We start from the raw sequence: 72,089 nt of genomic DNA, 5'->3' as shown, positions 1-72,089 counted from the left end.
TCTTGTACAACTCTATCAAGTCCCCTTCATCCTTCTTCGCTCCAATGAGAAAAGCACTAGCTCCCTCAATCTTTCTTCGTAAGACATGCTCTCCAGTCCAGGCAGCATCCTGGTAAATCTCTTGTGCACCCTCTCTAAAGCTTCCACATCCTTCCTATAATGAGACGACCAGAACTGAACACAATGTTCCAAGTGTGGTCGAACCAGGGCCTTATAGAGCTGCAGCATAACCTCGTGGTTCTTAAACTCAATCCCCCTGTTAATGAAAGTCAACAAACCATACGCCTTCTTAACAACCCTATCAAATTGGGTGGCAACTTTGAGCGATCTATGGACATGGATACCCCGACCCCTCTGTTCCTCCACGCTACCAAGAATCCTGTCTTTTAGCTTGTATTCTGCATTCAAATTCGACCTTCCAAAATGAATCACTACACACTTTTCCAGGTTGAACTCCATCTGCCACTTCTCAGCCCAGCTCTGCATCCTGCCAATGTCCCGTTGCAACCTACAACAGCCTTCCACACTATCCACAACTCAAGAAATCTTCGTGTCATCGGCAAATTTGCTAACCCAGCCTTCCACTTCCTCATCCAAGTCATTTATAAAGATCACAAAGGGTAGAGGTGGAAGAACAGATCCCTGCGGAACACCACTGATCACCGAGCTCCATGGTGAATACTTTCCATCGACTACCAGCCTCTGACTTCTATGGACCAGCCAATGCTGTATCCAGACAGTCAACTTTCCCTGTATCCCATGCCTCCTCACTTTCTGAATGAGTCTACCATGGAGAACCTTATCAAACGCCTTGCTAAATTCCATATACACCACATCCACTGCTCTTCCTTCATCAATGTGTTTTGTCACATCTTCAAAGAATTCAATAAGGCTTGTGAGGCGTGACCTGCCCTTCACAAAGCCATGCTGACTGTCTGTAATCAAACCATGCTTTTCCAAATAATCATAAATCCTGTCTCTCAGAATCCTCTCCATTAATTTGCCCACTACCGACATAAGACTGACTGGTCTATAATTCCCAGGGTTATCCCTATTCCCTTTCTGGAACAAGAGAACAACATTTGCCACCCTCCAATCATCTGGTACTGCTCCAGTGGACAGTGAGGTGGCAAAGCTCGTTGCCAAAGGCGCAGTAATCTCTTCCCTCGCTTCCCGTAATATCCTTGGTTATATCCCGTCTGGCCCCGGGGACTTATCTGTCCTCATATCATCCAAACTTTCCAGCACATCCTCCCTCTTAACCTCAACCTGTTCGAGCATATCAGCCTGTTTCACGCTGTCCTCACAAACGACCTGGTCCCTCTCACTGGTGAATACTGAAGCAAAGTATTCATGGAGGATCTCCCATACCTCCTCCGACTCCAGGCACAGGTTCCCTCCACTATCCCTGATCGGCCCTACCCTCACTCTGGCCATCCTCTTGTTCCTCACATAAGTGTAGAACGCCTTGGGATTTTCCTTAATCTTACCCGTCAAGACTTTTTCATGTCCCCTTCTAGCTCTCCTAGGTCCATTCTTCAGTTCCTTCCTGGCTGCCTTGTAACCCATTAGAGCCCTGTCTGATCCTTGCTTCCTCAACCTTAAGTAAGCTTCCCTCTTCCTCTTGACTAGCTGTTCCACATCTCTTGTCATCCAAGTTTCCTTCACCCTACCATCCCTTCCTTGCTTCATCGGGACAAACCTCTCCAACAGTCGCAGCAAGTGCGTCCTAAACAACCTCCACATTTCTGTCGTGCATTTCGCTGAGAACATCTGTTCCCAGTTTATGCTCCCCAGTTCCTGCATAATAGCATTATAATTCCCCCTCCCCCAATTAAATTATTTCCCATTCCGTCTGCTCCTGTCCCTCTCCATGACTATAGTAAAGGTCAGGGAGTTGTGATCACTGTCACCGAAATGCTCTCCCACCGAGATATCTGCCACCTGGTCTGGTTTGTTGCCAAGCACCAAGTCCAACATAGCCTCCCTCGAGTCGGCCGATCGCCATATTGAGTCAGGAAACCTTCTGGACACACCTGACAAAAACTGCTCCATCCAAACTATTTGCACGAAGGAGTTCCAATTAATATTAGGGAAGTTGAAGTCACCCATGACAACAACCCTGTTACTTCTGCACATTTCCATATCTTGGCATATAAAGGAAATGATTCCACCTGCCTCATTAACCAGGTAATCGACCTGTCCTGCTACCTTCAGGCATCGGTGGACATTCACCCCATGGTCCCTCCCGTCCTGTACTCTTTTCAGTATTTTCCCTTTAATCCTGTAGTCCTTTGCCTTCTTAGTACTCCCCAAATGCATCACCTCGCAATTCTCCAGGTTGAGTTCCATTTGCCAATTTTCAACTCATCTGAACTATCCATCAATATCTTCTTGCATCCTATAGCTATCCTGTTCGCTCTCTGCCTCCCGGCCAATCTTGGTGTCATCTGCGAACTTTTCATCATGCACCCTACATTTACATAGAACATGACAGCGCAGTACAGGCCCTTCGGCCCTCGATGTTGCGCCGACCTGTGAAACCATCTGACCTACACTATTCCATTTTCATCCATATGTCTATCCAATGACCACTTAAATGCCCTTAAAGTTGGCGAGTCTACTACTGTTGCTGGCAGGGCGTTCCACGCCCCTACTACTCTTTGAGTAAAGAAACTACCTCTGACATCTGTCCTATATCTATCACCCCTCAAATTAAAGCTATGTCTCCTCGTGTTTGCCATCACCATCCGAGGAAAAAGACTCTCACTATCCACCCTATCTAACCCTCTGATTTACGTCCACATCGTTAATATAAACCACAAAAAGCAAGGGACCCACTACTGAGCCCTGAGGAATGTCACATGGAACAGGCCTCCAGTCATTAAAACAACCATAAACATTACCATTTGTTTCCTGCCACTGAGCTAATTTTGTATCAACCTTGCTTCATTTCCCTGGATCCCATGGGAGTTTATTGCTTTTAACTGGTCTACCATGTGGCACCTTATGAAAAGCTTTGCTAAAAGCCATGTCGACCATTTCAACTGCATTGCCCTAATCAATCTTCCTTGCTACTTCTTCAAAAAATTCGATCGAGTTGGTCAAAAAAGATATTCCCATATCAAATCCATGCTTCCTATCCTTGTGTAACCTGTGCCTTTTCAAATGACAGTTTATCCTGTCTCTCAGAATATATTCCAATAATTTGTCCACTACTGAGCTCAGATTGACTGGCCTGTAATTATTCGGTCAATCCCTCGCTTCCTTTTTAGATAGAGGTACAACATTAGTAGTTCTCCAATCCTCTGACACCACAACCGTATCCAGAGACGACTGGAAATGATTCTCAGACCTTCCACTATTTTCTCCCTTGATTCTGTTAACAGCCTAAGGTACATTTCATCCAGCTCTGGTGATTTATCAACTTTCAAGGATGCTAAACTTACCAATACCTCCTCTCTCCCTATGTTTATCACAGTCAATACTTCATTCTCCTGCTCCTTAACTACAATATCTGCATCGTCCCCCTCTTTTGTGAAGACTGACGCAAAGTATTCAGTCCAAATCATACTAACATCTTTTGCCTCTTCTCATCGGTTACCTTTTTCGTATTGTATTGGCCCCTACTCTCTCCTTCGTTATCCTCTTACTCTTAATATATTGATAATACATCTTTGGGTTCACCTTGATTTTGCTTGCCAATATTTTTTCATGCCCTCTCTTTGCTTTCCTAATTTCCTTTTTGATTTCACCCCTCCACTTCGTATATTCCTCATGGCTTTCTGTAATATTAAGTTGTCGGTGCCAGACATAAGCTTTTCTTTTTGCCCGTATCTTCCCCAGTAAGCTCCTTGACATCTACAGGGCGCTAGATTTGGCCATCTCATCCTTTATTCTTGGTGGGAACATGATTAATCTGAACCCCTTAAATCTCCCCTTTGAATGCCTCCCACTGCTCTAACACTGAATAACCTTCAAGTACTTGTTTCCAGTCTACATTCACGAAATCAATCCTCAGTTTCGTAAAATTGACCTTGCCGCAATTGAGAAATCTAACCCCTGTTCTATATCTGTCCTTTTCGATAATTATGTTAAAACTAAGCGAATTTTGATCACTACCAACAAAATAATCCCCACTGCCACTCCTTCCACCTGTCCATCTTTATTTACTAAAACTTAGTCGACAACTGTACCCTTTCTTATTGGTCTTGTTTCATACTGGCCAGAAACGTTCTCCTGAATGCTCTGAAAGAATTCTCTTCCTTCAACCCCTTTCACACGTAAACTACCTCAGTTATTTGCGGGTAGTCAAAATCCCTTACTCTTTACTGCCCTACTGTTCTTACACTTCTCAGAGAGTTGCCTCAAAATATGCTCTTCTATCTCCCCCTGACTGTTTGGGGGTTTGTTGTACATTCCCAGCACTGTGATTGCCCCTTTTTGTTTTGTCCTTAGCTCAATCCATATGCCCTCATTTCATGAACCTTCCAACATATCATCCACCCACCCCCCCTCACAGCTGTAAGAGCTTTCTTGTCCAAAATGCCACTCCCTCTACTTTCTTATCCCCTCAGGTCCCCATCCCCCGCCAAACTGTTTTAAAGCCTTCCCAACAGCACTAGCAAAACGTGCCGCAAGGAACTCAGTCCCAGCTCTGTTCAGTTGCAACTCGTCCAGCCTTCACGGGTCCCATCTCCCGCAGAGACGGTCTCAATGTTCCAGTCACCAAGGCTGCCGAAGCGAAACAGAGCAGTGCAGACCGACCCGACCCAAGCCCGAATGCTGGACACAGACTGTAGACCCGACCCGAACCAAACCAAACCCGACACATGTAGTCGGGTTTGATCGGGTTCTCGTCGGGTAGCTAGGCTTTACTTTGAGTCATATTTGATATAGATTGTTCAGAAGTGAGTGAACGAGGTGCGGTGAGTGGAGTAGTGCATGAGGCTGGTTGTGTAGTTGCTAGGTAGTGACATATGTCGATGCATTCTGTGAGCTTGACCACTTGTGCGAGTCTTCAAACTTCTTGTTGCACTGCATCTCGATCCTCGGTGCCACACAGGTGCATCAACTTCCATGGCCCCATGCGCCTCCAGTCCACCTCCAACACCAGCAACTCCAGTGCAACATTCTAAAACCTGGGAGTATGCCGTCCTGTCCATTGCACCATGCTAGTTCTTTCCTGCAGTCTTCAAAATGTTATCCAAAATGTTCCAGCCCCTGCTGCCGCTCGAATATATATCACCTTTAAAAAGTAAAGTTTGGCTCCAAGTAGTGCAGGTTAGCTTTACATACTGCTGGTCTGGTCCGAACTTGTTGAGGTTTGCAGTCACGAAGCAGCAAGCTCAGCCCTGGCTGCACAGCTCAATCATGCAAATGATCAAGCAGCACCAATTTTGTGCACTGCTTGCAGGGACAGGCTCATCGTTTCTCATAATCTCTGTACCGTATTTCAAGGACCATCCACTCTAGCCCTCTGATATTCCTTCTGTGACTGTATTGTGAAAGCTCCTTGCCCATAAGGACTGCAGCGGTTCCAGATTAAGGACCACCATTTACTCACGGTAACGAGGGATGTGCAAAGGTTGCAGATCCTGCCAATGTCACCCATATGTCGAGAACCAATGAACAAAAAATTAAATAGGAATAAAATCAATGATTTTGTAAATTGTTAATTAAAATGTAAGGGGCATGATTAGTAAGTTTGCAGATGACACCAAAATTGGTGGTATGATGGACAGTGAATAAGGTTGTCTAAGATTACAACAGGAGAGAGATCAACTGGGAAAGTGGGCAAGGGATCGGCAAATTGAATTTAATGCAGGCAAGTGTGAAGTGATGCATTTTGGGAAGTAAACCAGGGCAGGACATCGACAGTGAATGGCAGGACCCTGGGAAGTGTTCTTGAGCAGTGAGACCTTAGGGTGCAAGTACATAGTTCCCTGAAAGTGACAACACAGGTAGACGGGGTGGTGAAGAAGGTGGATGGCATGCTTGCCTTCAACGGCCAAGGCATTGAGTACAAGAGTTGGGACGTCATGTTACAGTTGTACAACACATTGGTTAGGCCGCATTTGGAGTATTATGTGCAGTTCTAGTCGCCGCACTACAGGGAATATGTGATTAAGCTAGAGAGGATGCAGACTAGATTCACAAGGATGTTGCCTGGTTTGGAGAGCTTGAGTTAGAAAGAGAGATTGGATAGGCTGGGTCTGTTTTCCTTGAAGAGAAGGAGGCTGAGAGGGGATATGATAAAGATATATAAAATTATGAGAGGCATAGATAGGGTAGATAGCCAGAGTCTGTTTCCCGTGGTAGGGGTGACTAGAACTAGAGGGCATAGATTTAAGGAGAGAGGAAGGAGGTTTAAAGGTGATCAAAGGGGTAAATCTTACACCCAAAGTGTTGTGGGTATCTGGAATGATGTCCGTGAGGATGTGGTGGAGGCAGGAACAGTAGCGACATTTAAGAGGCATCTGGACAGGTACTTCAATGAGCAAGGCATAGAGGGATATGGAATTAATGTAGGCAGGTGGGATTAGTATAGATAGGCATTATGGTCGGCATGGAAGCGGTGTGCCGAAGGGCCTGTTTCTATGCTGCACGACTCTATGACTCTATAAATCAGTTGAGGCCTATGATCATAGCGGAGCATTACTCTCTGCTAAAGAAATTGTTAACAAAACGTTTCTCAAATACCCTTTATGTTTTATTTCCTGCTGTCGCATGTATCCGAGTAAAGATTAACATTTGGATCAAAAACGGCAGAATGTCAACTGTACACATGAAATAAGGTCTCAAGGGCTGCTGTTGCAATAAAATAATAGAATCATTCGGCCCATCGTATCTGTTCTGGTTATTTGAAAGAACGTTCCAATTAGATGTATTTGCCTGTTATTTTCCATCACCCGGTAAATCAATTTCCTCCCCCGCCCACACACACACGAACATACGCACGCACACACAAACACACACACACACACACACATACACACAATCACCACCGTCCCCACTGCTGTGTCAGCAATTATCCAGGCCGATTTTAAAAATTGTTATTGAATCTGCTTCTACCACCCTTTCAGCTGGTGGATTCCAGATCAGAACAACTCACTGAATAAAATAAAACTGCCTCATATCCTCTAAGGCTGTGTGTCAATCACCTTAATATCGTGTCCTGATACCATACTCGGACCCTCTGCACCCTCTTGACCTCTTTCCTGCAGTGTGGTTCCGGGAATTTGATGCAATAATTCAGCCAGGGCCTAACTGGTGATTTATTAACTTTTAGCATAAGTTTCTTGCTGTGGTACTCCATGAGTCTATTCACAAGGATAAAGATTGAGTGTGCCTTTGCAACTTCTCTTAACATTAAAAGATGTGCTTACATGCACACTCAAGTCTACAATTTGTTTTACTGTACCATCTTTAAAATTGTGCAGTTCACTTTATATTGACTTCCCTCATTATACCTGACAAAATGATTCATTCCAATATTTTATGTATTGCATTACATCTGCCATTTGCCAGGTCATTTCACCAGTTTGTCTATGTCCTACTAAAGGCTGATCCTACCCGAACATTGTTTCCGACATTTTCGACCTCCTGCCATTTCAACTACTGAAATTGTGCCCTGATACATAAGTCCATTTCATTAATATATGTATATCGCAGAACAGTGGTTCATTCCCTGGGAACATTACGGTATCGTCCCTTCCAGTTTTTAGAACTGTTCACCACTCCTCTTCTTTAGCTTTTTTCCTTGGCCAGTGTCATAGCCACAATCACGGTTTTCATAGAAGGTCATTGAATGGACTTTTGTCACATGACTATTGTCAGCCATATAGATAACCTAACACTCATTGCTCTTAACAGCCCTGTCGGTTACTTCATCAGATAATTCGATTACATCTGTGCTGTCTTACATGTCGTAGTGATGTTTTACCAAGCCAGAAATATTTTGTGCTGGCCTATGACCTCCAGAAATTTCCGTGCCTGCGATGTTAGGCTACCTACCTGTAATTACAGGGTTTATTCATCTCTTCTTTTATTAAACAGTGTGCACCAGTTGCAACCCTCAAGTTCTCCGGGACCATTCCCATATCCATGGAGAATTGGAGCGATTGTTTGCAGTGCTTACACTGTTTCCAACACTCCTTCCATCGGTAATTCACATATATTCCATCCAAAGTCTCTAAGTATTTTACTTTATTGTGCATAGTGCTGGATTGAAGAGGGTTAATCGATCCTGTTTGTTGTGTCTGTAATTAATGTTAATCTCCATGGGACCCAGTTGTATCACTGCAAGGTTTCCCTCTTCTATTAATAAGGGACAGCTTTCAATGTGTTCGGCAGCATCACCTCTGCTTCTTCAATGAAAGGGAGAAAATAGAATTGAGTGTGGAATATTGAAACAATTGTCTGGAATCTGAGAATAGTATTTGGTAGAATTACAACAATGGATCAGAATCTAAGAACAGTTGATTGGAACGTTGCAACAATGAGGAGGAGTTTCTCCTCTGAGTTTGTCTATCTTTCGGCATATTATGCGTGGATGAAATTAGATCATCGATTCTATTATGGCCTTCTGATTATTCAAAAGATTTATTATCCCATCCTCGCTGGTGTTGGTGTCAATGTATCTATGTCCAACTTTTAGTTCTAAAATCATGCTGAGCTGTTCTTGTTATTTTCTCTATTCTCCTTGCTGTTTGTGATGTCTCTGGTATGTCCCTTTGTTCTGCTATTCGATCTGTATATCAAGGTTCACTGTGTTACTGATCTTTCCATTTAAAACTTGGGCAGCCCAAAGCAATCACTTTGTTTATTTATTTTACTTTTATTTAGAGATACAGCACTGAAAGAGGCCCTTTGGTCCACCGTGCCTGTGCTGACCAACAAACACCCATTTATCCGAACCCTACAGTAATCCCATATTCCCAACCACCTCCGTACACTCGGGGCAATTTACAATGACCAATTTACCTATCACCTGCAAGTCTTTTGGCTGTGGGAAGAAACCGGAGCACCCAGCAAAAACCCACGTGGTCATAGGGAGAACTTTCAATCTCCAAACAGGCAGTACCAAGAAGCGAACATCTGGAGCTGTGAGGCTGCGATGCTAACCACTGCCTAACTGTACCGCCCCTAAAAGATCACCCTTTCCGTCCTAAATCATAAATTCTGTTCACTATTCATTTACTCGATTGCAGGCACTGCCCACTGCCGGAGATTCAACCAGACTGTTGTTAAGTTCAGCATTCCATTTGGCCTTAAGATGAGTTCTGAATTGGTATAGTTCCAGAACATGAATCGTGCCTACTACCCCCTCCAGAATATTGTCCTTTCCTCCCATCAGCCTGTCTGCTTCTGAAAGGCTTATCCATGCCTTTTCTACGTCCAGAATTGTCTAAGCTAATACTATCCTGCACGGCCTACATGCAGCAATCCTCATCAAAAACTCTGCATCGATATGCCACCTTAAACCACGTCCCATTCATCCCTGACCTATGTGCTCACTGAGATACACTACTCCAGATCCACCAGAGTCTTGAGTTTAAGAGTATCATATATTTATCTCATTCCCAAATGGCCGACGCCTTATCCTGAAATTGTGACTCCCTAGATCTGGACTCTCTATCCCAGGGGAAAGGTACTCTTAGCATCTACCACAACCTAACAATTGTCTTTGTTTCAATGAGAAATCCTCTCATTGTTTTAAACCATGGGGAACATAAACCTAGACCTCTCAACTTCTGCTCATAAGATAATCCCGAAATCCCAGGAATCACTCAAATGCATACATAGCATTCCTTAACTAAGGAGACCAAAACGGTACACAGTACTCCTGGACCCTGTACAACTGCAATGTGGGAAGAATGATGCTCTGATTGTGAAGCTCTCCCCCAACACTGCTTCCCGAGAGTACATCACCCTCTCCTTACTGCACCTCCGATGGTGCTGTAATCTCCCAGTTGGGCCCAGCTCCAGTTTAATATAGCGCCCCTTTTTTCTTCTTTAGCTGAGGTTCGTTGCTGCAACCAGCAGTCAGCACATTCAATCAAGCAACAGCCAACCCCGCTTTCTCTTTCTTTTTTATGGGAACAGCGGAGAGGGAGCTTTATTCTGTAACTAACCCCGTTTGTTTTTAAAGGAAGCCTTTAACCCCAGGCCCCTTTTATATATTATTTGTCGAGGGAGCCTTTATTCCCCAGGCCCCCTTACAGCGCCCCTCACAACACTGTGTTCATTCATTATTTCTCTCCGAGAGTGATGTGTTTCTAAATTCGGCCCCTGAACAGTTAACAAGGCCTGAGTTAATTGGTGACAGCAAACAAGAAGGGGTAAAAGGGCCAATTGTGTTTTGCTGATATACCTGAGGTTTTATTTACCTGGTGACTGATTGCTTCAATGAGAGGCGTTTACATGTGGTGCAAATAAACTATGGATAGTTGTTGGAAAAGTGCCAACATATTAAAGTGCAGCGCTGCCTCAGTACAGTTACACAAGAACAGACACAAACATGCATATGTACACACACACACAGACAGACACACCAACAAACATGCAGACACTATCTCGGAGGGGTGTTTGGTTGGAGGTGGTTCAGAGGTAGTGAAGGCCGAAGTCAATGAGGGATTTGAGTCTGAGGATGAGCAATCTACGCACGAGCCATCAGTGGACTGGGAGCTGCAGGGCTACCGTTTTTGTGACAATAAGAGACGGGTAGAATAAAACTCAGAAACTAAATGTTGAGACACTGGCGAAGATGCAAGGAATGCCGTCCTTCTGCATTGCAAAGCTTTCTATCTTTATATTAATGATTAACAAGGATGATAGTGGAACTGAAAGGTTGTAACTATCAGGAGAGAATATCAGCAAAAAGATTTGGATTTTATCCACTGGAACAGTGTCTTCTTTCCCTGGGATGAGGAAAGATGCAACCGTCTGGTACAGTGTTTATCAAGAACACAATAAACAGGAGGAGGCCATTCAGCCCCTCTGGACCTGGCACACCCACACATTTCTCCTATCCTCCATGCAAATGTTTCCTGCACACTCCCATAGAGTTAGGGCTGAAACGAGCTGTCCGTTTTCTAATGGCAGGGTCTAGTTTTTACATTTAGTGAGGGGGAAGGGTTGCAGGAGGTAACTGCAGGACGTCATGCCTAAGAACAGACAGTTAGAGTGGCAGTGAGATGCAGGCAGTGGAAAAAGGGGAAAAGAACGATTCATAATGATGCCACCAGAACTGAGATTGTAACTATCACGAATCAATGACAATAAGATGGGTTTTTATGCACTGACCCTGTGTTTTCCTTTTCCACAGGGACCGCTATAGGACCAGAGAATGAAGAGTGGCTTCGGGAAGGATTTAGTGTGAAACCTGAAAGAGCAGGAGATCATGCAGACCTCCAGCTTGATACACATCAACAGTACAAGGACACCCACTTCGTCAGAGAGAGAAAGAGATTGTGTGTGTGTGTGTGAGAGAGAGAGAGATCTAGAGAGGGAGAGGATAGTGAGAGGAAAAATGACAGACAGAGTTAAAGAGACTGAGACAGAGAGAGAGACAGAGATACAGGCAAAGAAAGCGAGACAGGAAGAGACACGTAATGAGAGAGAGAGAGAGAGAGAGAGAGAGAGAGAGGGACACTGAGAGAGAGAAGGAGAGAAAGAGAGACTGAGATGAAGAGCCTGAGACAGATAGGGAGACAGAGCTAGAGAGAGACAGGGACAGAGAAAGAACTGAAGAGATAGCAAGAGTAAGAGAGAGGGAGAGTCAGAGAGAAGGAGAGAGTGGGAGATATAACCCTAATTACACGAGAAAGGGAGAGTCAGAGAGAGAAAGAGAGCGAAGATAGACTGAGATAGATAGAGAGAAGAGAGAGAGTCAGAGAGAGGGGGAGAGTGGGAGACATAACCCTAGATACATGAGGAGAGCGACAGAGACAGAGAGAGAGCAAGAGAGCGGAAGGTAAACTGAGAGAGAGAGAGAGAGAGAGAGAGAGAGAGAGAGAGAGAGAGAGAGAGAGAGAGAGAGAGAGAGAGAGAGAGAGAGAGAGAGAGAGAGAGAGAGAGAGAGAGAGAGAGAGAAGGAGATTGGCAACCAATTCAATTCTGATTTGTTGACCGGAGGAATGAGCGTCTCCAATATTGTACCACTTCCTAATGCTCTTCATGTTCCTCCCAATGATTTGTAGAGAGTGAAGTTGGACCCTCACAAGACTCTAAGCTCCTGCTCTCACTCCGATGTCTATTAAGAGAACAATTTGAAGTGAACGATGTATCTGCTACTGGGTCTGATAATCCTGTTTCATTGTAAGTGAGTGTGACGTACAAAAATATTGCTAATAACTTTCCTTTCCTCTCCCAATCTTCCTTTCACTCCCACAAGTTCCCTGTCAGAAACAACGAGAAAGAAAGAGAGAAAGAGAGGCATTGACAATCTTCTGCATTCTGATTTGTTGACGTGGAAAATGAACGTCACCATCTCTGCCTCACTTCCTAATGTTCTTCCTGTTCATCCCAATTACTTGTAAGGAGTGGGTTGGTTATTGCCAACACTCATCATTCCTGCTCTCTCCCCTTTGCTGATTCAGAGGGCAACTGAAAGTAAAAGATGTATCTGTTACTGACTCTGATCACCCAGGTTCATCATAAGGGGTTTGTTTCAACAATAGCTCCACTTAATTCTTCACTTGTTCCCTCTTTCTCTCATTCTTTCTTTAACTCTCTCCACTGGACTGAATGTCCCTGTTTACCAATCTCCTCCTCTCACTGTCTCTTTCCCAGATGTGAACTCACAGACGATCCACCAGACTCCCACCGCTGTCTCCAAATTTCCTGCGGAGCAGGTGAAGCGGAAATGCACCGTGGATGGCACCAGTATCCCTCAGATGTACTGGTACAGACAATACCCGGGGATAGATAGATAGATGGATGGATGGAGAGTAGTTGCGGTGTGGTTTTATGTCACTGTGCAGTGAGACAGGGGCACTAGCAGGTTGAGATAGTGAGAGGGGGACAGTAACTTCAGTGAGACAGGGCCACCAGCAGATGGACATGGTGAGAGGGGTCAGTAACTGCAGTGAGACAGGGACACCAGAAATGGAGATGGTGAGAGGGGCCAGTAACTGCAGGGAGACAGGGACACCAGCAGATGGAGATGGTGGGAGAGGACAGTAACTGTAAAGAGATAGGGACACCAGCAGATGGAGATGGTGAGAGGGGGTCAGTAACTGCAGTGAGCCAGGGACGCCAGCAGATGGAAATGGTGGGAGAGGACAGTAAATGTAAAGAGATGGGGACACCAGCAGATGGAGATAGTGATGAGGAGACAGCAACTGCAGTGAGACCGGGACATCACATTGGGGGATGACAAAAGCACTTCTCCTCTTTGACAGATATTTTATATTTCCCTCCCACTGCCCTGTCTCAGCAGCCAGACCTGGAGCCCACACTGAGAGATGGCTCTATCGTGCCAGTCACTGCACTGTCATCGTGCAGGCAGAATTGGAGACCACACCAAAAGCTGACCATGTGGTGCCTGGCATTGCATGGTGAAGCAGCGAGTAACATGAGAAGTCTGAGAACAAGTTATTAAATGTTGGATGTATTGAAATGCTACCCATACCCTTTCCTCCCACCCCTGCACCCAGTGATCCACGAACATCATTCTTCTCTTACATTTAGCTCTGATCTCCACTGTACCTGGACAGAGAAAATCCCTGCATGAGGCATTCACATGCCCACACTGTGAAGGAACTAAAGTTATTAACAAAACAATCCGCACAAATTGACACGGATATACGTTTAACTAATATTACGTTCACAAATTGCACTCAAATTAATATTCATTCCTGTGCCACCTAATAGTGTTTTCCTGAATGCTGTGTGTTTTCTAATTCTAGAGCCGCCCCTTTGACCTCAGCGTGGTGGACGCTTACTGCAGTGGTAAAAATGGCACTGCAAATATTTACAACCAGAATTTTCGGCAGTGCGACTGAGAGTGGGACTGACTTCTGGTTGGTGCATCTCGACTAACTTGGTGGTGCCTACATGGGCATCGAACGAGGGTCTGTCAAGGGCGCAGATGCACTTCCCTCTTGAAAGAGGACACCGCCTGCAGCTCCCATAGCACGAGTCTGCTCCCATGGGGCTGTATGTTATATCTCACTGATCTGCATGAGAGAAAACTAAAGGACAGCAGGGATCCGTACAAAGCTCCTTTCCATTCGAACCACTAAATCTGTCAATGCTGCCTCTCTACTTTTCGAGGCTGGAAGGGATTGTGGAAATCAGTGCCCCAACAGCTGCAGGTTGGGCTTTAATTAAAGCTGGCCTGTGTGAGTTGGTGTATGTTTGTGTGTGTGTGTATTTGTCTTTGTCGATCTGTCTGGCTTGGTGCCTGGGTTCTGATCGGTGTGCGTGTGTGTGTTTGTGTGTGAGTCTGTCTCTTTCTGTTTGTGTCTATGTGTTTGTACATCTGTCTGATTCAGTGCCTGGGGTCGGATCGGTGTGTGTATGTGTGTGTCTTTGTATATCTGTCTGGCTCACAGCCTGGGTTCTGATTGGTGTGATTGTGTGTGTGTGCGTGTTTATTTGTATGTCTGCCTGGCTCGGTGCCTGGGTTCTGATTGGTGTGTGTGTGGCGTGTGTCTGTGTTTGCATATCTGTCTGGCTTGCTGCCTGGGTTCTGATCGGTGTGCATGTGTGTGTTTGTGTGTGAGTCTGTCTGTCTCTGTTTGTGTCTATGTGTTTGTGTATCTGTCTGATTCAGTGCCTGGAGTCTGATTGATGTGTGTGTGTGTATGTATATGTAAATGTGTGTGTGTGTGTCTTTGTCTATCTGTCTGGCTTTCAGCCTGGGTTCTGACTGGTGTGATAGTGTGTGTGTGTGTCTCTCTGTCTTTCTGTGTGTATGTGGTTGTATATCTGTCTGGTTCAGTGCCTGGGTTCTGATAAGTGTGTGTGTGCAATTGTGTATATGTGTGTATGTGTTTATGTGTATGTGTTTCCATATCTGTCTGGCTCAGTGCCTGTGGTCTAATTGGTGTGTGTATGGTGAGTATTTGTCTGTCTGTCTATGTTTGTGTGTGGGTGAATGTGTGTGTTTCTATATCGGTCTGGCTTAGTGCCAGTTGTCTGATCTGTGTGTTTGTTTGTGTGTGCCTGTGTCTGTGTGTTTGAATATCAGTCTGGCTCAGTGCCTGGGGTCTGATCGGTGTGCATTTGTGGGTGTGTGGTGTGTGTCTGTGTTTGTATGTGTTTCTATATCGGTGTGGCTCAGTGCTTGGGGTCTGATGAGTGTTTGTGTGTGTGTGTGTGTTTATGTGTGTGTGCCTGTCTGTCTCTCTTGGTGAGTGTGTGTTTGTGTATGTCTCTGTTTGTGTCGAAATGTTTGTATAACTCTCTGCCTCAGTGCCCCCGGTCTGTTTGGTGAGTGTCTGTGGGTGTGTAGTGTCTGTCTCTGTTTGTGTGCATTTATTTGTATATCGCTCCAGCCCAGTGCCTGGGGTCTGATCAGTGCTTGTGTGTTTGTGTGTTTGTTTGCATACCTGTCTGGCTCAGTGCTTGTGGTCTGATCGGTGTGTGCCTGTGCGTGTGTGTGTGTGTTAATGTATGCGTGTGTGCTGTGTGTTTGTGTCTGTCTGTCTCTTTGTGAGTGTGTGTATGTATATCGCTCTAGCTCAGTGCCTGCAGTCTGTTCAGTGCATGTGTGTGTGTGTATATCTTTCTGGCTCAGTGCGTGTGGTATGATCAGTGTATGTATGTGTGTAGGAGCAGGAGAAGGCCATTCGGCCCTTCGAGCCAGCTCCGCCACTCATTATGATCATGGCTGATCACCCAACTCAGTAACCTGTTCCCGCTTTCGCCCCATATCCTTTGATCCCCTTAAACCCAAGAGCTATATCTAATGCCTTCTTGAAAACATACAATGTTTTGGCCTCAACTGCTTTCTGTGGTAGCGAATTCCACAGGCTCACCACTCTCTGGGTGAAGAAATTTCTCCTCATCTCAGTCCTGAACGGTTAACCCCGTATCCTTAGACTATGACCCCTGGTTCTGGACTCCCCCACCATCGTCAACATCATTCCTACATCTACCCTGTCAAGCCCTGTTAGAGAATTTTATAGGTTTCTATGAGATCCCCCCTCACTCTTCTGAACTCCAGCGAATATAATCTGAACCCACTCAATATCTCCTCATACATCAGTCCCGCCATCCCAGGAATCAGTCTGGTAAACCTTCGCTGCACTCCCTCTATAGCAAGAACATCCTTCCACAGATAAGGAGACCAAAGCTGCAACCAATATTCCAGGTGGGGCCTCACCAAGGCCCTGTATAATTGCAGCAAGACATCCCTGCTCCTGTACTCAAATCCTCTCGCTATGAAGGCCAACATACCATTTGCAGTTTTTACCACCTGTTGGACCTGCATGCTTACCTTCAGCGACTGATGTATGAGAACACACAGCACTCATTTCATATTCCCCTCTTTCAGTTCGTAGCCGTTCAGATAATAATCTGTCTTCCTGCGTTTGCTGCCAAATTGGATAATCTCACATTTATCCACATTATACTGCATCCTCCATGCATTTGCCCACTCACTCAATTTGTCTAAATCACCCTGAAGCCTTTCTGCATCCTCCTCACAATTCATCCTCCCACCCAGTTTTGCGTCATCTGCAAATTTGGAGATAGTACATTTAGTTCCCTCATCCAAATCATAAATATATATTGTGAATAGCTGGGGTCCCAGCACTGATCCCTGTTGTACCCCACTAGTCACTGCCTGCCATTCGGAAAAAGACCCATTTATCCCTACTCCTTTTTTCCTGTCTGCCAACCAATTTTCTATCCATCGCAATCCCATGAATTTTAATTTTAGATGCTAATCTCTTATGTGGGACTTTTTCAAATGCCTTCTGAAAGTGCAAGTAAACCACATCCTCTGGCTCCCCCCCACCCCCCGCCCCCATCATCTCTACTAGTTGCATCCTCGAAGGATTCCAGTTGATTTGCCAAACATGATTTCCCTTTCGTAAATCCATGCTGACTCTGGCCGATTCTACCACTGTTCTCCAAGTGCTCTGCTATAAAATCTTTGATAATGGACTCTAGAAATTTCCCAACGACCGACGTCAGGCTGAATGGTCTATCATACTCTGCTTTCTATCTACCTCCCTTTTTAAATAGTGGGGCTACATTAGCTACCCTCCAATCTGTAGGAACTGTTCCAGCGCCTATCAAATCTTGGAAGATGACCACCAATGCATCCACCATTTCTAGGGCACTTCCTTAAGTACTCTGGGATTCAGACCATCAGGCCCTGGGAATTTATCAGCCTTCAATCCCACCAATTTCCCAACACCATTTCTCTACTAATACTGATTTCCTTCAGTTCCCATCTCTCACTAAGCCCTGTGTTCCCCAACATTTCTGGTATGATATTTGTGTCCTCCTTTGTGAAGACAGAACCAAAGTATACAATTAGTTGGTCAGCCATCTCTTTGTTCCCCATAATAAATTCCCTGTTTCTGACTGGAAGGGACTTACATTTGTCTTCACTACTCTTTTTATCTTCACATATCTATATAAACCTTTACAGTCAGTTTTTATGTTCCCCACAAGCTTGCTCTCATTCTCTATGTTCCCCTTCTTAATCAATCCCTTGGTTCTCCATTGCTGAATTCTAAACTGCTCCCAATCCGAAGGTTTGTTGTTTTTTTCTCTAGCGAATTTATATGCATCTTCCTTGGATCTAATGCTTTCTCTAATTTCCCTTGTAAGTCATGAATTGGCTACCTTTCCCGCTTTACTTTTGCGCCAGACAGAAATAAACAATTGTTTCAGTCCATCCATGCACACTTTGAACGTTTGCCATTGCTTTTCCACCATCGTCCCTTTAAGTAACGTTTCCCAGTCTATCATAGACAATTCGCGTCTTATACCTTCATAGTTTCCTTTACTAAGATTCAGGGCCCTCGTCTCAGAATCAACTATGTCACTCCCCATCTTGATGAAGAATTCTATCATATTATGGTCGTTCTTCCCCATGGGGTTTCGCACAACCAGAGTGTCAATTATTCCTCTGTCATTACACAATACCCAGTCTGGGATGGCCTCTTGCCTAGTTGGTTCCTCAACGTATTGGTCCAGAAAACCATCCCGTTTATACTCCAAAATTCCTCCTCTATGGTATTGTGACTAATTTGATTTGCCCACTCTATAGTTTGATTAAAGATACCCGAAAATACAAATGTTCCCGTAATACATGCGTCTCCAATTTCCTGTTTAATGCCATTCCGAACATCACTACTACAGTTTGGGGATCTATATACAACCCCCACTAACCATTTCTGCCCATTAGAGTTTCTCAGCGCTACCCATACATATTCCACATCGTCAGAGCTAATATCCTTCCTGATTATTGCATTAAAAAGCTCTTTAACCAGCAATGCAACTCCAACGCCTTTTGTTTTTTGTCTGTCCTTCCAAAATACTGAATAGCCCTGGATGTTCATTTGCCGTCCCTGGTCACCTTGAAGCCATGTCTCCATAATCCCGTCTGTATCATACTCGTTTATATCTATTTGCGCGATTAATTCATCCACTTTATTGTGAATGCTCCACGTGTTAAGGCACACAGCCTTAAGGCTTGTTTTTAAAACATTAGTTGGCCCCTTCCCACTATTTTTCACTGTGGCCATGTTTGATTCTGGCCCTTGATTTCTCTACCTTTCTCTTTTCCTATTCCTCTTACTGTCTTTTGTCCTTGCCTTTGATCGTCCCTCCTCTGACTCTTTGCAAAGGTTCCCATCCCTCTGTGTGTTTGTGTGTGTGTGTTTGTGTGTATCTCTGTTTGTGTCTGTGTGTTTGTATATCTGTCTGGCTCAGAACCTGGGGTCTAGTCGGTGAGTGTGTGTGTGTGTGATTCTCTTTGTCAGACTGTGTATGTGGTTATATATCTGTCTCGTTCAGTGCCTGGGGTCTGATCGGTGTGTGTGTGCCTGTGTGTGTGTTTTATCAACCTCTTTGCTGGTAGATTTGCTAGTGCTGTTGGGGTTGGCGGGGGAGTTGCTGTTGGGGTTAAACTAATTTGGCAGCGCAATGGTATAAGACTGGAGGTACAGTCGGGATGATGCAAAGTCAAATAAAGAAGAAAATCTAAATCAGTTTGGAAGGCAGAGCAAATACAGACCTGTTAAGGCACGAGCGAATAATGCAAGGATGGATTTCATCTATTTTTTTAATGCGAGGAGTCTTACAAGCAAGGCAAATGATTTGATGGCATTAATTATCACATGGGATTTTGATATTAATGCTATCACAGAAACATATTTATGGGAATGGCAGGACTGGCAGCTCAGTATTCAAGGGTATAGAATCTTCAGGCGAGACAGACGAGGGGGTAAAAGCGGAGGTGGCATTGCACTGTTGATCAAGGAGTCAATTACTGCAGTCAGGAAAGATGATATCTTCGATGGATCCTCAAATGAGGGCATATGGGTAGAACTTCAAAACAAAAAAGGGGCAAACACTTGGCTGGCAGTGTACTACAGGCCTCCAAACTGTCAGGGAGAGATAGAGGAGCAGATACGGATGCAAATCGGAGGCAGGTGTAACACTGATAGGGCTATAGTAGGGGAGTTCATGTTCCCCCAATATTAACTGGGATATTCCTTGTGCAAAAGGCTTAATGGGGGCGGAATTTTTAAAATGCATATAGGAGAGTTTTTGAGCCAGTATGTAGAACGTCCAACAAGACAAAGGGCAGTCCTGGACCTAATCCTGGGGAATGAAGCTGGACAAGTAATAAAAATATCAGTGGGGGGGCATTTCGGGCTTAGTAGTCATAAATCTGTAAGACTTAAGGTAGCTATGGAAAAGGACCAGGAGGGACCGGAAATAAAAGTATCGAATTGGGGGAAGGCCAATATCAATATGAAAAACAGGATCTGGCAAAAGTGGACTGGGAGCACCTACTTGAAGGAAAGTCTACATCAGGCCATTGGGAGTCATTCAAGGACGAAATAGTGAGAGTTCAGAGCCAGCATGTACCCGTAAAGATGAAGGGTAGGTCTAGCAAGCCCAGGGAACTCTGGATGTCAAAGGATCTCGAGGATTGGATCAGGAAAGAAGGGGGTTTGTGGCATATTTCGAGCGCTGAAAACAGTGGAGGCCATAGAGGAGAATAGAAACATAGAAAATAGGAGCAGGAGTAGGCTATTCTGCCCCTCAAGCCTGTAGAATGTGTAGGGAAAGGAAAGGCCCAAGGCGGTTTATAAGTATATTATGGGCGAGAGGATAACCAGGGAAAGAGTCGGGCCCATTAGGGACCAAAGTGTCAATCTGTGTGTGGAGCCAGAGGATATAGGTACGGATTTAAGTGATTAGTTTTCATCTGCTTTGACGATGGAGAAGAAGGATGTAGGCATAGATATCAGGCAGGGGGATTGTGATATACTTGTACAAATTAGCATTGAAACGGAGGAAGTATTAGCTGTTTTAGTGGGATTTAACGTGGATAAATCCCCAGGCCCAGACGAGATGCATCCCAGGCTGTTATATAAGGCAAGAGAGGAGATAGCAGGGGCCCTGACACAAATTTTAAAATCCTCTCTGGAAACAGGAGAGTTTCCAGAGGACTGGAGGCCACTGAATGTGGTACCATTATTCAAGAAGGGGAGCAGGGATCTAACAGATAATTACATCAGTGGTTTGGAAACTATTGGGAAAAACATTCTGAGGGTCAGGATTAATCTTCACTTGGAGAGGCAGTGATTAATCAGCGGTAATCGGCATTGCTTTGTCAGGGGAAGATCCTGTCTAACAAACTTGATTGCAATTTTTCGAGGAGGTGAATAGATGTGTAGATGAGGGTAAAGTGGATTCTGTAGTCTACATGAACTTCAGTAAGGCTTTTGCTAAGGCCACGCATGGGAGATTGGTTAAGAAGGTAAGAGCCCATGGGATCCAGGGTAATTTGGCAAATTGGATCCAAATTTGGCTGAGTGGCAGGAGGTAGAGGCTGATGGCTGAGGGTTGTTTTTGGGAGTGCAGACGTGTGACCAGTGTTGTACCGCAGGGATCGGTGCTGGGACCCTTGCTGTTTGTAGTGTACATTAAAGATTCAGATGTGAATATAGGAAGTATGATTAGTAAGCTTGCAAATGGCACTAGAATTGATGATATTGTAAAAAGTGAAGAAGGAAAGCCTTAGATTACGGGACGATATAGATGTGCTGGTGAGATGGGCGGAGCAGTGGCAAATGGAGTTTAATCCTGAAAAGGTGATGCATAGGAGGGCTAACAAGGCAAGTAAATATAAAATGGATGGTAGGACCCTAGGAAATAAAGGGTCAGAGGGACCTTGGTGTACTTGTCCATAGATCATTGAAGGCAGCAGCAAAGGTAGATAAGGTGGTTAGGAAGGCGCATGGGATACTTGCCTTTTTTAGCCAACACATAGAATATAAGAGCAGGGAGGTTATGACGGAGCTGTATAAAATATAAGTTAGGCCACAGTTAGGGTGCTGTGTACAGTTCTAGCCTTCACCTTATATGAAGGATGTAATAGTACTGGAGCGATTGCAGAGGGGATTCACCAGGATGTTGCCTGTGCTGGAATATTTCAGATATGAAGAGAGACTGAAAAGGCTCGGGTTGTTTTCCATAGAGCAGAGAAGGCTGAGGGGGGACGTGATTGAGGTATACAATATTCTGAGGGCATTTATAGGTTAGATAGGAAGAAACGTATTCCTTCAGCTGAGGGATCAATAACCAGGGGGCATAGATTTAAAGTAAGGGGCAGGGAGTTTAGAGGGGATTTGAGGAAAAGAATTTTAACCCAGAGGGTCGTTGGTGTCTGGAACGAACTGCCTGAAGATGTGGTAGAGGCAGGAACCCTCACGACATTTAAGAATTATGTAGATGAGCATTTGAAACGCCATAGCATACAATGGTCCGGGCCAAGTACTGGAAAGTGGGATTAGAATAGTTAGGTGCTTGATGGCCAGCACAGACACGTTGGGCCAAAGGGCTTGTTTCTGTGCTGTATTACTCTATGGCTCTCTGATTGACCACTGCACAGTCCCTCTGGAGCCAAGGTCCTGTCTTTACATTGAGGTATACTCACCATTGTAGTGTGTGGCACTGCCACCTTGCTATATGGCAGAGATTGCAAACAGATCTAGCAACTCTAAGCTGGGTATCCACGAGACGCTTTGTGCCATAGGCAACAGAAGCAACAGCAGAATTATATTCAGCCACAGTGTGTAACTTCATGGCACGGCATATCCCCCACTCTACCATGACCATCAAGTCGTGGGATCAACCCTGGTACAATAAGAATGTAGGAGGGCTTCCGAGGAGCAGCACTAAGCATACCTAAAAATGAGGTGTCAGCCTGGTGATGCTACAACACAGAACTACTTGCATGCCCAGCAGAGGAAGCAACATATGATAGACAGAGTTAAACAATTCCACAACACACAGATCAGCTCCCAACCCGATGCCTTCCCCACCCGTATTGCCAACCATCCTGACTCCCAGGCCATCTCCAAAAGGATTGAAAAATCCAGCCTGTTGAATCAGGCAAGGCGTCCAGCCACAGAACACACCAGATAAATTAACTTGTAGAGAAAACAGGTAAGTCCTTTGGTCGATGAACTCCATTTTTCCCACAGTTCATATAAAACTCCTCACCACCCGCCACCCCCCCACCCCGCCCTCCCACACGCTTTGTGGACGCTCTTCAACCTACAACCTAACAGTTAAAAAATCATTCTTGATACTGTCCCCACTCACTTGCCTGGATGAGTGCAGGTCCAATAACACTGAAACAGATCTGCAGTCCTGCCGCATCCAGTCACGAATGGTGGTGGACAGATGATCAACTAACAGGAGGAAGAGGTTCCACAAATATCCACATCCTCACTAATAGTGGAGCCCAGCACTTCAGTGCAAAAGACAAGGCTGCAATATTTACATCCATCTTCAGCCAGAAGTGCAGAGTGGATGATCCATCTCTGCCTCATGCTGAGGTCGCCAGCATCACAGATGTCATTCTTCAGCCAATCTTATTTACTCCACCTGATATCAAGAAATAGCCGAAGGCACCGGATACTGCAAATGTTCTGGGCCCTGACAATATTCTGGCAATAGTACTGATAACTTGTGTTCCAGAGCTGGCCATACGCCGAACCAGGATGTTGCATTACGGTTACAACATTGACATCTACCTGGCGATGTGGAATGTTGCCCTGGTATGTCCTGTCCACAAAAAGCAGGACAAATCCAACCTGGCCAATTGCCGCCTTATCGGTCTACTCTCGATCATCAGCAAAGAGATGGGAGGGGTGATCAATCGTGCTTTCAAGCAGCACTTGCTCAGCAATAATATGCTCACTGACGCTCAGTTTAGTTTCCGCCAGGGCCACTCAGCTCCTAATCTCATTACAGCCTTCGTCCAAACATGGGCAAAAGAGCTGAATGCTAGATGTGAGGGGAGCGTGACTGCTCTTGACATCACGGCAACATTTGACTGAGCATGGCATTAAGAAGCCAAAGCAAAACTGGAACCAAAGGACATCAGAGGGAACGCTCTCCACTGGTTAGAGTAGTATCTAGCACAAAGGAAGTTGGTTGTGGTTGTTGGACGACAATTATCTCAGCCCCAGGACATCAGTGCAGGAGTTCCTCAGGGCAGTGTGCTCGGCTCAACCATCTTCAGCTGCTTCATCAGTGACCTTCCCTCCATTATAAGGCCAGAAGTGGGGATATTTTCTGATGATTGTCCAATGTTCAACCCCATTTGTGACTCATAATATACTAAAGCAGCCTGTGTTCATATGCAGCAAGACATGGACAACTTCAAGCCTTGTGCTAATGAGTTGCAAGTGACATTCGCACCAGACAAGTGCTAGTCAGTGACCATCTCAAACAAGAGGTAATCTAACCATTTCCCCTTGATGTTCACTGGTATTAGAATTGTTGAATCCCCCACTATAAATACCCAGTGGGTAACCGTTGACCAGAAACTGAACTGGACCAGCCAGGTAAACACTGTGGCTACAGACACAAGTCAGATGTTAGGAATTCTGCCGCAAGTAACTCATGTCCTGTCTCCCCAGTGCCTGTCCACCATCTACAAGGCACATGTCAGGAGTATGATGGAATACTCTACACTTGCCTGAATGGGTGCTGTTCAAACAACACACAAGAATCTCGACACCATCCAGGAAATCAGTCCGCTTGATTGTCACCCTATTCACAACCTCCAGCATTCATTCCCTCCACCACAGACACACAGTGGAAGCAGCGTGTATCAAGAACAATGTACACTGTGGCAACACACCAAGCACCTACCAAAGCCGCTACCCATATTACCTAGAAGAACAAGGGCAGCAGATGCATATGAACACTACCACCTTAATATTCCCCTCCAAGCCATTCACCATCCTGACTAAGAACAAGACCGTCGTTCCTTCACTGTCGCTGGATTAAAGTTCTGGCACTCCCTTCCTTACAGCACTGTAGGTGTACCTACACCCCAAGGACTGCAGCAATTAAAGAAGGCAACTCACACCATCGCAAAGGCAATCAAGGATGGTCAATAAATGCTGGTCTCGCCAAGGATGCCCACTCCCCATGAATGAATAATAACAGCAAGAACAAAAAATCTCTCCTGCTCTCCGTCCGATCACACATCTTAATTTTATTTCTGCTTGCCGCCTCCTTTTCACTTTGGAAAAAAAACTATTACATGTCTAACCTTTTCCAGTTCTGATGAAAGGTCACAGACCTGAAATGCTAACTCTGTCTCCACAGATGCTGTCAGATCTGCTGAGTATTTCCATCACTTTCTAATTTAACGTCAGTGTTTATTAGGTTGCCTGAGTGTCACATTATTAACAGGGATCCCAGAAAATGACAGTGTTGGCAGAGAGATCCTCAGATCTCTACTTTCATACTGCATTCTCTTAAGTATTTGGAAAAGTCTGAGGAGATCTTGCATGTGGAACATAATTTATCCAGGTTCATTGCTGAGTATCAGTGCTTACTGCAATTTCCTTGGTTAGTGCTACCATTTCTCAGTATGTTCATGTATAAGTGCCACTGTTTTCAGGATCGATTAGCTCCTCACAGATACAAGAGATTGACCCAAATATCTTCAATCACCACCATTCTGTGCGTGTGTTTCAAGTTTCTCTGACAACCAGTTGCTGTCAACACCCTTGGCTCATGCTGAAATTGTCAGTCTGTGATATCTGCAAAACACACCTCAGGGGGACAAGTCTATCATATTGGGAAAGGACCGGACATATCCTCAGAAACCAAAGAGTGGGTGGCAGTATTGTGGGGGCTTTACCTTGTTTCAAATCATTTTTGTCTAGATTGACAATGCGGTATGTGGAATTATTTTATTAAATGTCCATTTCTGGGGAGTTTTTGTTTCATTCCATGTGAGATCCGGAGGAATTAATCATTTGAACATTTTCTACCTGTGATAACTTTACAGTGGCTGCTCAGCTGTGTTCATTTATTGATCTGTTTTAGTTCTTCAGACTCTTTTCATTACCCAGATTTACTTTCATTCCCAGAGAAATCAGGCTGACATTAAATGTTATTTATTGAGGTACAGTGGACAATTTATTGAAGCAACTGTCTACCTTCAGATCCCCTCTTTGAATTGAATCACAGCAAGTTAACTACTGACATTGACACAGTCTGCATTTCCAGTGATCGGATCGCAGCGAGTTAACACTTTACATTAACACAGGCTCAATCCTCCTGATTGTATTTGATTCTTAACAGTATTCCTGCTTCATTCACCTATGCAGGAAACAGCCTCAACATCTCATGGCATCTTCTATTTTAAATTAAAACCACAGCGAGAATTTATGCATTGGTGTATCTGACTTTGCTGATTGATTTGGACTCAGAGTGATTTATCATGGCCCGTTGATTTTGTGTGTTATACATTTGGAAATTGTACACAGATTACAGATATTCTGTGCTGTGATTCAGTTTTTGTGATAAGAGGTACGTTTATTTGCAGACACTAAGCTGTCAAATATTTCCAATGAATTAATGATATTGCCCAGAAATGCTTCCCCCGATACTTTGGCCTTCTGGATTTTAAACAACGTAATTTCAAATTCCGAGTTTTAATATGCTGCTGCAGTTTCTTGACATTGCAGAGCAGCAGGCAAGAAAAACGGAAGCAGAGAAATCACCACAACGCCAGGTGCTTCCTCTCATTTCAACAGAACAGAAAAACACGCAGTGGCTGTTCTGAGGCTCTGCAGACTGTGAGCTGCTTTTCTCATATTTCGGCAATGGAAAGCCGTTCCTGATTCCAAGTGATCACCTTCCAGAAAACAGATTCCTTTGTTTTAGAGGAAACACATCACATCCCTCCCTGTATAGTTCAACGATGGTGAACATTCACAACTTATGATGACCACTCAGTGTCTCAGTGTGTTCTGCGTCTCTCGACAGTCTCAATTAGAGATCACATTTCCTCAATTATTTGGCAGTTTTCCCAATAAAGCTGCAAAGTCCTTATATGGAGTGCAGCAGTTTTGAGAGGAATGGCTCAGATACACTCTGCTGTTCTACAGTGGGCAAATACAGCAAAACTGAACAGGAAAGCAGTGATTGCTGTATTGCTGGTAATGGTGGTCATGGCAATCGAGGTGACTACCCTGGGCAACAAGTCAACATTTGACCAAGTGTGTGCCGAAGAAGATTACTTTCCTGATCCCATCATATTCCCATGTGCCACTCTCTCCGAAGTTATTTATCTATTGTGTGTATGTATTTACATTCAATTGCAACCTCACCACATTTCTCTATGACATCAACTTCTTTAAAAAGTCAAAATATTGCAGATGCTGGAAATCTAAATCATGACCTGAAAATGTTGGAACTACTTAGTAGGCGAGGCAGCATTTTGAGAAAGCGAATTTTCTTCAGAACAGGAAAGGTTTGTGCTGCAACAGTGTTTCAGTAAGGACAGAGGCTGGGAAAATGGGAACAGAGGAAGGAGATAAAGAGAGAAACTGTGATGGGGTGGAAGGCAGTAGTGATTAAATGAAGAACAGAATCATTACCAGAACCTGCTGTCAAAAACAAATGGTGGCAGTAGTTCCCACGTGTTTTTATTTTTGAAGTTGATGCTGAGTCAGAAAAATTGAAACAATGAAGGAGGCAGAGTACAGAGAGGTCAGCTGTGAGTGGGACAGCGAATTATAATGGCAAGTGAATGGAAGCTAAGGGACATAATGGAAGAAATCAGCAAAGCAATTGCAGAAGGTATGCTTCATCTCCATGGTTTTGAGGACAATTGTTAAGAATTAATGCATTGATTAAACAAAAACAAAAATACAAACAAATCACTGTTTGTGGTCCTGACAGTTGAAGGAGAGAAGGTGAAAGGGCAGGTCATGCATCACCAACACTTGCATGGGAAGGTGACATTGGGAGAGTAGTGGGTGTTTTGAGTGAAGGAAGAGTGGGTCAAGCTGTACCTTCAGAATGCTGAAAATGGAGTAGAGGATGTCTGGTGGGAGCATTGCAGTGAAGTTGGCAGAAGTGATGGAGGATATTTCATTGAATGTAGAGTCTGGTGGAGTGAAAGTTGAGGGTAAGGGCAAATTCATTATGGTTAAGGAAGGATGGAAGGAATGATAGTGGAACTGGAATGGAGAGGTTCAAAGGCCCTTTCAGCCACGGTGGCAAAGAGCTAAATACACTTCATTCTAAAGCACACTTCTAACTGGAGAAGAGTAAAGGAGAAGGTGGAAAACAAGGTCAACAGTTTCTTATTTATGAGGTGCCCTTACATAGTTAAACTATCCAAGTCATATTATCAAACACAATTTGATAGCGAGCAGCGTTAACAGATATTATGGCAGATGACCAAATGCTTCATCAAGGTGGTAAGTTTTAAGCAGCATCTTGAAGGAGGAAAAATATGTGGAGAGGCAGAGGTTTATGGAGAGAATTCCAGAATTTCGGATCTTGGCAGATGAAAATAAGACCACCAGCGGTGGAGCGATTAAATTTGGGAATGCTCAGGTATCCGGAATTGAAGGAGGACAAATATCTTATAGGGCTGAAAGAGATTACAGAGATAGGGAGAGAAGAGCTCATGGGGAGATTATAAAATAAACGTGGGATTTTCAATATTGTTCAGGTGCATGACCAGAAGCTAATGCGATTGCAGAGGTGATGGATGAACGTGTCCTGGCGAGAGTTGTATATAGGCAGCAGAGGTTTGGATGCCCTCAGGATGACTGAGGATGCAAACAGGGAGGTTGACCAGGAATGCATTGGAGTACTCAAGTCTAGAGGTGAAGATGGGGAATTAAATGCTGCACTCTCTGGATGAAAAATGAATTGTCAGTTAAAGGAAAAGAGAAAGAAGACATTCATTACAAATTCCAAATCAAGAATATCATCTCAAACCAAATAGAAAGCAGAGTGTACAGGGAGAATTGGAAAAGAATACAAGAAGGACAAAGGGAAAGCACAGAAAAGGTTAGCAGCTAACAGTAAACGGGATCAGAAATCTTGTAAAACATATACAAGTAAAAATAAAGGAATGGTGCAGCCGATTATGGAGAAGCAAATAAATATTCCGTCGAGGCAGAGGGCGTGACTGAGGTACAGAATGAGTAATTTGCAACTGGCTTCAAAAAAGAAGAGGCTGAAATTAATGTCGCAACCGAGGAGAGGGAAGGTGAGATCCTGCATAGGATAAAATAGATGGGAACGCGTTGCTAAATAGTTTGTCACTAAATGTCGACAACATCCCTGGTCCAGATGGGAAGCATTCTGGGAGATAAAGGAAGCTGGGTTGGAGATAAGATCAGGTCTGACCACAATGTTTCAATCCTCCTTGTATATCGCACTGGGGCCAAAGGACTGGAATTTGACAAATGTTTTCAAAACGAGAGGAGAGGGTAAATCTTGTGACTGCACGCTAATCTGTCTAACCACAGTGAAGGTTGAGAGATCTACTAGAGGCCTTCATCAATGACAAAATTAATTCTTACTTGCAGAAGCATGGGGTAAGATGGGAAAACCATCTCGGATTTATGAAAGGCCAATTGCGTGTAACTTAGCTGATTGAGTTCTTCAATCAAGTAAGAGGCTATAGCAGGCTTTGTGTATGTGGGCATCCAAAAATGTCGAAGTACCTCATAACAGACTTATTCAGAAAATGGGAATGCATATTATTAAAGGGACGATGTCAGCTCTGAGTAGTCGATTGGGTAAGAGATAGGAGGTCGAGAATAGTGGTGAATGGATGTTCTTCTGACTGGCGAGAGTGGCTGTTGCCCGGGGGTTGGTCTTAAGACTATTGTTTTTACTTTCTACATGCAAGTTACATAGACTTGGGTTTAGAATGTATAATTTTTACATTTGAGGATGGTGAAAAACATGGCTCTGCATTAAATCGTGAATATTATAATAGCAGACTTCAGGGTAGACAGTCTGCTGAAATGGGCAGATTAACGGTAGATGCAATTTATTGTGGTCAAGTCAGAAGTGATGTTCATTGCGACAGCATCATGTCAATATAACATAAATAGTACCATTTGCAGGAGGTGCAAGAACAGAGGGACAGGGGAATGCATGTTCATAAATCTTTAAGGATTGCAGGGCAAGTAGAGAAGCCGATTGAGAAAGTGTACGAGATATTTGATTTGAAAATGGGGTTATTGAATTCAAACATAAAGGGCATCAAGCTGCTACTTAATAGATCAATTGTTATGACTCAGCTGTCGTCCTGTGTGCAATTCCGGGCACGAATACCTAGGAAGAATTTCAAGGCCCTGCAAAACGTACAAAGGAGGATTATCAAGAAGGCACCACGGGTGAGGGAATTCATTTACAGGGAGAGAATTCAGGAGCTTGGATTTTTCTGGCTGATCATCCAACTCAGAAACCTGTTCCCGCTTTCGCCCCATACCCTTTGAACCCTTTAGACCCAAGATCTGTATCTCACTCCTTCCTTAAAACATATAATATTTTGGCCTCAACTGCTTTCAGTGGTAGCGAATTCCACAGGCTCACCACTCTGTGGGTGAAGACATTTCTACTTAACTCTGTCCTGAAAGGTTTACCTGCATCCTTAGACTGTGACCCCTGGTTCTGGACTCCCCCAACATCGGGAACATCCTTACTGCATCTACCCTGTCAAGTCCTGTTAGAATTTTGTAGGCTTCAATGAGATTCCCCCTCACTCTTCTGAACTCCAACAAATATAATCCTAACCGACTCAATCTCTCCTCATACGTCAGTCCCGCCATCCCAGATCTAACAGAGTTCAAAATAATGAGGAGTTATGGTAGAGTAAGAATGCGGAACTTATGTCCTCTCATGAATACGTTTGTCATCAGAGATCATGGCCAGGATTTTACTGGCCCCCAGATTCGTGATTGGAAGCCAGGAGGGGTGGGGAGGGGGCACAGGGAAAAGCGGTGTGTGGCAAGGGATTTGGCAGGATGGGGATCCCAGCGCCTCCCCATCGTCCAGTGATTCTGGAGGCAGGAGAGGCCGACAACAGCCTTCTCACCCAATGGAAGACTGAGGATCTTCAGTGGCCAATTAAGGGACAATTATGGGATCATTCCACCGCCGCTGGGATCTTACCAGCAGCGATGTCCTCCACCGTATGGAGAGGCCACCTTCTAAAACGAAGCATTCTCCCTGTGGCCTTGTGGGTGCGGTGGGGCGTTGCCTCCTTCATGGCCAATTTGTGACGCACAGAGCACCCCCACCAGGAACCAGTTCATTCCCCGGGACCTCCCTCCTCCTGCAGCACAAGAAAACCGCCCAGGCCCTCTCGCCGGGGCCTTGCGTACTGGCTCTGGTGACATCGCCTCACCTACCTCTTCTCTGCGGTTCCAGAGATGGGCCTGGGTCCGAGACCTTCTGTAGAACCGGAAGAATAACTAGACAGGTAGTGAAGAGACATTTCTTCACACTAAGGCTTGTTTAGATCTGGAAAGCACGACCCGAAAGAGTGATGAAATCAGATTCCAGAGGAATTTATAAAGACAATTAAACAAGTGCTTGCAATGGAATAATTTCCAGGTTACGAGAAAAAGCTACATATGTGACAATTAATTAGACAGCTCTTTCAAAGGGACGACTCTGACTAAAGTAGCCGAATGGCCTTTCCTGTGCCTCTATGAATCTATGATCTGGACGCCAGATCAGTGATTCATTTACTTTTCACACTGTCACACGTCATTATCCTCGCAGGATAGGCTGGTAGTTGGAACCTGGGTTCATTTTATCCATTAATGGTCACATTTCGTCTCATTGGTGTATTTTACCAGCTTGTAATTCACGGTTCACACAAGTCAAAATCTATTGGTTATTTGGAAGAAAACATTGGTTTCTGCAGAAACTTCTGTCAAAGAATTAATTTCCACAACAGCCAGAGTTTCAGAAGCTGCTGTAAGGAGCTCTTAGTGTCTGAGAACTGCGTTCGGGTAATGTTCTGTTCTCATCGCTGTACCCAGCGCCAGAACCATGATGCAAACCTTCCTGACCCTGTCTCTTCTGCAGCTTTTGAACTGTAAGTTACAGATTTTTGAATGCATTATGTTATTTACTGATACACTGATTATTATTACAAGATGTATATTATTAATCTAATCATCATCTTTAATACAGAACCCATTCAGGAGATGTGGAAAGTAAATAATGCTTTATACATTTTAATTTTCTTGTGTAGAGTTTAATGAAATATTGGCACTTGTTTATTGCCTTCTACCAGCCGCTCGTACAGAGCAGACTGGCGTTGAAAATCTCATGGGTCGATTTAAGCAGGGTCTGTTAGAAAAAGAGACACTTCGCTGTTAGAATAGAATATGTCAGTGTCTGAGATCAATTTACGTAAAACGGATCTATTTTATTTTCCATTGTCATTCATTGGGATGGTATGAAATGGATACTGTGTAATATAATTTGTAGTAGTTTCATTTACTACAAATTTTGGATTGAATGTTTCAATTTTAAGTTCTTTCAACTACAAATAGGAATAAACCTCCATTTATATAAAAATGCCTTGCGCTTATATAGCGCATTTTACGACGTCAGGACGTCCCAAAGGGCTTTGCTGTCAATTCGATATTGTTTTGTAGTGTTGTCCATACTGTAATATAGGAAACGTGGCTGCTAATTTACACACAGCAAGCGCCGACAAACAGCAATGTGATAATGACCAGAATACTTTTTTTGTGTGTGTGATGTTGATTGAGGGATCAACATTCGCCAGAGCACTAGGGATAATTCCCCTGCCCTTCCTCCAAATAGTGTACCTGAAAGGGCTGACGGAGCCTCGGTTTAACTTCTCCTCCGATGGAAAGCACTTGGGCAGTGCAGCACACCCTCAGTACTGCATTGGAGTGGCAGCCCAGATTTTGTGCTCAAGTCTCTGGAATTAGACTTGAACCCACCATCTCCTTACTCAGAGGCCAGAGTGCTGGCAATTGAGCTACTGCTGACAGTAATATTGTTTTGGTTACATGAAACGAGTTTGGAATATTTTACATCGAATTAACGGGTATTTTGAATTCCCAGTTGAATTTGTATCGAACACAAAGACTGCGGGAGTTTGTTTTATATTTCCCCCTGTGTTTCTTATACTGACACAGCCAGCTGGAATTGAAATTCTAATCTGATTATTTAAAGCGCGTCTGATAGAAGTAGAGTGCCGTCTTTGTTTGAATAGAGTGTTTCGAGGTCTGTGTGTAAGTTATTTCACTGAGTGTTGAACATCAGTCAAAACTACATCAACTGCCCACATGAACTGCCACACACATTCCTGTCACAGATATTTCTCAATACAAGTGCTGTCTGCTGTCCTAGTGATACAGTTCATGAAACTAAATGTTTTAAAGTAATTTGTTCAGTGTTGAAGTGTTATATTCATTCTATAATAACCACTCAACTGGAGATGGAACCAATATTTTTCAATTCGTTTTTATTGTTAGTATAATTTTCACGAGCACTCTGCAAAAAATGATGTTACTGAAAGTTCCTAAATCGTTGGGGAATTTGCTCTGTATTATTGACCAGTTAGTGATGATCTTCAAGATCGATATCTTTTATATTAAATTAATTCTACTATTTCCTCATTTTTGTACAGTGCCTAAAGATAGTTCAATTTTCCCAATCACATATTTTTACACAGTGCCATGTAGTGTGTAATGAGTTAGCGATATTGTTCTTTATTATTGTTCCAACGGCTCGATGTTTGTTGTGTTATTCCATTGATGATTCCATTCTGTTTCTCACTATTTCCCGTGTGTGTTTGCTTCCATTTATTAATCTCTGTCTATAAAAATACTTTATTGGTTTACTGACAGGACAACGTAGTCCCAGTGTTATCAGATACTTTCTGTATTTAACGAATTATATTTCCATGAATATGCAATAATTGGAGAGTAAAATCCTGTTTTCTGGATTATTTAAAGAAAACTTTATTCAAGCCACAGAAAATATAAACAATGAAGCAGGTATGAATCCCTGTATCCTTTTCCCCAATCGTTAGTTGCTCAGAATCATTTTTAAAAGCAGGCATGCTTTATGACAAAAAACAATGTTATTCTTTGCTATCATATGAAGAGAATATTGAAATAGTTTATCACATTTGTAGAATTCACATTGAATACGGAGCTTGAGCTGATGGTTTGATTTTACATTCCGTCAGTCTTAAATAGGGAACAATTATTCATTCTTTTGCTATCAGAAAACATTGTTTTATAATAGCTTGCATCTGATTAACACGTCGTCTAAATCCCCAGGAGGGACATGTGCAAAACTTTGATTTAAATCCAAAATTGAAAACAAATACCGTGGCAATTTGTTTTATTTGGTCCTGTGATGCTCTTGTACCGACACAACTGACTGGTGTTGAAATTCTAAGCAGATGATTTAAACACAGCAATCTAGCAGTAGAACGTGATCACTGAGAGAGTAGAAGGTCTCACGGTTTGGGTTCGATGGTAATGCAGGGATTATAGAACAGCAGTCAAAGCTAAATCAACTGCCGAATGAACCCACACGGGCATTTCTGTCCCAGGTATTTCACAGTCGAAGTGTTGTCTGACCCTGTGCGACATACTGAATGGAACTGAAATAATTTAAATAGTTTGTTCCACGTTAGAGTGTTGCACATGATCTTATCATATTGCATAATATTAACTGGAGGCAGAACCAATATTGTTTCAATTAGCATTAGTTATTACTGTAATTGTGAAGTGCCTCTCCAAAAGATAATGTTACTGAACATTCCAAAATCTCCGGAGGATTTTCCATTTATTATTGTTTTCTTAATGATGACCTTGCAACTGTAGAACTTTGCATTGTAAATTCTCAACTTATTTCACATATTCATATGTAGTGTCAAGTAATAATATATGTGACAAAGTCTCCTTCCACATGCTTCTTTTATGTAAAACACCGCAAATTGTTTAATGAGATATCATGAATAGTCTCCTTCCACCTGCTCGATATTTTTGCAGAGTTTTTCAATGGATGATTCGATTCAGTTTCTCACTGTTTCCAGTGCGGGTTTGGTTACATTTGTTAATGTCTATCGACAACAAATGCTGGTTCACGACAGGGAAACGCTCCCTAAATGTTATTACATACTTCCATGATGAATTTTCTTTTGTTTTTGTAAAAGGGTTTGTATTCTAAAATCCTGAATTTGAAGGTAATTTAAGGATATTTTCTGCAAGCCACAGAACAAAGAGAAAGTATGAAATCTATCTGACTCCCTGAATCTTGTTTTTAGCAATTGGCCCCAGATCAAAATCAATTTCTAGGAAATGTGCATATTTATTTTAATTTGTCATTTATTGAGATCGTAGAAAATGAATCTTGAAACAGTTTCCTTAATTTATAAATTTGTCATTAAATACATTTGGTCCTGTTTGGTTTTAAGTTCATCAAATTCAAATAGGGAACTGTTATCCATTTTTGTCGCTGACAGCAAAAACGGATCTAATATTTGTCATCTGATTAACATTTAATTGCATTTCCAGAGGAGATTTGAGTTAAATTTAGTTTTATTACCAAAATTGAATATAAACACCGTAAGTGTTGGTTTCATGTTGTTTCCAAGACTCTCGTGCAGACGCAGCAGACTGGAGTTAAAATTCTAACCAGGCGTTTAAAAAGGAGATTCCTTGAAGTAGAAAGTGCTCAATGTTACAATCGAGTGTATGTGAGTGAGAACTGCAGAATACCGGGATCTGCATCTAGCCGACTCATCCCACATTGAGATATCTGTCCCCGGAATTTCTCAGTGAAGTGCCGTGTGACAGACAGAATTAGATTAAATAGTTTGTACAGCATTTGGAATATTCAGAAAGGGCAATAAATATTGTATAATATATTAACAGGAGGTGGGATCAATATAGCTGCATTTGTACTGATTATTAATAGAGTTATCAATTACACCCTCCAGAAATGATGCTACTGTTTTCAGGAGATTTGGCGTATGAACAATTTTATTTAGTCACCGACAATCTTCAAAACAAAGCCTTTTTACATTAAATCATGCTTTCTATTTCATACATTTATGTGCACGGTATTGTGTAATAGTTAGTGTTTCTCAGTCTCTTTCTGTATGATTCATACATTTGATGTAGTATTTAATATCCAGACGTGTTTCTGAATATCTTTCCACATGTCCCATTATTTTTTATATGGTGCGATGCAGTGTTTAATGAAGGATCTGGAGTTGTTTCCCAGTCTCTGGGGAAAGGTGGGAAAGTACATCTGGGGCAGTAGATCAGCCATTATATTATTGAACGGCGGAGTAGGCTATGTCGGCAGTATGGCCGAATCCTACTCCTATTAAATTCTTTAATGTCCTTCCACATGTCCCATACTCTGGTCACCTGTGGAAGAAATCCTGAATTCGTTTGCATATTTCAATTCAGCAGACAGTGCCCAGAACAAATTTTTTCGGTACTGTAAATGGTTGATGCGTGTTTGGCTATTTCTAACCGTGGTAACGTATCTTCAGACGCTAGCGGATGTGTTATGGATAGAGATTGTTAAAATTTACTGATAATGCTATTGACGCACAGCATCTGGATTGTTTCATATGAGTTTCTTCTGTCAGGCTTTGCTTGTGGTTGTACCCTACAAAAACTGTAATTCTATCAAATAATTTGTTTCTGAAATCTACAGGAGCTCACTTAATTGTGGACGTAGTTCAAATTGGACCTAAAATAGTTTGATATAATATAAGTATTTTGATTCTTGACCCACTTAATAATCAGCCGTGACAAGCATGTACTTATAAACTCTCTGCATTGATTGTATTTTGTAATCCCTAAACTACCGCTGTCCCTGGTTCTGTAACTCATTCAAGAGTTTAAATTCTGGGCTTTGTCTATCCCACGTTTATCCCGTTTCCGTTCACCCCCTTTGAGTTGATTGTTATTTATAATTAATATTTCCATGTTCCTGTTTGTAGTAATACGGTACAATAGCAAGTTAACATAAGTATAAAATGTTAAAATCTTTGGCCTCCTTGTCTCGAGAGACAATGGGTAAGCGCCTGGAGGTGGTCAGTGGTTTGTGGAGCAGCGCCTGGAGTGGCTATAAAGGCCAATTCTGGAGTGACAGGCTCTTCCACAGGTGTTGCAGAAAAGTTTGATTGTCGGGGCTGTTTCACAGTTGGCTCTCCCCTTGCGCTTTTGTCTTTTTTCCTGCCAACTACTAAGTCTCTTTGACCCGCCACACTTTCGCCCCGCCTTTATGACTGCCCGCCAGCTCTGGCGAACGCCAGATAACTTAACTGTTTTGCACCAAACCCATTAGTCTAAACATCAGGAAGGTCATGGTGCGACCGCCGAAATCTGAGGTGTTGGGAAGCGGGAGTTACCACTTGTCAGTGAGAGCAGGGGAAACGGGTGGGCGGGACTGTCCGAGCCAGGATAACAGCAGCAGAGTTTTAGATCAGTTGAAGTTTACCGAGGGTAGGAGGCCGACCAGAAGAGTATGAGAATAGTGGGTATATTCCCTGTATATGGAGGTGATTTGGATAACGGGATGCAAAGAAATGCATTCAAACTTTTTCAAGAAAAATAATGAGAGCAGTTAGAAATTGTGAGGAAGGATATGAGAGCAAAATGGGAGAGCTAGCGGACATGAGAAGTAGTGTAGATAAATGGAATAATAGTAATGATTGAGAAAGGGGAACGACTGAACATTTATCTGAGATGGTAAGAAATAAACTTGTCGAATAGACAAATATGGGAATTTCGGTTACAGATTGTTTAGATTCATTTTCGGGATATGAGCTTGCTGGCCAGACATAATTTACTGAACAACCCTACTGAGCCATATGGGATAGGGGGAGGTTTTCCTGAACCACTATCGTCATGTTGGCGATATTGTTCTGCACCCATGTGTTGTTTATCCCTAGTTTCCCTAAGAAGATACTTGTGCGCTTTTTTTCTTGAACCACTGGATTATCTGAAAAAAAAAGTCCAGTATGACATGGGTGGTTACAGGCTGAAATGATAATTGCATGAAGAGTAGGGGAAATGAATGAATGGATTGAAGAGGATTTCCGGACTCTGCAGAAACACTGAGATTGGAACCGTTTTTCAGTAAATACTGAAAGGTTATTCCCCCTTGTCTGGCATTGGGTCGCTGAAAAGGCAACTGATGGGAACTGACTATTATCAGGTAAATTTGGGAGGAATGCTAAGGCTCCTACTGGGAGGAAGTCACACACTATTTACATTATAGAATCAGGACGATAATGAGACCAGTGACATTATAGTTGGGAAATTGTAACGCATTCAAGATTAATCAGAAGGCACAGCTGAGAACAGGAATTGGTGTCCCGTTGGCAATAATATATCACCAGAGAATACAAAGAGGCAACAATACATGGGAGATATATTTTGACCAGGGAGTTGGGGAGCAATTCAACACACCATCTACAGTATATAACGTTGTGAATAGAAAACCATCTGGAGAGCTGTGAGACACTTTGTGATCAGGGAGATTGGGAACAGGTCAATACACTGTCTATAGTATATAATGTCGAGAATAGTAAAAACACCTGGGGATCTGTGAGACACATTGTCATCAGGGGGATTGGAAGAGTCAACCGACTGACTGCATTTTTAAAAAGCAGAAACATTTAACCAGTAAACGGGAGGACCATTGATCGAACATTATTAACGGGTAAAAGAATAGGGCACGTCGGCGAGGGCAGGTTACAAGAGAATCAGAACAGCAGCAATTCAGTAAGACACAGTCAGCATGGAGTTAGGAGACTGACAGACCGTTTATCGTGTTTTGTTTTGTTTGAGGAAGCTATATATTTTATTGAACAGCAGAAAGGCCCAGTTACAGCTTTATAGAAACTTTGAAAGTTACAGGTGGAGTAAATGTGCAGTAAATGAAAAGGCATTGAAATTCATCACAGGATCGGAAAATCTTTAATTTAATTTAAATGTTCCCATTCCTTCTCGAACTTTAGATCAGAATACTGAATTCGCTGAGAGTGCCATCACCAGTGGGTTTAAAAGCAGATCCATCACCACCCTCTGCTCAGGGCACCTACACACGTGTCATCAATGGTCAGAGCACTATCAGCACAAATTTACAGGGCGATGGGGAAAGGAAGTGGGACTAATTAGAATGCACTGTCAAAGGGACAGCATAGGCACCATGGGCCGAATGGCTTCCCTCTGTGCTGTTTCATTGTAAGATTCTAATAGGGAGAGGACCATCACCACCGCCTTCTCAGGCACCTTCACACTAGTAATACATAAGGCCCACCCACCGCCACAAGGAGAGAATGCATCCGGGTGTCAGTGTGTGTATATGTGAAAACAATTCTGGATACATTTCGGCCCATTAACAATATTGATTTGTTGCAGAAACTGTATTTTCGGTTTTAAGGAATTAAATCACATATCCCTTATAATTTCTTCGGCAAAGTGACGGGAATAATGACCCTGCAGTTAGTTGTATTTGTGTTTTTTTCTTTCTGACAGTTTCATTCATTTATTTCCCCAGTGAACTCTAATTGTTAACTTCTCATTTCAGGCAGACCTGGGAACAGTAAGGCTGACCAGTCAGGTAATCGCCCTTTATTTTCACACGATTTGCTATCTCTCTGCTCCAACACATCCCATTAAATATTAAGCTTGGCGACAATCTCAGCACCTTTTTGATCACGGATTAAGCCGTTGCCCTGTTGCTAGTCAGAAAGGGAGTGTGTCCCACATAGTGTTAGTAAAGATTTTTAATTCTAGCTGAGAGATGGCTGCTGTGTTCATTTGGAGGGACAATAACTGAGGGTCTCTGAAGAGCAGAGTGTGAAGGGTCAGCTCCACTCACACTGTTATCGAGCTGAGAGATGACTGCTGTCATCATGCAGAGGGACAACAATTGAGGGTCTCTGAAGAGCAGAGTGTGAAGGATCACCTCCACTGACACTGTTGCCGGTCCAAAGGTCCACCTCACCATCTACACTGATCCCCAGATTACATCACCATCGAGCCCTGCCTTTATTGGCTGTGTTGGGTGAGGGGGCAATTTCCTCATCTCTTTTGTGGTGCTGGGAGCTTACTGTGTTCGCCCAATGAGTACTGAGCACGTAAACATGTGATCATTACAGCCACGCCCCTCTACCCACTTCTGCAGGTTAAATCTACTCTCAGCCTGTCGCCACCCCATTCCCATTGGAGCCGTTGTGTTGGTGGGAATATCCGGCTGTCTCCTGGCTTATTGCTCGTTTGCATCGTTTATTAGTATTTCCGTTTCCTTTTTCTTTTATGTGTAATATTTACTTCGGGTTCTTTTAGGGTGCTGAGTGCAGACTGATGCTCCTATCAATTCATGCCCTGGTGAATGGGGAGGGTACGTGCGCTGGGAACCTGTGAGTTTCACACACTATAACCACTTGATGATATTTGTGATGTTTTACAGAGAAGGCGAAGCTGAGACTGGTGAATGGGGGCAGTCAGTGCGCTGGGAGAGTGGAGATTCACTACAGGGGTCAGTGGGGGACTGTGGATCATGATCTCTGGGACCTGCCGGACGCCGCTGTTGTGTGTCGCGAGCTGGGCTGCGGAACTGCGGTCTCTGCACCGGGTGAAGCTCACTTTGGGGAAGGGTCCGGACCCATTGTGACGTGGAATGTAGAGTGCAGCGGGACCGAGGCCGCTCTGCGGGACTGTAAGTCAGTTCAATGGGGTCACTATTCCTTCTCACACTCCAATGATGCCGGCGTCATCTGCTCAGGTAAAAATCTTTCTCAGTCTCTCATCTCCCGCCGAGGCTGATAGAATCTGGGAAGAAGTGGAAGCAAAACAATCCGGTATGATCCAGTCAGATCATAATAATCCCAGCAATCTCCGGTTGGAATTAATGTTAATATTCGGATCAATGTTTAAAATTATATCATTAGTACTATCTTTAATAAAGATTCTCCACCGGGAGCAGCAAATACCTGATACCCCGTACATTTACAATACAGACAGAGCAATTTCCATTGAGATTTTCCCTAAAGCCGCAGTGAATGATCTGAACCGCTGTAAATGTCTCAATCTCAATCCAACTCGCCATTCATCAACCCAGCAGTGGCCACCAGGCATGTACTGTCAGCCCGGCTGTCCGTCTGCAATGATCGCTTGGCCTCAGATCTGACGTATTACACAGATTGTGATGTTGAGACTGGGGAGCATGGAAGGGAGAGAGGCAGGTTTCTCAGCCTCGAGGAGCCGAAGTAATGGGTCCGCAGTTATTGTGGGTATCACAAGAGGAAACTGCGCTGAAGATCCCACCACTGCCTGCATATTGCCTTTTAAATTTTAGGAAATATTGAGAAAGTAAAATGCAGAGAATATTAAACAAAGGAGCTAAGATAGTTCAGGAAGTAGCTGCAACGAATAAACTCATCACCGTTGAACTATTGGAAGAAAATAGGCGAGTTTGCCTGAAAACATGGCCAGTAATGAGGATAGCAATAGACTTCAAGAGGATAAAGCGAGGCTGATGAAATGGGCGGACAGGTTGCAGATGAAATTTCATGCAGAGAAGTGTGAACTGATACATTCTGGTTGGAAAACGGAGGAGAGGCATTATCACAGAATCACTGAACTGTTACAGTTCAGAAGGGGACTATTCGGCTCATCATGACTGCATGGGCTCTCTGAAAGAGAAATTCACTCAGTTCCATTCCCCTGCCTTCCCTCCATAACTCTGCACATTCTTCCTTTTCATATAACTGTCCAGTTCCATTTTGAATGCTGCAATTGAACATGCTTGTACCACGTTCTCAGACAAACATTCCTGATCTTAAACACTCGCTGCATGAAAAACATGTTCTGAATGTCACTTTAGCTTTTTCTTCACCAAATGCATTAAATTGGTGTCCTCTCCTTCTCGAGCCTTTCTCCAGTGGAAACAATTTCTCTTTACCTACTCTGTCCAGAATCCTCATTATTTTGAATATATCTGTCTAATCACCTCTCACCCTTCTCTTCTGCAAGGAAAACAATCCAAACTTCTCAAATTTATCTTCATAACTGAAATTCCTCATCCCTGGAACCATTCTCATGAAACGTCTCTGTATTCCCTCCAATGCCCTCACATCTTTCCTCAAGTGTGGCGACCAGAACAGGATGCAATACTCCAGCTGAGGGCGAACTAGTGTCTTATACAAGTTCAACATAACTTCCTTGCACTCTATTCGCATTTTAATAAAGCCCAGGGCAGTGTATGCTTTATGTAACGCTCTCTCAACCTAGCCTGCAACCGTCAATGACTTATGCACTATTAAACCAAGGTCCCTCTGCTCCTGTAACCCCTTTAGAATTGAACCCTTCATTTTATATTTTATCTCCATGTCATTCCGACCAAAATGAATCACTTCGCATTTCTCTGCATTGAACTTCATCCACCAACTGCCTGTCAATTCCACCAACTTGTCAATGTCCTTTTGAAGTGCTGCACTATCCTCCTCACAGTTCACAATGCTTCCAGGTTTTGTATCATCTGCAAACTTTGAAGTTGTGCCCTGTGCACCAAGGTCTGTGTCACTTACATATATCGACTGGGACCTGAATATTGAAGGATACATGGCATTTAGGAAGGACAAGAAGTTTGTAATAGGTGGAGGGGTAGCTCTGTTAATTAATGATGATATCAGCACAATACGGAGGGATACCCTTAGTTCAGGAGACCAGGATGTAGAAGCAGTTCAGGTAGAGATGAAAAATCATAAAGGCGAGAAGTCAGTTGTCAGAAGGCCACCTAACATTAACCACACTGTGGGACGGTGCATAAATGAATAAATAATGGCAGATTGTCAGAAAGGTACAGTGATAATTTGGGGCAGATTTTCACCTGCAGATAGGCTGGAAAAATCAGATGGGCAGAGGTAGCCTAGATGAGGAGTGCATAGAATATTTTCTGGATAATTTTTTGGAACATTACGTTGTGAAGCCAACCAGAGAGAAGGCGATACTAGACCTGGTATTGTGCAATGAATTAGGAATAATTAATGACCTCACAGTTAAGGCGCCTCTAGGTAGCAGCGATCATGATATGATTGAATTTTACAATAAGTTGGAGGGAGAGAAGAGTGGGTCAAAGAACAATATTTTAAACTTAAATAAGGGCAATTATAGGGGCATGAACGCAGAGCTAACAAAAGTGAACTGGCAAATCAGGTTAAGGGATAGGTCAATAGAGATGCAGTGGCAGACATTTAAGGGGATATTTCAGAATACTCACATTTCAACGAGAAAGAAACATTCCAAGGATGGGACCGGCCATCCATGATTAAGTGAAACAGCCAAAGGTCGTATCAAACTTAAAGAAAAAGTCTATAATTGCGCAAAGATGGGAGGCAGGTCAAAAGATTGGACAGAATATTTTTAAAAAAGCAAGGGATGACTAGAAGACGGATCGGGAAGGTAACATTAGAGGACGAGAGAAAGCTATATAGATATATAAGGACAGATAGTAAGAGTTTATATATATATATATTTTTAGATTAGATTAGAGATACAGCACTGAAACAAGCCCTTTGGCCCACCGAGTCTGTGCCGAACATCAACCACCCATTTATACTAATCCCACACTAATCCCATATTCCTACCAAACATCCCCACCTGTCCCGATATTTCCCTCCCACCTACCTGTACTAGTGAAAAAATATAATGGCCAATTTACCTATCAACCTGCAAGTCTTTTGGCTTGTGGGAGGAAACCGGAACACCCGGAGAAAACCCACGCAGACATAAGGAGAACTTGCAAACTCCACACAGGCAGTACCCGGAATCGAACCCGGGTCCCTGGAGCTGTGAGGCTGCGGTGCTTACCACTGCGCCACTGTGCCGCCCACTATTTATACATTTTATAAAAAAGAAAAGAGGTAACAAAGTGAGCGTTGAACTTATAAAATGTGTATCTGGGGAATTAATAATGGAAAATAAGGAGATGACAGTTGAAATGAACAGATATTTGGCATCAGTCTTCACTATTGAGGATAAAAGTAACATCCCAGCTTTAGCTGTAAGTCAGGAAATGGAAGGGAGGGGGAACTCAAGAAAATTGCAAACACCAGGGAAAAGATACTGAGTAAATTGTTGGAGCTGCAGGCTGACAAGTCCCCGGGACCTGATAGACTTCATCCGAGGGTGTTAAAAGAAGTGGCAAGTGAGGTAGTTGATGCATTAATTTTAATTTTCCAACATTCCCTAGATTCGGGGAAGGTTCATTTAGATTGGAAAATAGCGAATGCAACTCCTTTAGTCAGAAAGGGAGGGAAACAGGAAGCAGGAAACTACAGGCCAATTAGTTTAACACCTGCCGTAGGGAAAATGTTACATGCTATTATTAAAGATGTTATGGCAGGGCATTTAGAAACATTCAAGGTAATCAGGCATAGTCAACATGGCTTTGTGAAAGGCAGATCATGTTTAACCAATTAACTGGAGTCCTTTGAGAGAGTTACATATGCTGTTGGTAAAGGGGAACTCGTCGATGTATTGTACTTAGATTTGCAGAAGGCATTTGATAAGGTGCCACATCAAAGGCTATTGCAGAAAATAAAAGTTCATGGTGTAGGGGGTAACGTATTAACATGGAATGGAGATTGGTTAGTTCACAGGAAACAGAGAGTACGCATAAATGGGTCATTGGTTTGGTTGACAAGACGTAACGAGTGGCGTTCTATAGGGATCTGTGCTGGGGCCTCAACGTTTCACAATTTATCGAAATGACTTAGATGCAGGGACCGACGGTATGCTTGCTAAATTTGCTAATGACACAAAGATAGGTAAGAATGCAACTTGAGAAGAGAACATAAGGAGTCTGCAAAGGGATATAGATAAGTTAAGTGAGTGGGCAAAGACCTGGCAAATGGAGTATAATGCAGGAAACTGGGGAATTGTCCACTTTGGGAGCAAGAATAGAAGGGAAGCATATTATCTAAATGGTGAGAGATTGCAGAGCTCTGAGATGCAGAAAGATATGGGTGTCCGAGTGCATGAAACGCAAAACGTTAGTATGCAGGTACAGCACGTAATTAAGAAAACTCGCAGAATGTTATCATTTATCGTGAGTGGAATTGAATACAAATATAGGGAGGTTATGCTTCAGCGACACAGGGTATTGGTGAGCCCACATCTGGAATATTGTGTACGGTACTAGTCTCCTTCTTTAAGGAATGATGTAAATGCGTTGGAGGCAGTACAGAGAAGGTTTCCGAGACTAATATCTGGAATGGGTGACCTGTTATCCGAGGAAAGATTTGACAGGCTGGGCTTGCATCCTCTGGAATTTAGAAGAGTAAGAGGCGACATAATTGAAACATATAAAATCCTGAGGGGACTTGACAGGGTTGCTTTGGAAAAGATGTTTCCCCTTGTGGGAGAATCTCGAACTAGGCGTCACTGTTAAAAAATAAGGGATCGCCCATTTCAGACAGAGAGGAGGAGAATTTCTTCCTCTCAGAGGGCCGTGAGTCTTTGGAATTCTCTTCCTCAAAAGGCAGTGGAAGCAGAGTCTTTGATTTTTTTAAAGGCAGAGGTAGGTAGATTCCTGATAACCAATTTGGGGGTTGGGTGGGTGGGGGGAAGGTTATCAGGAGCAGGTGGAAATGCGGAGTTAGCAGTTCAACCATCAGCTTATTGAATGGTGGAGCAGGCTCGAGGGGTTGAGTGGCCTACTCCTGCTCCTAATTTGTATGTTCATACGTATATTCGTATATAACAGGGTATATCTAATACATCCTCTTTATTAATTTAAACCCCTCTAGTATCTGAATTACCTCCTCTTTAACCATTGCCTGGGGTGCATCTTCTTCCTTGGTAAAGACAGACGCAAAGAATTCAGATAATACCTCAACTATGCCCGCTACCTCCATATGTAAATCCCCTTTCTGATCCCTCATCGACCCCACTCCTCCTTTTACCACACTTTTACAATTTCTCAGTCGATAGAAAATGTTGGGATTTCTTTTAATGCTAGCTGCCAGTCTGTTTTCAAGGGTACAATTATAAAGTGGCTGCAGCCAAGAGTGACCTGGGAGTATTTCTGATCAAATGGTTGAAGGTGGCAGGGCAGGCTGAGAAAGTGGTTAATAAGTCAATGGGATGTTGGCCTTTTTAAATAGAGGCATCGAGGACAAAAGTAAGGAAGTTATTATGAACTTTTATGAAACACTGGGTTCACCTCAACTGGTGTATTGTGTACAATTCTTTATATGGCACTTCAGAAGAATGTGAATGCTTTAGAATAGGTGTAGAAAGGATTTACAAGGAAGGTTCAAGGGATGAAAGACTTCAGTTATATTGATAGATTGGAGAAGCTGTGGTTGCTCTCCTGTGAACAGAGAAGGCTGCGAGGAAATTTGATAGAGGTGTTCAAAACCTTGAGGGGGCCAGACAGTGTAGATAGAGAGGAAGTCTTATTCTTGGTGGAAAGGTCAATAACCAGAGGACACTGTTATAAGGTGGATGGCAAATGAACCAACCGTGACATGAGGATGGTTAGGATCTGGAATGTTCTGCCTGCGAGTCTGATGGAGACAGATTCAATTGTAGCTTTCAATATGGAAATACTCAAGCACCTGAAGAGAAAAACTTTGCATGGCTATGGAGAAAGAGCAGAAGCATAGGACTAGCGAGGTGCTCTTTCAGATAACCAGCATGGACACAACGGGCTGAATGGCCTCCTTCTGTGTTATAAACATTCTATGATTATATGCTGACTGCTGCTGGTCACAATCTGTCTGTCCAGTTTATAAACTTGAAACTGTGAATGTGGTTTCAAGGTAATGAATTGCATACGAAGGGCTTTGAAGGGTGATCATGACAGACTGTCGAAAACTGGCCACAAAACAGACAACAAAGTGCGGGTTAAAGGTAGTTATTCAGACTGACAAAAGGTGAGAAGTATTGTGTGACAATTCATGTCAATGGATTAGCGCTGTGGAAATGCGTTCTATTGTTTAGTCCATTCCGAAGATTACAGAACACAACATTAAGAAGCGGCTGAGCACACAGCACAAAGCAAAAATTAAGGGCCCGTTAACACTCCAGTTGTCGTGCTGAAGATCAGTGCTCTGGAACTAGCGACAACTCGAGCCAAGCTGATCCAGTAAAGTTACAGCAGTTACAGCACTAGGATTCAACTGATATGGTGCAAAGTTGCTCAGTTATACAGTGCCTATTAAAGTAGGGAAACACTGACTAGTTAGCACCCAATGAACCTACTCCCAATCAACACCAAATCTTTCCTTGTGCTGGGTGTGACTCCCCTTTCAACGTATCTCTCAAAAACAAACCTCAATCTGTTTTATATTTTCTAGAGCTTTGTTAACCTGCATTGCTATTTTATTGATTTTTATGTCTGTACTCCTAAGTCCCATTTCTCCTCGATGCAATTTAGATTATCATTGTCCAAGGAATATGGGTTCTCAGTCTTCCTACCCATTAAAATTCATTTGCAATTTCGTTAACGTAAAGTATTTTTCTCACAATCTGCCTTTGTACTAACTATTGCTCCAAGTAGATGTCATTAGTGAATATTACAATTGTACGTCCCTTTTCTGACTCGAAATCTTTTATGTTAAATATGAACAACAGTACTCCTAGCACCAGTTCTTGTCACACAATACTTCTTGCCTAGTTCTAACTGCTGACACAGTGCATGTTTCTCAGTTACAGTGACGGCGACTGGGGAAGTTATAAATAAATAAAGGAACATTTTAAACATGACAGTTCTGTCACATTATAAGCAGTAGTGATGCAGGAAATCCAGCATAATCAGTTTTGAACAGAATCTGAGAACGACTGTTCACAGATGTGTGATTAATAAGATGCGTATTGAAATATAACTATTTGTATTATTGTGATTGATAATGTATTCCGCTAATTATGATATAATACGCTTATTCAGATCACAGATCTCCTAGTCTAACATCCGGAGACTCTCCATGCTCAGGCAGACTGGAGATCCAGTACGTTGAAACCTGGGGAACAGTGTGTGACCTTGACTGGGATTTGAAAGACGCCAATGTGGTCTGTAGTCAGCTTCAGTGTGGAGTCGCCGTGTCGGTGCCAAGTTCTGCTCATTTTGGAGAGGGCACTGGGCTCGTACGGACTGATGTCTTTGAATGCACTGGGAACGAGTCCAGTTTATTGGATTGCCGTCTTTTTCAAGGAACTCAGCAGGAGTGCAGCCACAGGAACGATGCCAGTGTGATCTGTTCCGGTGAGTACAGACTTACTGAAAAGCAGACAACTTCCTGCTTAATATTTGGAAAACTGAAGAAGGTGGCATTCCCATGAATCTGTCTGAAAGGTTCATATCTAAACTAGTCATTATAGTTTACTATCACTGCTATAGGTTTGGTGGAACGTGGTACAAAATATCCGCAATTAATCGTAAACAAGATGGTTCTAAATCTTAACATTTATTCTGCAAGAAGCAGAATTTTCACAAGTTTGTTTCCCACTGCACCGAATGTATATTTAGAATTGAATATTGGCTGCAACAGTTGGGAGTTGACTAAATGAATATGCACTGGCCTATTTCGATACTTTAATTTGAACACCACGAATGATCCGACATTACAATCCCTTCTGACCCTCCCTGACCACGTTATTATTCTTATCATACAGCACTGAAACAGGTCCTTCAGCCCACCGAGCCTCTGCCGACCAACAACCACCCATTTATCCTAATCCTACATTACCTACCATTCTCCAAGCACCTACCCACAGTAGGGTTAATTTACAATGGTCAACTTACTTTCGACCTGCAAGTCTTTCACTGTGGGAGGAAACCAGAGCACGTGGCAGAATCCCACGCCGTCACAGGGAGAACGTGCAAACTCCGCACAGACAGCACCCAGATCTGAACCCAGGTCACTGGAGCTGTGATGCTAACCACTGCTCCACTGTGCCCACGTTAACACCTACTGAACGGCAGGGTATAAAATAACGGCTGTACTCGAGCACTGCTCAGTGCAATCAGGCCAGAATTGAAAGATTACAAAGTTATTTTATAGAATGTGTGTATTTTACCCGCTAAATATGACAGGATCGGACACATATCCACATTATCAGTACACAGCTTTCAGTTGCACTAGCCTGTTCGATCATTCAGTTATATCATAGATGATATGTTCTTCAAGTCTCTTTACCTCGCTTTGAACCGGATTCTTTGATACACCGAGCTAACAAAAATGTATCAATATTAGTCCTGAAAATTTAGATTAAATGTAACATCCACCGCTCTTTACTTTCGGGAATGTTCCAGATTTCCACGGTTTTAATAGAAAAATGTGTTTCCTAATTGTTCTTTGAGGCCCAAGTAACTTCTGGTGCTTGGTCAGTTACCTTCCCACCATCAAAATGTCCGAAGTTGGGCTTTTAGCTGGTAATTGCATGGACTTTAGTTCCATTCACAATTCCTCGGATTAAGAAACAGTTCATGCCCACTTCCATCAAGATCAGGACATTATTTAGACTTGGGCAGATGGGCAGAAAGTAACACACTCACCACCTCCGTGTCAGTTAATGACTATTTCCAACAAGAGAGACAATAACATCTCCCCTAGCTATTATAATCAGTGAATTCATTACCACCATCAAATCCTCCTGAGTGTTGTCATTGACAAGAAACTGAACTAGACCATTTACCATAATGTAGTGGCGAGTGGAGCAGGTCAGATGATCGGCATTCTGTGGCAAGTAGCTCACCTGCAGAATTCCCAAAGACTTTTCAGCAGCTGGAAGAGATAGGCTGGGAATGTGAAAACAAAGAACAAAGAAGAAAGAAAATTACAGCACAGGAACAGGCCCTTCGGCCCTCCAAGCCTGCGCCGATCCAGATCCTCTATCTAAACATGACGCCTATTTTCTAAGGGTCTGTATCTCTTTACTTCCTGCCCATTCATGTATCTGTCCAGATACATCTTAAAAGACGCTATCGTGCCCGCGTCTACCACCTCCACTGGCAACGCATTCCAGGCACCCACCACCCTCTGTGCAAAGAACATTCCACGCATATCCCCCCTTAACTTTTCCCCTTTCACTTTGAACTCGTGACCCCTTGTAATTGAATCCCCCTCTCTGGGAAAAAGCTACTTGCTATCCAACCTGTCTATGCCTCTCATGATTTTGTACACCTCAATCATGTCCCCCCTCAACCTCCGTCTTTCTAATGAAAATAATCCTAATCTGCTCAACCTCTCTTCATAGCTAGCGCCCTCCATACCAGGCAACATCCTGGTGAATCTCCTCTGCACCTTCTCCAAAGCATCCACATCCTTTTGGTAATGTGACGACCAGAACTGCACGCAGTATTCCAAATGTTGCCGAACCAAAGTCCGATACAACGGTAACATGACCTGCTAACTCTTGTACTCAATACCCCGTCCGATGAAGGAAAGCATGCCGTATGCCTTCTTGACCATTTTATTGACCTGCGTTGCCGCCTTCAGGGAACAATGGACCTGAATACCCAAATCTCTCTGTACATCAAGACAAGTCTCTTCCAAATTTCAGGGAACCCAGCCACAGTTTGTGTAATCCTACTTCATAATGAGGTGAGGCAGTGGCGTGGTGTTAATGTAACTGGACTAGCAATCCAGAGCCCCAGGCAACCAGTGCAATTTAAAGTCAGTTAATAAATCTGGAATTGAAAATTAGTCTCAGTAATGGTGACCATGAAACCATTGTTGATTGTCATTAAAAAAAAATCTTGTTTAGTCATATCCTTAGGGGATGAAATCTGCCATTGTTACCTGGTCTGGCCTACATGTGACAAGAGACCCACAGCAATGTTGTTGACTCTTAACTGTCCTCTTACATAGCCTAACAAGTCACCCAGTTGTGAAAGGTTTCGAGGCATGATCAACGAATGCTGACCTTGCCTGCGACACCCACATCTTGTGAATGAATAAAAAACAGAAACATTTGAAGCCGATGAATCATTCTAGCATCTCTTATGCTGCACAGTCTCCCTGGTCAACATATCCTTCCCAACGCATATTGCCCATAGCTGAACATTACGCCAGATGGTGCCTGGCCTGTTTTCTTTTTTTCACTGCAGCATAATTTCTAGCCCCTTGTATTCCATTCCACTAGATAAAAAGCACAGCATTCCATTGGCTGTTTTGCTTTTCGTTCCTGTACTTGCCCATGACCCTGAAGTCTCTTTTCCCTGTGCTGCGTCCGGCGATTTAGAAAGTACTGTAATCTTTTAAAGTCCAAATTGGACACCTCACACTCACCAATATTGAAATAGTTTTACACAGTCACTGAATCTTTTTTTTTGTAAAGTTATGCTTAAAATATACATGATTACAATATGGCTGATGGTGTCTTTTAATGGCAATATTGAGTATGTCAATTATATGTGGCTTTCTATCCAGTCATCTAAACCATTAATAAATATGGTGAATAGTTGAGGTTCCTGCGGGACGGCGCCTTCACATCCTGCCAGTTAGATGATCTGTCCATTATCCCTGCTGTCTATCTCCTGCCACTAAACTAACGTCCTAAGTAGGTCAATAATTTTCCCTAAATTCTATGAGCTTCAACTTTAGCCAACAATCAGTTACGAGGGATTTTGTTGAGTGCTTTCTGGAAGTTCATCTGAGTAACATCCATTGAGGTTCCCCTGTCCTCCACTTCAGTTACCGCCACAAAATATTTGATCAGGTTCATCAAGCATGATCGACCTTTTACAAATCCACGCTGGCTCTCTCTGATTAGCTGTAACTTTTCAAGGTGATCAGACACTCCATCTTTAAATGTACACTCTATTAATTTCCTGACAACTGCTGTTATGCTAACCAGTCTATAATTCCCTCGGTTCACTCGATAACCTTCTTTAAATAGCAGTGTGACAATTGCAATTTTCTAATTACTGATCCAGCAGTTTGCTCCCTATCATTAACAAAGGGATGGAAGGTGTTGTTTACAGCGCTATCATGCAGTACTTACCAATAAACTGCTCAGTGAAGCTCAGTTTGGGTTTGTTCGGACCACTCAGCTTCAGACCTCATCACACCCTTTATACAAACATGTATGATATAGCTGTATTCCAGATGAGAGTGACTGCCCTCAATGTCAGGGCAGCATTTGGCCGACTGTGGCAACAAAGAACCTTAATAAAAGTTGTGTGCATGTAAATACTGATGCAAAGTAATTCTGCATAATTCCTGCCATTTCCTTATTTTCATTTATAATATCACAACTGTCATCGTAATGAGACCACATTGCTTTTAATGACAATATATTTCTGAAGTTATTGTAAAAGCTTTGGAGCTCTTGCGAACTGTTTTGTCATCCTTTGCTATTCATTGTATCTCTGCCATTCACGAAGATCTGTGCATTATTTTTTGCATTTTTGCATGTTTTTGGTCTCTTTTATACTTATGATGTTACCGTGTCTTGCAAGCCAGTCCATAATAGATGAGGTTGAGTTTGGAATTGGACCATTCAATGCTGTGGTCATTGAGCTGAGCTTCTTTGATGGCAGGCTTGTGCCGTTCACTGCGTCAGGGAAGCTATGGAGATCGATAAACACAAGACCTTCCCCCTAAAAGTGGCCTGTTCCTCAGTGAATATCAGGGTTTCCCTCCTCAAGAAACGCACAAGCACCTGTTGTGCAGCCAACATACCACGACCAGAACAGTAGCATGGATTGACTTGCCACAATGCTCAATAACTGACGAATCAGCAGCAAGAATAATGACATCTACTGACCTCTCATGGAATATAATTAACTGACTAATAACAGCCAGAACAGGAACATGTAATAACCTAACAGTAGTCAGATCCTGCCCACATTCCCGTTCTGCACTACACATAAACAGACAGCTTCCACCAATTACAATTATTTCTCCAGACAATGGGCAGAGGACATGGCCCAAAACGTCACGGTCTGTCAGAATTTCGAACAACTGCTTTTTCAAGAAAGCAACTGCTGTTTTCAGCGCAAAGGCACGTGATGTAAAACCGGAAAATGGTCTGACTCAAATGTTGCATATTTTAGTTTTCCATTTCCCTGTAGCACCTAGATATGCTACATTTACAACTGTGCTCTGACCCCTCACCCCGCCCCCCACCAGCCTCACCTCACCCATTTACTAGTTTAAGGTTCCTGTAACAACCCTATTCATCCTTTATTCTGGGACACTGATCCCAACCCGATTCAGGTGCTGCACATTCCAACAGAATAGTTCTTTAATATCCCAGTACAGGTGTCAGGGTCCCATGAAAGGTAAAACCTCTGTCCAACATCAGAACCTTCAACCACATGTTCATCTCCCTGATCGTTTATTTTTCTGATGCCAAAGTGCAAGCGGCTTGTATAATAATCCAGAGATTATAATCCTTGTGAACTTATTTTATATTTCAGCTCCTGGTACTCTCTGAAAAGAACCTCTTGCCTACTCTTTGCTATGTTGTTTATCCCGACATGGTCCACAACGACTGGATATTTCCCCTCCATTCTTGCAATCTGATTTGAGATAACCCTCATTTCGCACAAGTTGGGAAAATACTGTGTGGAACTCTTAATGCCCTAATTATTGAATCACTTAAAGGTATCACATTATGCTCCACTCCTCCTCCTTTTGAACAGCTTCCTATTCCAAGGTATCACGGTCAACATTCTGGCTGTCCTTCTGACCGTCTTCATCCTTATCCTCACAAATAGCCAGGACTTTGTTCCTTTTCACTTCTGTATATCCTCGTTCTCCATTACATCTGGATTTCCATTACTGTGCATTATAAGCTGCAACAACCTCATTCTGATCCTGCAGCTCTCTACAAGGTGTGACTGAAATCTGCAGCAAACTGTCAAATACTCTTCTTGTTGCCATATGTGTTGGCGTTTCTCCAATTCCCACAACAGCTCTATGATCCTGAGCCAGAGAGATTCCAGGTTGAGATATCTACTACAGACAAGTTCCCTCGCGGCAGTTCCATTATCTACAAATTCCAATATCCAGAAAAAAACCTGCACTGCCAGAACTTAGTCTGTCTTTATTTTTGAGGTAAAATTATTTTTAGATGCATTTTAGCTTTAACGCTATTTCACTGGTTAGCTAACGCCGAAACACTAAACACTCATCAATTAACTTAATACTTATTTACAACTTACCCACGCCCTCTCACACCCTGACCTGACAATTGCTTCACTGAGTGAGTTTTTCCCACTATTTGCCTGGTGTCTGTCCCTCAGCCCCTTCCAATAGGCTCTGCTGCTGCTGGCTGTGACGCTCTTTTAAACCGGTGGCTCGAGTCACTGACTCCAGTTTAACAGACACAACAGAACACCTCCATCCGAACGCTCACTCTCTACTACCGAGAAGGACGAGGACAGCAGATGCATGGGAACACCATCTGCATGTTCTCCTCCGAAGCACACACCATCCTAATTTGGAACTGTCAAATCCTGGAAGTCCCTTCCTTACAGCAATGTGAGTGCACTGAAAGCGCATGCACTGCAGTGGTGCAAGAAAGCGGCTCACCACCATCTTTGCAAGGGCAGTTCGGGATGGGTACTAAATGCTGTCCGAGCCCGAAAGTCCCACCCCCTGTGAAATAATAAAAAATACCTCCTGTTCCCACTCTGAACCGAATTCTTACTCTTAGCAAACTCTAACTTCCCACTATGTTCATAATTGTTTTCAGTTAACATTGCAATCTTTGTTTACACTCTGCCTTACTAGAAGTCTAAAAATAGAAACATAGATAATTGGAGTAGGAGTAGGCCAGACAGCCCTTTGGAGCCTGCTCCACCATTCAAAAAAAGTCATGGCCTATCATCTAATTCAGTACTCTGTTCCCGTTTTTCCCCATATCGCTTGATTCCTTTGGTATTAAGAAAGATATCTATCTCCTTCTTGAATATAGTTAGTGATCTGGCCTCCACTGCCTTCTGTGGTAGAGAATTCCGCAGGTTCACCACCTTCTGAGTGAAGACATTTCTCCTCATCTCGGTTCTAAATAGCATACTCCGTATCCAGAGACTGTGACCCGTGGTTTTGGACTCTCCAGCCATCGGGAACATCCGCCCTGTATCTAGCCTGTCTAGTACTGTTCCAGTCTTATAGGTTTCTCTGAGTACCTCTCTCATTCTTCTAAACTCTAGTGAAAAGAGTCCGAGTCAATCCGATCTCTCCTCATACGTGAATCCTGCCATCCCAGGAATTAGCATCGTAAATCTTCTTTGCACTCTCTTCATGACAAGGGCATCATTCCTCAGATAAGGAGACCAAAACTGCACACAATACTCCAGGTGAGGTCTCACCAAAGCCCTGTATAGGTGCAGTAAGACATTGCTCCTTTACTCAAAGCCTCTTGCAATGACGTCCAGTATTATATGCCTTTTGAGGCACATTCAAGATGCAACAGTTTAGACAGTTTCCAGCTGACAGTAATTACCCCAGTTCGGACAAGCACAGCTGATTGACTGCTTACTGCTAACCTGACTTGCAATGTTAACTGCTTTCAATGAACTGCCTTGCAGTTTGGTTTTTAATTACAAGCGAAACGCTAAATGTTAAGGCTAGATTTCAGTCTTAGCTACTAATTACCAAATTCCAAACTTCCCACTCTGGTTGCAACACATGCACCTAAAGGTACAGTCTATGCTTGCACACTTTGCCTTAACTCTAACTACCTTACTGAATTGCAGAAGAACATTCCCCATGCAGGCAATTGCAGTTCAAGAGGACGGTCCTGACACCGGTTTCAAGGGCAAATAAAGTTGAGCAATAACTGCCACCTCTGCCAGAGATGTCCACATCCCTCATAAAGAAAAGCAGCTCCCAAATGAACTTGTTCTGTATTTGTTCTTCAGATCTTCTATCGCTCATCTATCAAACCACTTAAACATTTTCAACACATCAACTCGATAAGCTGTAATCCTTCTAAACTAAAGCTACTACAAACAAAGTTTATGAAACTTGTCTTCATAATGTAACGCTTTAAGCATTGTTGCCATTCTCGTGACTCTGTCCTTAACCACCTCCAAAGGCAATGGTTTTATGAAGTGCAGTGCCCAAAAGTGACAACAGATACAACAGAAACATCAAATCCATCATCTTTATCTTCCAAAATCCAAGAGATAAAGACCAACAATCGATTAGCAATTGCAACAAGAGGTGTTAATTTTTGAGTGTTCAGCCAACTTCATAAAGAGGTCCTTTAGTAATTATTATGATGAAAGGACACAGACCTCAAACATAACTCTCTTGATCTCTCCACAGATGCTGCGAGCCCTGCTCAGTATTTCCAGCATTTTCTGTTATATTTCAGATTTCCAACATCCGCAGTATTTTGCTTTTGTGTTGCTGTGGTAATTCTAATTGTTTTTTGATAGATAATTTGTGTAAAGTATGGATAGATAATCGTGTACATAAGATTCAAATGTTATACCCATTTTCTATTTTGCTGTTTCTATGCAGAGGATGATTTATAAATTATTTGGATTTGTATTTGTTTCCAATACAGGGAAACATGGACCTCGATTGGTTGATGGGACGAACAGATGCTCAGGCCGGGTGGAGGTGCTACATGGAGACCAGTGGGGGACGGTGTGTGACGTTTACTTTGATTTGGAAGACGCCAACGTGGTCTGTGAGCACCTTCAGTGTGGGACAGTAACCTCAATACCGGGAGGAGCTCACTTTGGGAAGGGAGCTGGTCCAGTGTGGATGGAAAGTTACAGGTGTCGGGGGAATGAGACGCGATTGTGGGAGTGTCCTGTTTCATCCTGGGATCAGTTTAGCTGCTCACATGAAAATGACGCCAGTGTCATCTGTACGGGTGAGTCATCTCAGTCATTGAACTGAAATACACCAACTTTTCTGCTGTCAAGCATCATTGACTATTTCCACAGGTCGCTGATTCACTAGTTTTGCTGATCCCATGCTTCCTTTGACACTAAGATTCCGAGATGTGCTTGTGGGTTTAAGTGTCTAAATTAAATTACAAATGAATCAAAGAGCTTCACTCTAGTAAACATTGAATACATACAATGTCTCATGATTAGTACTAATCGCTCATATAATATCTCTTTTGTGGTAAATCTAGGGCATTATTCAAGGGGCATAGAATCAGCAATTTGCTCCCAGGACCACTGCCAAAGCATAGAAATGTTGCTCGAGCATTGAAACTGTGATCAATGTTGGCCGTTCAAATATGAATTATCATGGAAGTCTCTGCAAAGATCAGCTGTACAATAGAAAACACTGTGAACTTGTTTCCAGCTAAATAACATGAGATAAATTTTAATTTCCATTGCATCAAGGGCATTAAAATGACAGCGAGTGAAGTAACTCGTTATTTCACCAATATGCCATGTCTTTGATTATTTCACAAACTTGATGTAAATTACAATTCTTCCAGTTATCCCTCAACCCACGCCCTGTTATAACAGATTATCTGCTCTGTTATCTGATCGCTGTACGTGAGACATTGCTCAACGCAAATTGCTCCCACGTTTCACAATTTAAAATATAGGTAATAAAAACAGTAAGTGCTGAAAATACTCAGAGGTTCTGGCTGCATCTATGGTGAAAGAAACAGAATCAACCTTGCAGTTTGCAGATCTTTCATCATAACTTAGAGATTTAACAGTTTTTAAAGAAAGGGGAAAGCAAGGAAAGAGCGAAAGGAACAATCTGTGATATGGTGGAAGACAGGAGAGATTAAATGGTAAATGGGACAGTGCAAGGCAAAAATAGATAGGAATGGGCCAAGTAAAAAACACATTTCTAGAAGTGTTGCAAATTGGATGGCAAAATATCGTCCAAAAAAAGAAAAAAAGGGGAGGGAATCTGATCTGAAATTGCTGAATTCAGTGTTCATTCCATAAGCCTGTAAAGAGTCTAGTGGAAAGAGGAAGTGCTGTTTCTCAAACTTACGTTAACCTTCATTGGAACTGTGTAGGAGAAAGAGGAGAGAGAGGTCAGTGTGGGAGCGGAATAAAGAATGAAAAGGACAGGTAACTGGAAGCTAAAGGTAAAGCTTGCAGACTGAACAAAGATGTTGTGCAAAGTAAGCACTCAATTATGTTTGGTGTCCCAATGTAAAGGAGACGGTATCATGATCAGTCAATACAGTGAGTGCAGTATACTAAAGAGAAAGCAGGACAAGAAAATCGCTGTTTCACTTGGAAGCCGTATTTGGGGGCTTGGATGGTGAGTAAGGTGGAGGTAACAGGGCAGTGGTTGTACCTCCTGCGCATTCATGGGAAGGTCCTGTGGGAAGGGGTGTTGACAATGATTGAAGAGGGCATCAGGGTGCCACAGAGTGAAAGGTCCCTTCAGAAAGTTAAAATTGGAGGGAAGGGGAAGATGTGCTTTGTCGTGGCATTACATTAAAGGTGGTGGAAATGGTGGACGATGGTCTGTTGAATATGGAAGCTGATGGAGTGGAAAATGAGGAGAATCAGGATCCTATCATGGCTCTGGGAGGGGGGAAAGGGTGAAAGCAGAAGTATGGGGAATGGAATGGTCGTGCTTGAGGGCCCTGTTAACCATGGTGGGTGGATGAGGATGTGAGGAGAGTCCTCGGATGAGGAAAAAGGAAGACATATCTGGAACCACTGGTATGGAAGGTTGAATCACCAGACATTGCCGTGGTGCAAGTGAAAAAATGTGATAGAGTCATTCGAATAATTGGGGGGTGAGGAAGCATAGACAGGTAACTGTGAGAGTCACTGGGTTTATTCTTTATATTAGTTAATAACCTATCCCCAGAATCAGAGACAGAGATTTTGAAGAAGAGAACAGAAGAGTTGAAGATGGACCATGTGAAGATAAGGAGGATAAATTGGAAGAAAGGTTGATGATATTTTCAAGTACAGGGCGAGAGCTGGAAATATCAGTACATGTGGACAGGAGGACGACCTTCAGTCCCTCGGGTCTCACCCCCAGTTCATTTTACCCTCTGTCCCCATTTCAGCAACCGTAAGCTGCTCGGTACGTCTCTGAAATGCATTTACTGAGAAAAGGTAATGGTGAAGAAGATCTTTCAACAAGCCTTCTGAACAATGATGACAGAAATAGCAACCATTAAAATTAATGACATTTCTGGTGGCAGTAAATTCTGAGATATTTTGCTTCAGTTTCGACATTCTCAATGTGTTTCATATTGTAGATGAAAATTGGTCACTAAGGCTGACTAACGGGGGAAGCTGGTGTGATGGGCGAGTGGAGATTTACCACAATGGCAGCTGGGGGAGATTGCAAGATAGACACTGGACCGTGAATGATGCCAACGTAGTCTGTACACAGCTGGGTTGCGGTGAAGCGACAGCCGCTTATAACTATTCAAAGGACGGAGAGAGTGAAGGACCCGTCTGGGTGAATGATGTCCAGTGTGAAGGAAACGAATTGCAGCTCCAGAACTGCATCTTATTCACATTGAATTCGTCTCTCACTGACAGTATGGATGTTGGGGTCCTGTGTTCAAGTAAGCAAATTCTTCACTGCTTTTACAAAAACATAAAAGTGAAATGTCTAATCTGCTGAGAAAAGTGATAATATCGGTTACTTGTTCCTGTGTTTCTCAAACCAGTAATTTCACTCGAGGAGAGTGGGAGAGGATGGTGGGCGGTCGGGGAGCTGGGGTGGTGTACAGAGAGAGAGGACACGGACACAATTAAACAGCAAGAACGTTTGTATTACAGAAATTTCAATTAACACATACATCACAAGGGGTTTAACAGGAATGTAAACGGAGAGAAAACTGACACAGAGCCAAACAAAGAGATGTTAGAGTGGGCGACGAAATTCTTAGTCAGATGGTTGGATTTGAAGAGCCGGAGACACGGAAATATTTCTGGTGGAAATTCAGATCTGGGGGTTAGATGGTTAAAGGCAAAACTGAAAGTTGTAGGCAATTGAAGTGGGTGAAGTACAAGAAGCTGTATTCAGAGAAAAGCAGAGTTCCTGAAATGTTTCAGGCTGGAGACTGTTATACTGATGCAGGGGGAGAGCATGAAGGTGGCTGAACATGAAGATCATAATTGGAAACACGAGGTATTGATGGCGGGGAAACCAATAGATCGGCGAGTGCCATGGCGTTCCTGAGAGGGGCTTCATGTAGGGCAGGCAACAAAACTTTGGATGAGCTGATGTTTCTGGAGGATGCAAGATGGGTGATCGCCCAGGAGAACATTAAAATATTCTGTTCTGCAGGAAACAAAGCATGGGTGAGCATTTCAGCAGCAGATGGGCTGAGGCAGGAAGGGAGGTGAATGATGATAGAGGTGAAAGATAACGGCCTTATGAAAAAGAGAATACGGAATTGGAATCTCAGCTCTGGTATCAAATCCGGCGCCGAGCTTGCAATCAGTTCTACTGTACAGTATATAAGTGGAGGTAGCTGTGTGGGAGTTGTTCTGGTGTAAGTTTCATTATATTGTGGATAAAAGTAGACAGATGTTTTGGACTATATGCTTTAAAGTTTCATTGTGTAGCATGTTAATGCAGGCATGTGTTCTGGGGATGTTGCGTTATGCAGAGTGTAAGTGTGGGCAGATGTTTTCGGGTTGTTCCAATGAACATTTATTTCCATACGACAGAGTGGAACTTACAACATATGAGATAGTTAATGATTCAGATTTGATACCGATTGGTTACAGTAAATAATTTCTTCGGGAACAGCGGAAATCAATACATTCCAGCGTTTCACGTCAGAAGTTTACAGTGCTGAATGGTTATTACACACTCAGTCCCTGGACAGAGTAGAGTATGTCATCTTGTTCTTCAGTTAGGTAGATGTTAAGCTCCACCCAACATTTATGCCCACCTTCAGAAGCCATGTGTCTTCTCCTTGTCTTCTACTTCTCTATCTGATGGGTCACATTGCTGATGTTTATTTTCCAAAGTGCCTGACGCAATTCGTCCAATCATTTTTGTCCAGTCCAGATTAAATACTGGTTTCTGTTCATCCAGGAGGTCTACACATCTGGAGTTCAATTGCCCATAGGTGCTTCCTGATCCTGTCCAACATTTTGCAGAGAGATCCTGTTTTCTGCCTTCTTTGGTCCGGTCCAACAGTCATATATTGATAGAATTAGTCGTTTAGTTCATTGACTTTTTACAGACAATAACAATTGTTAATTTGCCTCACAAGTTTCGTTTGCTCATTGAACATAATTGCAGCAGTCTGTCTGGACAGAGAGGTCTGCATATTTTCTGTTCAGACATGCGGTTTATGTCTCTAAAATTACTCAAATATGTTCCTTGTCAAAGACAGAGTCCCATCCTTACAAAAGTAATTGATTCTCCTATGCAATTAATATTAAATTGATTTATGATAATGTTATAATCAACACAACCCTAGAACGTAGTTCTACACGAAGATACTGCACATTGCAAGGCTGATGTTTAAGGGTACTATTTTTGCAGACGTTACATTTTCCAATATGAAGTGAAAGTAATACATAGGGTGGATTAAACTGCTGGTCTTGCCAGTGACACCAACATCCCCTGAAATAATTCAAAAACAGAAAGGAATGGTGACATGTGGCGAACTATCTGGTAATATAATTCTGAATGGATCAATCACATAAAGCATCATCGGGTCCTCCTCATCTTCACTAAAACCACCCGTTTGACAAAGACTATCCAGGAAGGCATAGAAAACGCACAGCAAGTATTCTCCATCATAAATCTTCCTCCTGAACCACTTCCCTGCCTCGTCCACCCTGAACTCCAAAAATATGTGAGTGGAGCTCGTAGACATTTTGTCACAAAGTTCAAAAACATCCGTTCAGTCACCTCCACTACTTCCCTTTCATCCCCAACCCACCAGGCCTAACTTCCTATCAGTTCCCATCTCCATCCCATACGATCACCCTGAATTCACATTTCTTGTTTCTCTCCTAGAATCCTTCACTCTCTCTCTGAACCTGTGCTGTTGATGGAATCCACATTTTGCTGTCTACACATTATTTCTATTAAACTACTGAACACAAACATTCCCTTCCTGGGTTCCATGTTAGCTGGCATTATTAACCATTATCTTTCTCTCCCTCTCTCTCTACATGTTCAGGCACCTCTCTTTAAAATCAGCAGTCATTACACCTCTCCTCAGAAAGGAACCATTGACCACCTGTCCATGCAGGTTACTGCCCCAGCTCCAACTGTTCGTACCTCGCCAAAGTCCTTGAATGTGTTGTCGCCTCCCAAATCCATGCTCATCTTATATGAAGCTGCATGTTTCAATTCCGCAAGTCAATTTTCTATCCACACCACAGGACGAAAACAAATGACATCCGAAGTGATTGTGACAAATATAAACGATTCCACCTCCTCTTTCTTGACTTGTCTCAAATTTTGATATGATTGATCATGAAATACTTCTCCAATTCCTCCCCATTAACACCCGGCTGGGTGGGACTGCACTCAGCTTGTTCTAGTATTATCTATACAGTCATGGTCAGAAAGTGGCCTGCAATGGCTTCTCTTCCCGCTCCTGCAAAGTCAGCTATAGTGTCACCAAAGGATCTATCCTTTGACACTTCATTACTCATTTACATGCTGCCTTTCAGTGATATCCGCAAACACAGCCTCAGTTTCCACATGTATCTCACTGTATCCAACTCTACCTCGCATTCAACACTCTTGAGCCCTCCAATGCCTGCACACTGTCAGAATTCCAGGCTGACATTCAGTACTGCATCAGCAGAAAATTCCTCCAACTCAGTATTGAAAAGATAGAAACCATCAGTCCCCATCGCATGTTTCCTTGTCTCCAACTCCATTTCTCGCCATGCCAACTGTCTGTCACTCAGCCAGACAGCCTGCAATCTTGGTGTTATATTTGACCCCAGGGTGATCCTCCTATCAAATCTCCATATCCTCATTAACACTGTCTATTTTCACCTCCATGACATCACCCGCATTTGTCCTTATCTCGTCTTGTCGATAGCGTTGTTCCCTCCAGACTCGATGATTCTAATGCACTCCTGGCTGGCTTCACGAGTTTCAACCTCTGCAAGCTCCGCTGTCTCGACCATTTGCCACTCAGGCATCTGCCCTCTGCTCACTGACCTACCTTTCCCAGCAATGAGCGGTTTTAAAATTCTCATCCTTGGTTTCAAATCCCTTCCTGGCCTCACAGCTCCTGTCTTTGCAATCGGCTCCAGATTGACAGCTCCCAGTTCTGGCTTCTTGAGCATTCCTGGTTTTAATTGTGCACCATTGGCGGCCGTGCCTTTATTTGCGAAGGTCACACGCTCTAGAATTACTTCCTTAAATCTCTCTGCCTGTCAACCAGTCTTTCCTGCTTTAAGACGTTCCATAAAAACTAACTCTTTGACTTCGCTTTTGGTCATCTGACCTAATATATTTTTCGGTGCTCTGTGTTAAAATTTCTTTGATATCACTCCTGTATCGCCCCTTGGGATGTTTCATTACGTTAATGGCGCTAGATAAATGCAAGTCACTTGTAATTGAAGATGAGGGAAATAGGAGATGGCAGTAAATGTCTGACCAAGATAACAAATAAGGGTAACATACATGGATAAAGAACAGATACAGTTATATAACATGAGTATAAATTAACTGCTAATCGTGTGAGTCATTGCCTGTTTAACACCGTACACAGCATTCAAAACATAAGAGGGGAACTGGAGACCAGAACTTGTCAAAGCCAGATGTAATAGCACATCTGAAACATTGCTGTTCTTTACATTCTATGTAAGAAGTAAGTGTAAACAGATATTCTGTTGTATAGTTTTATTTACCTGTCCACAGGTGCATTTAACGTTCTTTTTTTGAGCTGGTGATGGTAAAATCAGTTGTATTGAGTGATGATGTGAATGTCTATTGAAAGTATAATCCTCATGTACTGTTATCCTACAGACCACGTGCAGTTAAGGCTCTCTGACGGTGGAAGCCCATGTAATGGCCGAGTGGAGATTTATTACAATGGGACTTGGGGCTCAGTTTGTGATGATTCCTGGGATCTGGCGGACGCTGACGTGGTTTGCAAACAGCTGGGTTGTGGAAAGGCATTGGACCTGGCACCTCCTGCATCTTGTGGGCCAGGTTCAGGGCCAGTTTGGTTGGATGAACTGAAGTGTTCCAGTAACGAATCATTTCTCTGGGAATGTCCCTCAGCATCGTGGGGTAACCACGACTGTTCTCATAAAGAAGATGTGAGGATCATGTGTTCAGGTAAAGGTGCTTCCATGTTCCCATTTTCCATAGTGTTGTGCACGTGGTTTCACAGGGAAGATATTACTTCGAATTACATACATTGGACAGCACGGAATCTGGCCATTCGGACGAACTGGTCAATGTGGTGTTTACGTTGCCTACGAGTATCGCCCCACATCACTGCACCTAACCCTCTTTGCATATCCTCTAGCTTCTTTCTGCCTCATGTACCTGCATAGCTTTACCATAAAGGCATCAGTGCAAATCACCTCAGCAATTGCATGTGTTCGGAATTCAAAATTCAAACCACTCCCTAGGTAAAAAAAAAATTCTCCTGAATTTCTTATTAGATTTATTCGGGATTATCCTATATTTATGATCACTCGCTTCGGTCTCTGTCACTTCAGAAGTGATTAGTGCCTCTGTATCCCGAGGTCTCTTTGCTGATCTATATCATTTTCACTCTTATTTTAGAAGAAGTACGTGGCCTCTTTATTCTTCCTGTCAACACTGAGCACCTTAGGCTTATCTGTATTCAACTCATTTGGCAATTGTATGCCCATTCGGCCCGTTTATTAACGTCTTCCCGTATTTTGTCTCTGTCTTTCTTAGTGTTAACTATACCCCCAAATTGCTGTCATCTTAAAATTTGAAATTAAGTCTCCCTTGTCTAAATCCAAATCGTTCATGTAAATGTTGAGCAGCAGTGACCCCAGACCTGTGGAACACCACTTCCCACCTTGCGCCATTCTGGGTTACCACATTGTACCCGGACGGTGTGCTTTGTAGCTGGTTTCCTATCATTCTTCCACTGATCTCTTGACTTCACAGGCTCGGACCCCAGTCATGATCCTTGTCAGAGGCCTTCTGAAGGAAAAACATGCATATTACATCGACTGCATTATCCCTGTTATCTTTCTGTAACTTCTTCAAATAATTCAATAACGTTGTTTGTCTTTCTGTTGTGAAATCGGTGTTGATTATTCTTTATTACTTTATGGGCAGTCGGTGTTTTTCTATCGCTTTTCTGAAATAATTACTGGAAATCAGTGAACACAACCGGTGCAGCATGTGTTGAGCTGTGCAGTATGAACATACAACGAGTTATCAATCTAACTATCTGGATATTTCTTGTGTCATTAACAGAGCACAAAGAGCTGCGGCTGGTGAATGGGAAGCATCGCTGTGAGGGGAGAGTGGAAGTGTTCTACAATGGCACCTGGGGAACAGTGTGCTCGGAGAGACTTGATGGACCTGATGCAGAAGTGATCTGCAAACAGTTACAGTGCGGTCCCCTCAGTTCTATCGATTATTATGCTCAGTCATTTGGAGAAGGATCTGGACCCATTTGGCTTGATGGGATGGAATGTATTTCACACGAATCGTTCCTTTGGCAATGTCAAAAAGAACCGTGGGGTAAACACAACTGTGAACACAGGGAGGATGCTGGTGTTGTTTGTTCAGGTAACACAACAAACCTCTAAATGTGCGAGTGTCATTTCAAACATTGGTGTCCGATACAGTCAGCATGTTTCTCTTCTGAACAGAAGCAAAAGTAACTAAGGAGCAGCACCACAGATCAAAGGACTGCATTCGAGAATATGATTGTAAACGTGGGCTTTCACCAGGTGCTACTTCCTCTTTATTATACCAACTATCTGACATGTACTCCTTTCTTATACTACATCAATAATAACCATTGATTCTCTTTGCCAGATTCTGGACATTGGTTGCGCCTGTTTGGAGGTAACACCAACTGCTCCGGGAGAGTTGAGATACTGTGCAATAACAGCTGGGGCACGGTGTGTGATGACTCCTGGGATATGGCCGATGCCAATGTTGTCTGCAGACAGCTGGATTGTGGTCACGCTCTTTTGGCCCCAGGAGGAGCTACTTTTTCCCAGGGTGACGGTGTTATCTGGCTGGATGAGGTGAAATGCACTGGAAGCGAATCTTCTCTGGCCGACTGTCCTTCTTCATCGCCGGCTCAGTCTGACTGTGATCACAAGGAGGATGCCAGTGTGATTTGTTCCGGTGAGGGCGACATGTTTTGGAGAGTGGGGTTAGGGTTCATTGTTTTGTTAAATTGACTCACTAGTTCCGGAAATTAAGAACAGTATTTATTGTTTAAATGGAAAGTGCTGAAATTTCATCCTCCTGAACCTTTTGTACAATATACTCCACAGGGCTCGATGTGCCTCCAATTGCTGTCCCGTCCACATCTGCAGGTACTTACCATTATTAGTATCCTCGCCAGCGTTAGGGTTTGAATTAGTTGAATTGGTATTGTAGTCATTTTCTCAAGATGCTATGAGCACTTTCTCACTGACTGGAATATTTTTTCCTCACCGCATATTTCAAATGGTCTGGTTGAAATTCAGCTAATTCCAGATTCTGGCTGGACCTGAACTGTCGTGTTCTCATCAGAAACATGGGGGCACTGTCTCTGTAATTTAGACTGGCTCACACTTCCCTCTGGTGCAATGTGCACCACACATATTGCGGAATGTTCAGCCTGACTCATCGCCCGGAAGCAGTGGATATAATTATTAACTCCCTTTTGTAAATATGTTATTGTGCAAGACGGACTGTGTATGTGTTAAACCTTTCTGTATTATTGTCATTAAGAACAGGGATATAAAACTACTTCCATCCTAGTTGCGGTCTGCTTCGGAGTCCTGCTATTCTGTGTGTTGATCTCACTGATGGTGGTTATACAGAAAAAGTCAATCAGAAGAGGTGAGGTTCATATCTTCCCGCGGATCCAACGAAAGGTCCCAGATATTGTGTCATATGCAGTCAAAACTCTCGTTCCTTGCATATTTCTATGGACTGTCAAGTGGCCTTGTTAGAAACACATTTTTTTTTTGCTGATTTTCTCCAGTCAATGTGCTCTGGATTTAGTAAAATGTGACATTTAAAATGGAGAGTGATTTGAAGTGTCCACATTCACTGTGAGAGTTCAGCACATCATACATGAAACTCTGGAAGAATTTACTTATTGTAACAAAGGATCCGGAAATTTAATTCAACTTTTTAAGCTGTGCATTCAACTATTTATTTGTCTGTTAATCTTCCTTCATCCATTGGTTATCAGTTCCAGCCTTTCAGATTCCGGCTCTGGGCATCCAATATCGAGCTGTCTAACCGTGTCTGACTGTTATTTTGATAGGTGATACTTGTATAGGACCTTCTGTATTCACCAGCGGTGCTTCAACATTCCAAAACGACGCTTCCACTCATATTTCACCCATCCAAATCACTCCTGATTTATTATAAGAAATGGGACGATTAATAAATGACACTTTTCATAATAATATAAAGTTCCTATAGAAATAGACCTCTCTCTCTTCAGAAAGATTCTGTAGCTGGGACAGCATAGGCGCCTAGCACTGCCAAGGACCCGACCAGAACAGGCTCTGTAACAAGACAGTCCGAAAGCTGATGAGATCGAGCCTTGTAACCTCACTAGACAGGCAGTCGTTTACAAACGATCACAAGCAGGAGATCAGGTCATAGAGTCATAGATTAATAGAGTTATTCAGCACTGAAACAGTCCCTTCGGTCCAGCGTATCTCTGCCGGCAATCAGGCACCTATCTATTCTAACCCCATTTTCCAGCACTTGGCCCATGGTGTTGTATGCGATGGCATTTCAATTGTTCATCGAAATACTTCTGAAATGTTGTGAGGGTTCCTGCCTCTACCACCTCTTCAGGCAATGTGTTCTAGACTCCAACCATCCTCTGGGTGATACTTTTCCCCTCAAATCACCTCGATATATCCTTCCCCTTACCTTAAAACGATGCCCCCTGGTTGCCGACCCCTGCACTAAGGGAAACGTTTTCTTCCTATCTATCCTATCAATACCCTTCATAATCTTGTATACCTCAATCATACTCCCTCCTCAGCCTTCTCTGTTCTAAAGAAAACAACCCCAGCCTTTCCAGTCTCGCTTCATAACTGAAATTCTCCTACCCAGGCAACATCCTGGTGAACCTCCTCTGCACCCTCTCCAGTGCAATCACATCCTTCCGACAGTGCAGTTCCCAGAACTGTGCACAGTACTCCAGCTGTGGCCTAACTAGCGTTTTATGCTGCTCCATCATAACCTTTCTGCTCTTATATTATGTGCCTTGGCTAATAAAAGCAAGAATCCCATATTCTTTCCGAACCACCTTATCTTTCTATGCTGCTGCCTTCAATGATCTATGGACAAGTACACCAAGGTCCCTCTGATTCTCTGTACTTCCTATGGTACTACCATCCATTGTATATTCCCTTGCCTTGTTACTCCACCGAAAATGCATCACCTCACCCTTCACAGGATTAAATTCAATTTGCTGCTCCCTTGCCCATCTTACCAGCCCATCTATATCGTCCTGTAATTTAAGGCTTTCTTCCTCACTATTTACGACACCACAAGTTTTGGCATCATCTGCAAACTTACTCCTCATACCTCCTATATTCAGGTTTAGATGATTAATGTTCACGACAAACAGCAAGGGTCCCAGCACCGATCCCCGTGGTACATCACTGGTCACAGGCTTGCACTCAATAAAACAACCCTCGATCATTACTCTTTACTTCCGACCACGCAGCCAATTTTGGATCCAATTTGTCAAATTGCCCTGGATCCCATGGGCTCTTCCCTTCAAAAGGGAAATATTGAGAGTTCAGGGCTAACATGTTCCCATAGAGTTGAAGGGTTGGACGAACAATTCCAGGGATATTGTGGGTGTCAAGGGATATGGAGGATTGGATAAGGATCAAAAAGGAGGCTACTGGCAGATTCAGAGCGCTGAAAAACAGCGGACTCCCGAGAGGAGTACAGAAAGTATAGGGGGTACTTAAAAATTGAATTCGGAGAGCGAAGAGGGGGCATGCAATAACACTGGTGAGGAAGATCAAGGGAACGCCCAATGCATTTTTTAAAAGTATATCAAGGGCAAGAGGATAACCAGGGAAAGAATGGGAACGATTAGGGATCAAAATGGCCGTCTGCAATGTGCAGGCAGATGACGTAAATGCGGCTTTAATGGATTACTTTTCATCTGTGTTCACCATGGAGATGGACGATGTCGGTGTAGAGATCAGGGAGCGGGGTTGTGAAGTACTTAAACAAATTAGCATTGAAAGGCAGCAAGTGTTTGTTGTTTTAGCGGGCTTAAAATGGAAAAATCCCCAGGCCCAGATGAGATGTGACCTCGGCTGTTAAGTGAGGTAAGGGAAGATCCAGCAGGGGCTTTGACACACATTTTCAAATCCTCGCTGGCCACAGGAGATGTACCAGAGGATTGAAGGACAGTGAATGTGGTATCATTATTCAAGAAGGGTAGCAGGGTTAAACCAGGTAATTACAGGCAGGTGAATCTAACTTCAGTGCAAGGGAAAATATTGAAAACATTTTGAGGAACACGATTAATCTCCACTTGGAGAGGCAGGCATTAATCAGGGACAGTCAGCATGGCTTTGTTAGGGAGAGATCGTTTCTAACAAACTTGATTGAATTTTTTCCTCAGTTAGCACATTTGTCCTCAGTCTGCTGCAGATGAACATAGGGATATGCAGTAAAATTGACACAGACATGTACGAAAATACACACAACAAAACTATTCCACATTCACTGTATCCGACTTTGTCCCTTTACTCTCTCTGTCTCTGTGATTTGGATGTGTTCGCAGATAATTTACTGTTAAACGCTCATGGGTTGCAAATAAACTTTAATCTTCCCACCCTCCATCTGACAGGTTCTGTCACTAGTGGCAAGGGTTCACCGGCTGGTTTATACCAAGCAATTTATGAAGAGATTGGGAATATTCCACCTGGCAAGGATTCCTATCAGATCCGGCGTTCAGGTCTGTGTTTTATATTTCATGCCGAATGTTCACAAGACAAATGTCACTTCCACTTAAATACCCCATGTTAATGGTCAGTTTACTGACTGAACACTGTCAGAAATCCGCTCGCTATCCCCGGTGAAGGAGTCATATCACAGTGCGAGTGTGTCTATATCTGTGCGTATAGCAAGATTAGCAATGGGTTTGGGAAGATTCCCGCCCGTTGCTACTGCTTAAAGAACGTGATTTCTGTTTGTTTGTAACTATCATGTCATTTTATTCCATTTAAGCTAGACCATAAATAGTCACTGCTCTCAGGAGGAGACAGTCACATTGACTCAGAGTTTATTTCTCTAAGTGACTGGATTTCTGGATCAGAAACACGCTTCCATCAGGAACTCCTAAACTGAAGTCGGTGGTTCCTGCAAAAAACATATCCGAACACTTTGCATTCTGAAGTTTAACATTAATCTACAAATTATGTTTCACAATACTGGGGCAACAACACTGGCAAATCGATAAAAGTTTTGTCTTGCGATATATTTGGAGGGCAATTTAACCATTGAGATTAATTTCTCAGGTAGCAAAAAATACCAGGAAAGAACAAATCCGTTATTCGTCTCCTTGCACTCTTTACACTTTTCTGCCCCATTATCCGGGGTGGGGTTCGGTTTTAAAGCCACCACCGTCCGTTTGAGACTCTGAAATGGAAAGAAACACGGACAGGATGGAAGGGTTCTGGATTAAGAAAATGTGCTAACTGATTATGTTTTACACTATTGTTTCTGCTCTGATGTTTGAAGTCTGACCCACCAGCTGTACTGTGTATTGTTTTAACTGCTCGCTGGATGAGCCAACATTCATGGTCCATTCCTAGTTGCTCTTGAACCACTGCAGTCCCTGTGATAAATGTTTCACAACCGTGTCAGATACAAAGTCCCAGGACATTGTCACCAGATGATGACGGTATTATGTTATTTGCTGGAACGTCCCAATCAATCTCTCCAATAACCATCCATGTTTGTGTTTAACAGTTACTGATTCCATTGAGTCCCTCAATCAGATTGAATATTACACCAGTCACAGTTTGGGTGATACGGATCCTGGATTAGAATATCCTGAAGGGAACTCCTCCAGTATTCAGGGTGGGTACATTTTTATTTGTTACCATCACGTTTTTTTAATCCATCACGCAGTCTGTTATCTAAAATCAACAACTAAATATATCAGAACTTAATCGCTGTAAAATGATGTTGCTGAATGCATGGGGATTTGCTGAGGGATTTTAGTTTTTAAGAAAGGAGAAATAATTTGGATGTCTGCAAAATAATACCGATTGCAACCAATACTTTAATGGAATGAAACATTCAATTATTGTGATTTCTGACACTTTTGTGTGGGAGGTGAAATGTGACATTTGTGTGTATGTTGAATGGGTGATTCAATGGGACAGATGTGACTTTAAAGCGGAGGGCAGAATTTTGTCACACAGTGGCGACAGACTGGGAGGGAAATTGCCGCTGGATAGCAGTGCAAAGGAAGCCCGACGTATTTACTCTGTTAAGTGATATTCCTGGAATCGGCCGAGCTGGTGGGTGGAGGCTGCACTTTAAGGCACTGGGCAGGCAATTGAGTCAATAAACAGGAAATTCATGGCAATTTTCCAAACCATTCACAATTTAATGAAAGGTGACAACAGTTTTCAGAGACTCGCCATCTATAAGGATTGGGAAGGTCAGAGGAAGGTCAGTTTTGGCTGTGAAAAGCATTGTGGCACTGGAGGGAGGGGGAGAGATACTGTATCGCGGTATTGGCAATCTGGAGGCTGACCTATCTTGGCGATCATAACAGAGGTATTTAGGATGAGCATCCTCTCAGACTTGAAACTTACCTACACCAAGTAAAAAGAATGGAGACCTTGAGAAGTGAGTGCAGCAATTTACAATAGGTCGAAGCCACGCCGGTTTTGAGGCCTCCCATTGTGGAGGAGAATGAGAGATGGAATCAGCTGTAGTTCCCAGGAGTTGCGCTGCAGCACCCAGACAGACCAGTTCATGAGGCTGGAAAAGAGTGTGGATAAGCAGGGCACACAGCCACACGCAACCAGCTTCTTGAGTGCAGAAGATGCTACCCACCAGAGAGGGCTTACCATCAGAGACTCTGCTTCCTGCAAATGTCAGAATAGCTGTGTCACTGAAGATTGTGCTTCTCCAAGAAGGTGGGCACTGAGCTGTGCTCCATGGTGTAGGAACATCTGAACAAATGAGTGAGGCACCCCTTCTCTAATTTAATTTTTATCATTTGTGACATTTAAGGCTGTCAAATTAATGTTAGGCACTGCACTCACCTTGTCATACTACATCAGGGCATTGATTCCGTTCCTGCACTGAAACCTCTTACATGGGACTACCTCACGGCTGCTCACTCCCTGCTCAATCTCCTGCCATGTCCTCCCCACCTGCCTCGCTGGCCTCCTCCTCCGGTCCCGATGGAAAAGCGCTT

The 72,089-nt window shown here is 43.1% G+C and overlaps 1 protein-coding gene across 1 annotated transcript; it reads left to right on the top strand.

Annotated features, from left to right (window-relative positions):
• Nucleotides 1–31,496: 31,496 nt before the first annotated feature.
• On the top strand, nt 31,497–56,552 carry LOC137360157 (deleted in malignant brain tumors 1 protein-like). Its single transcript, XM_068025706.1, has 6 exons — nt 31,497–31,609; nt 39,130–39,162; nt 40,015–40,329; nt 47,500–47,814; nt 56,082–56,394; nt 56,519–56,552. Exons 1-6 carry the CDS (start codon nt 31,564–31,566, stop codon nt 56,550–56,552), a joined length of 1,056 nt encoding a protein of 351 aa, XP_067881807.1. The 5' UTR covers nt 31,497–31,563.
• The last annotated feature ends 15,537 nt before the right edge of the window (nt 56,553–72,089 follow it).

The sequence above is a fragment of the Heterodontus francisci genome, unplaced genomic scaffold (assembly GCF_036365525.1).
Source record: "Heterodontus francisci isolate sHetFra1 unplaced genomic scaffold, sHetFra1.hap1 HAP1_SCAFFOLD_216, whole genome shotgun sequence".
Lineage (NCBI taxonomy): Eukaryota > Metazoa > Chordata > Chondrichthyes > Heterodontiformes > Heterodontidae > Heterodontus > Heterodontus francisci.
The sequence above is the reverse complement of the archived record's forward strand: the minus strand, read 5'-3'. Positions and strand labels throughout refer to the sequence as shown.

What these genes read in the sequence shown, in the direction of transcription:
- LOC137360157 (XM_068025706.1), top strand. Translation starts at nt 31,564, where the DNA reads ATGATGCAAACCTTCCTGACCCTGTCTCTTCTGCAGCTTTTGAACT. An exon ending in TCTTCTGCAGCTTTTGAACT is followed by an intron (nt 31,610 to 39,129) that starts GTAAGTTACAGA and finishes TTCTCATTTCAG; the next exon opens with GCAGACCTGGGAACAGTAAG. An exon ending in TGCCGGCGTCATCTGCTCAG is followed by an intron (nt 40,330 to 47,499) that starts GTAAAAATCTTT and finishes ACGCTTATTCAG; the next exon opens with ATCACAGATCTCCTAGTCTA.